At 45.4% G+C, this 72,089-nt stretch overlaps 1 protein-coding gene and 2 pseudogenes across 1 annotated transcript; 1 reads left to right on the forward strand and 2 right to left on the reverse strand.

Annotated features, from left to right (window-relative positions):
• Positions 1–5,145: 5,145 nt before the first annotated feature.
• LOC147965919 (uncharacterized) lies at positions 5,146–9,237 on the reverse strand (annotated as a pseudogene).
• Positions 9,238–16,851: 7,614 nt separating this feature from the next.
• On the forward strand, positions 16,852–18,400 carry LOC147965920 (protein FAR1-RELATED SEQUENCE 5-like). The gene is made up of 2 exons (XM_087528093.1): positions 16,852–17,375; positions 17,491–18,400. Exons 1-2 carry the CDS (start codon positions 16,852–16,854, stop codon positions 18,398–18,400), a joined length of 1,434 nt encoding a protein of 477 aa, XP_087384219.1.
• Positions 18,401–19,711: 1,311 nt separating this feature from the next.
• On the reverse strand, positions 19,712–24,915 carry LOC125516866 (uncharacterized; annotated as a pseudogene).
• Positions 24,916–72,089: the final 47,174 nt, after the last annotated feature.

Here is a 72,089-nt window from a genome sequence, read left to right on the forward strand (position 1 = left end):
TAATTAAACTAATTAACCTAAACCCTAATTAACTAAAATAGTCAATGACAGGGGGGTCCCACTGGGTCCCTCTGGCCCACCTGTCAGCCACTGGGTACACTTTTGTGTACACTGTGCTGGGTGCGTCTAGCAATTTAGCATTTATTTTCGAATTAAAAATAATTTCAGGATAATAATAAAATCTTTAGATAATCATATCTTTTAATCCATAACTCGGATTAAATTATTTTCAACATGAAAGTTGCCCAGAACGACGAGACGAATCCGGATATGCAACCCGTTCGTCCGCACGCATCCCTAGCATAGCGAACATGCAACTTTCCCCCTCCGGTTCATTTGTCCAAAAACGCGAAACACCGGGAATACTTTCCCGGATGTTTTCCCCCTTCGTCGGTATCACCTCATACCGCGTTAGGGCACCCCTAGCACCGCTACTTGCCATGTCATGCATCGCCATGCATTTGTGTGCATTATATTTATTGTTTCTTCCCCCTCTTCTCTCGCTAGACACCGAGACCGACGCCGCTGCTACCCAGTACGACTACGGTGTTGATGACCCCTCTCTCTTGCCAGAGCAACCAGGCAAGCCCCCCCCCTTGATCACCAGATATCGCCTACTCTACTCTCTATACTGCTTGCATTAGAGTAGTGTAGCATGTTACTGCTTTCCGTTAATCCTATCCTGATGCATAGCCTGTCCTTGCTACTAATGTTGTTACCTTTACCTGCAATCCTAATGCTTAGTATAGGATGCTAGTTTATCATCAGTGGCCCTACATTCTTGTCCGTCTGCCATGCTATACTATCGGGCCATGATCACTCGGGAGGTGATCGCGGGTATATACAATATACTTTATACATGATACATGTGATGACTAAAAGATGGGTCGGCTCGTAGGAGTACCCGTGAGTGGATCTTCGTGGCGAAGCGACAGGTCAGGTTGAGACCACCTAGGAGAGAGGTGGGCCTGGCCCTGGTCAGCGTTCGTGGTTATTTCAAGATAACACGTTTAACGAGATCTTGGAATTTGATCTGAGTCTGGCCACTGGCCTATACGCACTAACCATCTACGCGGGGACAGTTATGGGCACTCGACGTCGTGGTATCAGCCGAAGCCTTCGTGACGTCGGCGACTGAGCGGCGCGCGCCGGATTGGAACGTAAGCCTGCTCTTGTATTAAGGGGGCTAGTTCTGCTTCCGGCCGCCCACGCAACATGAAGGTGTGCAATGGGCGATGGGCCCAGACCCCTGCACCATAGGATTTAGACCGGCGTGCTGACCTCTCTGTTGTGCCTAGGTAGGGCTGCGACCTGTTGATCTTCCGAGGCCGGGCATGACCCAGAAAAGTGTGTCCGGCCAAATGGGATCGAGCGTGTTGGGCTATGTGGTGCACCCCTGCAGGGAAGTTAATCTATTCGAATAGCCGTGATCTTCGGTAACAGGACGACTTGGAGTTGTACTTTGACCTTATGACAACTAGAACCGGATACTTAATAAAACACACCCTTCCAAGTGCCAGATACAACCGGTGATCGCTCTCTAACAGGGCGACGAGGAGAGGATCATCGGTTAGGATGATGCTATGCGATGTTACTTGGTGAACTTACCATCTACTCTCTTCTGCTGCAAGATGGAGGTGGCCAGAAGCGTAGTCTTCGATAGGACTAGCTATCCCCCTCTTATTCCGGCTTTCTACAGTTCAGTCCACATAAGATACCCTTATTCCATTTGATACCAATGCATATATATGTAGTGTAGCTCCTTGCTTGCGAGTACTTCGGATGAGTACTCACGGTTGCTTTGCTCCCTCTTTTCCCCCTTTCTATACTTGATTGCTGCGACCAAACGTTGGAGCCCAGGAGCCAGACGCCACTGTCGATGACGACTACTACTACTCGGGAGGTGCCTACTACTACGTGCAGCCCGCTGACGACGACCAGGAGTAGTTTAGGAGGATCCCAGGCAGGAGGCCTGCGCCTCTTTCGATCTGTATCCCAGTTTGTGCTAGCCTTCTTCAGGCAAACTTGTTTAACCTATGTCTGTACTCAGATATTGTTGCTTCCGTTGACTCGTCTATGATCGAGCTCTTGTATTCGAGCCCTCGAGGCCCCTGGCTTGTAATATGATGCTTGTATGACTTATTTTATTTGTAGAGTTGTGTTGTGATATCTTCCCGTGAGTCCCTGATCTTGATCGTACACGTTTGCGTGTATGATTAGTGTACGATTGAATCGGGGGCGTCACATAGATGAGTTCCGGCAGCACAATGGCGTGGTGATGGTGATGGTGATGCGATCTCCGCAGGTCTTCGCCTAAGCACCATGAAAATATAACCGAGCGAGTAAACGGTGGACGGGGCGCCGCACACGGCTAAGACAATGTTGTGTCCTTGTGTGTCACCCCTCCCCATGTATATATAGGTGGGAGGGGAGAGGGAGGCAGCCAGGGCGCCCCCTAGGGGCTAGCAGCCGGCCCTAGGGCTCGTACCCTCCTGCGCCCCCTTTCCTTGTATGGACAAGAGGGAAAGGAAAGAGGGGGAGAGGGAAGGAAGTGGGAGTCCAACTCCACACTTTCATTTCCTCCTCCCTTTCCTTTCCCTCCTCATAGGGCCGTCCCCTATAGAGGGTGCACCAGCCCTTTGTGCGCTGGTGTGTTCTCTCACTTGGCCCATAAGGCCCATAACTTTGACGGGGATGCCCGAAACTCCTTCAGTGACCCGATAAGTACCCAGTATCCTCCGAAACACTTTCGGTGTCTGAATACTATCACCCTATATATCAATATTTTCCTCACGACCATCTCGAGACTCGTCGTCATGCCCGTGATCTCATCTGGGACTCCGAACAACATTCGGTCACCAAACCATATAACTCATATAACACTATATCGTCAACGAACGTTAAGCATGCGGACCCTATGGGTTCTATAACTATGTAGACACGACCGAGACACCTCTCCGGTCAATAACCAATAGCGGAATCTGGATGCCCATATTGACTCATACATATTCTACGAAGATCTTTATCAGTCGAACCGTTATGACAACATATGTAATTCCTTTTGTCTATCGGTATGTTACTTGCCCGAGATTCGATCGTCGGTATCTTCATACCTAGTTCAATCTCATTACCGGAAAGTCTCTTTACTCATTCCATAATACATCATCTCGTAACTAACTCAGTAGTCACTTTGCTTGCAAGGCTTCTTATGATGTGTATTACCGAGAGGGCCCAGAGATACCTCTCCGATACTCGGAGTGACAAATCCTAATCTCGATCTATGCCAACCCAACAAACACCTTTGGAGATACCTATAGAGCATCTTTATGATCACCCAGTTACGTTGTGACGTTTGATAGCACACATGGTATTCCTCCGGTATCCGGGAGTTGTGTAATCTCATAGTCGAAGGAATATGTATTTGACATGAAGAAAGCAACAACAATAAACTGGACGATCAATATGCTAAGCTAACAGATGGGTCTTGACCATTACATCATTCTCCTAATGATGTGATCCCGTTATCAAATGACAACACATGTCTACGGTTAGGAAACCTTAACCATCTTTGATCAACGAGTTAGTCTAGTAGAGGCTTACTAGGGACACGGTATTTGTTTATGTATTCAAACATGTATTTAAGTTTCTGATCAATACAATTCTAGCATGAATAATAAACCTTTATCATGAATAAGGAAATATAAAATAACAACTTTATTATTGCCTCTAGGGCATATTTCCTTCAGACAAAACCATGAACATGCTAGGGGGTCGACGACGAAGAACACGTCATGACCTAGCTTCTCCAGTCACCATCATCGTTGCCACCTGGGTCTAAACGCCAACCACTCGCATCAACGATTGGTCACCTACCAACTACGATGTCGTGCATGTCTAGTAAGACAATGCTCAAGGAGGGAAGAAAGTAAGCAATGTGGGGACAACATCATTGACAAACCTTGCAATAAGGTCGTTAGGCTTTCACCCAAAGACAATGGTTAAAAGGCTGAAAAACTCCATAATGAACCCCCCCCCCCAAGAAGGAAATAAGACTTTCCGGGCGCCACTTTGTCGTTGCTGGCAAGAGAGAGGAACACATTCACATGAGTAAATAGCCTCGAAACTGTCACGGGATTGGCGAAGGTAGAAGCACCATCAGGACACCCACCCATAAACCCGCTGGCCCGCACACCTCCAACGCCCGGCCGAGGCCACCACAACCACTAGAGTTATCATTGTTACATCGCTATCGCGAGTCATCTCGCCGAATAAGGGTTTGTTTTCCCAGGGCCTTCAAATTCACAAACTTTTTTTAGTTCATGAAAAACCCCAATATGTGAAAATTTAGTAAAACTCTTGAACATTTTTCATGGTTATTTTTAAATTGGCTAACGTTGTGTTTGGATGTCTGCCCTATTCAAGAATTCATCTGATTAACCAGTTAACTTGCCGATTAATCCCTACTCATAGGGTCACCGAGTAGCCGATAAACCAAAAAATTATCCGATTAATTGATTAAATGGCCGATTAACTTGCCGATTAGCCGATTAATCCCCTACTCGCTAGCTAACCGAGCAGCTACCAGTTAACGATTTCCTCAACAATGGATGTCTGTATTCTAGGCCTCCATATTTAATTAGTTTCAATTCCAATTCAACCAGGAAACTGTATTGGACATGAATATGAATTTGGTTGTTTGGATGTTAATTGAATTGGCTCACGGAATCCAACTCGGGTTTCCATACGGAATCATGTTTGGGTGTCAAACTATGGAATTGCGTAGCAACATTAGTATATGAATCAAAGCAGAAGTTGTACAATGTGTGACTATAATTTACTGATTATATTGCAATTTGTTTATCAAATACTCTAAATTTAACAACACAATTGTTCAAAAAAGTTGAACTTGAATATGACTTAGTTCCAAATATAAAAAAACAAATAGTTCAGATAGGTTCAAGTTCATCCAATTTTTAGCAAGACATGCAACAACAAATAACTTTGTTCAGATAGCTTGTGCACGAACAAGAAAGAGGAGTAGAGGGAGGGGAAGAAGAGGGGCGACTTGGATCTGGTGGCTATTGAGTAGAGGAGATGAGGAACCTGCTGGTAGAGGAGGAGGGACATGGGAGCATGGGAGGGAAGTCAGAGCAAGAGAGGGATGCCCAAGCACGGGAGGGAGAGCTGGAGCGACAGCGGATGGCCCGAGCAAGGCCATGGCGGCCACGAGCAAAGGAAAGGGCCACCAAGGGAGGAGGAGGAGGGCCGACTAGGGGATCTACCACTGGGGAGGCGGAGGAGGGTCGGCCGGGCGGACGACTCGCCGGAGTATGGGAGGAGGAGGACGACCGGCGAGGGGACTAACGTGGGCGCCGCCGTCGCTTCCCTGGATGCCTTCGCGTGGTTCCCCTGCTCGAGCGAGCCTAGGGGCGGGGATTCCTGCTTGTTAGCGAGCAGATAAGGGAGAGAATCGTCTTCTTTTGCGGTGGTGGGTGTTTCCAGTGAAATCGGAGGGATATGGCTCGGTATCATGGGAGGACATTTTCCATGCGTAAGATTCAGTGGCTGTATCATTTGCATTTTAGTCCGCTGTTTCCATTTACAACTCAAACACGTGAATTTGTATTATTTTCAAATACCAAATTCAATATAGCGCCCCAATAGACATCCAAACGTGGTGTAACATGTTTAAATTTGCACACATGTTTTAAATTTATAAACATTTTTTTTGGAATCTTTTTTAGCAAACCATGAACATTTTTCCATACTCATGGGCAATATTTAAATCCATGCACATTTTTAAATTCATAAGTTTTCATATTTTTGAACATTTTTAATTTCACAAAGTTCCTTCGAATATTGTTATTTTCTAATTCATGAGCATTCCATTTTTAAACAAGCTTTAAAATCTTTGAACAATTATATATATATATATGTATATGTATATATATATATATATATTGAAAATGTACAGATTAATTGAGCTTTTCAGAAGGGGAGCAAATTTTCACCCTAATCCGGTTTTCTGAGGAAGCAACACAAGTGAGCGAATTTCTTGGTGAGCTTAGTAGCAATTTCTATTTGTCTTTCTTTAACGCTTTCTTTTGGTTTTTATTTTGTTTTTTTAATATATTTTTTCTTTATTTTAACATTTTTCAAATACTCAACTCTTTTTATATACACGTTTAAAATTTGAAGTATATAGGTTGAATATTTTTTAGATACACAACAACAACAACAACAACAACAACAAAGCCTTTAGTCCCAAACAAGTTGGGGTAGACTAGAGGTGAAACCCATAAGATCTTGCAACCAACTCATGGCTCTGGTACATGGATAGCAAGCTTCCACGCACCCCTGTCCATAGCTAGCTCTTTGGTGATACTCCAATCCTTCAGGTCTCTCTTAACGTACTCCTCAAATGTCAAATTAAGTCTACCCCGCCCTTTCTTGATATTCTCTGCATGCTTTAGCCGTCCGCTATGCACTGGAGCTTCTGGAGACCTGCGCTGAATATGCCCAAACCATCTCAGATGATGTTGGACAAGCTTCTCTTCAATTGGTGCTACCCCAACTCTATCTCGTATATCATCATTCCGGACTCGATCGTTCCTCGTGTGGTCACACATCCATCTCAATATACGCATCTCCGCCACACCTAACTGTTGAACATGTCGCCTTTTAGTTGGCCAACACTCAGCGCCATACAACATTGCGGGTCGAACCACTGTCCTGTAGAACTTGCCTTTAGCTTTTGTGGCACTCTCTTGTCACAGAGAATGCCAGAAGCTTGGCGCCACTTCATCCATCCGGCTTTGATTCGATAGTTCACATCTTCATCAATACCCCCATCCTCCTGTAGCATTGACCCCAAATACCGAAAGGTGTCCTTCTAAGGTACCACCTGGCCATCAAGGCTAACCTCCTCCTCCTCACACCTAGTAGCACTGAAACCGCACATCATGTACTCGGTTTAGTTCTACTAAGCCTAAACCCTTTCGATTCCAAGGTTTGTCTCCATAACTCTAACTTCCTATTTACCCCCGTCCGACTATCGTCAACTAGCACCACATCATCCGCAAAGAGCATACACCATGGGATATCTCCTTGTATATCCCTTGTGACCTCATCCATCACCAATGCAAAAAAGATAAGGGCTCAAAGCTGACCCCCTGATGCAGTCCTATCTTAATCGGGAAGTCATCAGTGTCGACATCACTTGTTCGAACACTTGTCACAATATTATCGTACATGTCCTTGATGAGGGTAATGTACTTTGCTGGGACCTTGTCTTTCTCCAAGGCCCACCACATGACATTCCGCGATATCTTATCATAGGCCTTCTCCAAGTCAATGAACACCATATGCAAGTCCTTCTTTTGCTCCCTATATCTCTCTCCATAAGTTTTCGTACCAAGAAAATGGCTTCCATGGTCGACCTCCCAGGCATGAAACCAAACTGATTTTTGGTCACACTTGTCATTCTTCTTAAGCGGTGCTCAATGACTCTCTCCCATAGCTTCATTGTATGGCTCATCAGCTTAATTTCATGGTAATTAGTACAACTCTGAACACCCCCCTTGTTCTTGAAGATTGGTACTAATATAATCCGTCTCTATTCTTCTGGCATCTTGTTTGCTCGAAAAATGAGGTTGAAAAGCTTGGTTAGCCATACTATCGCTATGTCTCCGAGACCTTTCCACACCTCAATGGGGATACAATAAGGGCCTGCTCCGTCCTTGATGCATTTGACTTGGCCAATATCCCTCGCCTTCCTCTCTCGGATCTTGGCCATCTTATAGATGTCCCTTTCACCTTCTTTCGTGCCTAACCGTTGGTAGAGGACCTCATATGCCCGACACCTTGCTTCACCAACAGCTCGCTTTGCGGTCTTCTTCGCCATCTTGTACTTCTCTATGTTGTCTGCACTCCTATCCAGGTATAGGCGTCTGAAGCAATCTTTCTTCTCCTTAATCTCCTTCTGGACATTATCATTCCACCACCAGGTATCCTTATCTTCGCTTCTCCTTTCCCTGGACACTCCAAACTCCTCCGAGGCCACCTTACGAATGCAAGTCGCCATCTTCATCCACACATTGTCCACATCCCCTCCTTCCTCCTAAGGGCCCTCCTTAATAACCCACTCCTTGAACGCCTGAGCTACCTCCCCCTTGAGCTTCCACCACTTCGTTCTAGCTACTTTGGCATGCTTATCCCACTGGACACGAATCCGAAAGCGGAAGTCAGCAACCACCAGCTTATGCTGGGGTACAACACTCTCTCCAGGTATCACCTTACAGTCTAGGCACACACGCCTATCTTCTCTTCCCGAGAGAATGAAATCAATCTGGCTAGAGTGTTGGCCACTATTAAAAGTCACAAGATGTGATTCTCTCTTTCCATAGAGGGTGTTAGCTACAATCATGTTGTAGGCTAGAGCAAAGCTTAAGACATCTTCTCTTTCTTGATTCCTGATGCCATAGCCAAAGCCTCCATGCGCCCCTTCAAAACCTGTGTTAGATGTACCCACATGTCCATTGAGGTCTCCTCCTATGAAGAGCTTCTCACCAATCGGGACACTCCTAACCATGTCTTCCAGGCCTTCCCAGAACTCACTCTTGGTGTTCTCACTGTGGCCTACTTGTGGGGCATACGCACTGATAACATTGAGAACCACGTCTTCAACTACCAGCTTGACCATGATAATCCGGTCCCCACGTCTCTTGACGTCTACCACTCCATACTTGAGGCTCTTGTTGATCAAGATGCCTACCCCATTTCTGTTTGCAGCTGTCCCCGTGTACCAGAGCTTGAAGCCGGTATCCTCCATCTCCTTCGCCTTCTGTCCTCTCCATTTGGTTTCTTGGACGTAAAGGATATCAACACTCTCATTGCCGCTACATGAACTAGCTCCCGAAGCTTCCCTGTCAGAGACCCTGCATTCCAGCTACCTAAGCGAATCCTCCTAGGCTCGGCTAGCTTCCTTACCCTTCGCACTCGTCGAGTCAAATGCGAAGACCCTTGCTCATTTTCCACTACATCCGGGCGCTGATGTAGCACGCCACTAAGGATGCGACGACCTGATCCTCGCTCACTTGCCACCGTATACGGATCAAGATACGACGCGCCACCTGGGGGCTGACGGCCCGGCCCTTGCCCATTTTCCACTACACCCGGGTTCTGATGTGGCGCGTCGCTGAGAGGGTTACGCCCCAACGAAAATCTTTTGGGTTTCATCTCCATAAGAGTGGCTGAGTTTTTACGTTGGCTCTCCAAGCCTATCACAACCCTCCTCCTTTACCCATGCTTGGGACCGGCTATGTTGAGACAACATAGGCGGAGTTATTTTTTAGATACACGTTGAATATTTTTCAAATACATGTTAAACCAGTACCCTCATGCATGCTGAAAATTTTGTAACATGCACGTTAAACATGTTTTTAATACACATTGAACATTTTTTAACACAATTTGAACATTTCCAAAAAAATGTCGGAACATTTGTGAAAAACAGGCAACCATTTTGTTATGTGTTAGAACTTCGCGTTAGCATTTTTATATGTTATGACTATTTTTCTAAAATTGTGCAAGCAATTTTGGAAATTCATGAAACATATTTTTGAACTTCTATTATTTTGTTGAAATGCCATGGTTTTTTTTGAATGGGTATGGTTATTTTACAAGTTACGCGAAGAAAAATTTAAGATATAAAAAACATCTTTGAAATAAATATTAAATATATCTTTAAATGTGTGAAGATTTTTCAGAATGTGACATGCATATTTTTGAATGATATCATTTAAAAAAATTTGCGCTGATAAAAGTTTACAATTCATGAAACTTAATTAACCTATGTTTCACAAAAATATTTACAATATTATGAAATATAAACAAAATTCAAAAAGAGAATAAGAGAAACAAATGAACCTGAAACTACTAGGATAGGAGACCCCATAAACAGTCAAATATTTTTAAATAGAATTGGCAAATCCCATTTGCCGTGTTTTTTTAACACAGTACATCAAAATTGTTCACATACTTTTTTTTGAGCCGGGCTAATCCCCTTTCCATTATAGAAATAACGGAAATACAACCAAGTTCAAGAGAAGTCCAACAGGGAAAGGGAAAGAGCGAGCTCAAGCACTCTAGGGAAACCCGTTGTAGCCGCTCGCAACCGAAACGACCACTACGAGGCGAAAACCCTGGAGCACTATCATCTCACCGCAAAAGTATCAAAAGTTTCACTACTACACCACAGCCTACGCAGAGGCATAACAACACGAGCATTAGGATAACAAGACGACAGGTAGACATAACAGGAGCCTAAAGACAAGCACGACTAGCTTCAAAAGGAAGAGCTTCAAGGAACCCGGCGCCATGATCATCCCTAGGTGGTTCCCGCGTGCGCAGACGCACAAAGGCTCATCATCTCCTTAGCATTCCTCTTCAGAAGTGTCGCGCCATGCTCCAGCTCCGTTCGTTCTTCGCCCTTCAACAGACCTGCCCAGTAGGATAAATGTGCACAAGCATTGAATACAATCTCAAAAGGAGATGACAGTTTCTTGAATTCAAAAGTAGCCTGATTCCTACGGTTCCAAATGGCCCAACAAATGGCCGCAAGACCCACAGTAAAGTGCTTCTCTCCATGAGGAAGAAAAGCATAGCACCAAGAGTAAAACTGACAGATTGTTGGGGCATAAATCAGTACCAAACATCGCACCAACTGTGCGCCAAGCAACCTTTGCAACAGGGCACCAAGAGTAAAACTGGCATAGATTGTTCACATACTATTTGGCGCGTGGGACCTCCTATACCTCGCCCGACGCACTGGGAGGGGACACAGCTCGCACATGTTGTCCCCCAGCGTGCCATTTTGGGCCGGCCCTTATGCGGCGCCTTGTTTATTTTTAAATTCATTTTTCTCTTATATGTTTCCTTTTCCTTTTTACTTTAAATAATTTGGGATTCTCAAGTTTTTTTATTTTTCTCTAAAAATGAGAATTTTTTGAATAAATATTCAAGAAATCATATAATGTTAATAGATTTAAAAATTGTTTGTGGTTTCAAAAAATGTCCGCGTATTCCAAAAAATTTCATCAATTTGTATAAAAGCCTTTTATTGAAATAATGTTCATGAAAATGCCAAAAACACGTTAAAAATGTAAAGTGTTTGCGAATTTCAAGAAATTGCACCCAATTGTTTTTTTAATCTTTGCTCCAAAAAATGTTTGCAGATTTAAAAAATGTTCTCGAATTCAAAAAATGTTCATGTATTTTAGAAAAATCACCAAACAGCTGCTTTTTCGGATTTTTAAAAAATTCCGTATATTTCAAAAAATGACCGCTGATTCAAAAAATGTTCAGGAATTTTAAAACATGTTTGCGATATCAAAAATGTTCGTGAATGTGTAAAAAAGTTCATGAACATATCAAAATGTTCTTAAATTTTTAAAGAATGTTCACAAATTTGATAAAAATACTGATTATTTCATGAAACATGTTGATGAATTTGAAAAATATTTCATGGTCTCGAATTAAATGTTCACAATGTCAAACAAATGTTAAAAAATTTCAATGATGTCAATAATAATTAAAATAAAATAGAAACTAAAAAATAGAATAAAAAATAAAAATAGAAACATAGAAGAAAAAAGGTAAAAGAAAGAAACATAGAAGAAAAAAGGAAAAAGAAAGAAAAAATGATAAGAAAAAACAAGAAAACCGGTTCACACAAGGTTCTAGAACCTCCCACAACCGGTGAGGAATACACCTAGACTGGGCGGGCCCAAACGCCGATTGAGCGTGCTGGTTGGTGCGCGTTGGTCCTCTGTTTGCGGCCGATTCCGGGTTTGCGCGTAGGTTGCTGAATAGCCATCTAGTGCCATAATAAGAGAAGGCTAGCCGCTTAATTCGCTGAATAGTCTTTTTTAGGGGTAAACGACCGGCTTTTAGTTATTAAATAACAATGGTTCTTGGTAGAAGGGAAGAATCTAAAGGCTTCATGAGCCATACATGCCGACCGTTTTGTAGGCTAACCGAAGATCTAGCTAACAAGTGAGCTTCACCATTTGATTCCCGCCTTTCCTGAACAAAAGTCACCTGCTGAAACATGCTTCTTCGGCATGTTATTTCACGCAGAAGTATGCTGTAATGGCTGAGGCTTCCTCCATTAATATCCTTCACTACATTAGCTGCATCAAACTCACACTCTCTAGAAATTTAGGTCTGATGCCAAACAAAGGGCCTCACAGCACGCCATCGCTTCTAATGTTCCAGGTCTGTCACACCCATGACCACTTGGGCTGATGAGCCTAGATAATTTCCTACCGAACTCGTGCAGTAGCCGCCGCTGCACCTTGGCCCGCATTTTCTTTGAAACCGCACCATCACCGTTAATTTTGGTCACACCTTGAGGCGAAGGGACCCACCTTGCTGCACTAGGTGCATCACGCCATGTTCCCTGCTAATGGTCCTTCTTAAGCACAGAGATGTTCGAGATGTGTTGGGAATGTAGCATGCAATTTTAAAACATTTCCTATGATCACGCAAGATCTATCTAGGAGATGCATAGCAACGAGAGGGGTAGAGTGTGTCCACGACCCTCGTAGACCGAAAACGAAAGTGTTAGGTTAACGCGGTTGATGTAGTCGAACGTCTTCACGATCCAACCAATCCAAGTACCGAACGTACGACACCTCCGTGTTCAGCACACGTTCAGCTCAATGACGTCTCTCGAGCTCTTGATTCAGTAGAGGGTTCCGTCAGCACGACGGCGTGGTGACGGTGATGGTGATGTGATCCACGCAGGGCTTCACCTAAGCACAACAACGCTATGACCAGAGGAGTAAACTGTGGAGGGGGGCACCGCACACGGCTAAGAGATTTCATGGTGTGCCCCCCGACCCCGTATATAAAGGGGGGGAGGAGGCCGGCGGCCAGAGGGGCGCGCCATGGGGGGAGTCCTACTTGGATTCGCCCCCTTTTCCTTTCTCCACCGGAGGGAATAGGAAGGAGAGGGGGAGGGAAAGGGAAGGGGGGCGCTGCCCCCTCCTCCTTGTCCTATTCGGACTCCCAAGGAGGGTGGCACACGGCCATCCCCCGCGGGCGTCCCTCTCTCTCCCTTAGGCCCATATTGGCCAAAAACTTCCCCCGAGGGTTCCGGTAACCCCTCGGTACTCCGGAAAAATACCTGAATCACTCGAAACCATTCTGATGTCCGAATATAACCTTTCAATATATGAATCTTCACCTCTCGACCATTTTGAGACTCCTCGTCATGTCCCTGATCTCATCCGGGACTCCGAACAAACTTCGGTCACCAAAACACATAACTCATAATACAAATCGTCACCGAACGTTAAGCGCGCGGACCCTACGGGTTCGAGAACTATGTAGACATGACCGAGACACATCTACGGTCAATAACCAATAGCGGAACATGGATGCTCATATTGACTCCTACATATTCTATGAAGATCTTTATCGATCAAACCGCATAACAACATACCTTATTCCCTTTGTCATTGGTATGTTACTTGCCCGCGATTTGATTGTCGGTATCATCATACCTAGTTCAATCTCGTTACCGGCAAGTCTCTTTACTCGTTCCATAATGCATCATCCCGCAACTAACTCATTAGTTACATTGATCGCAAGGCTTATAGTGATGTGCATTACCGAGATGGCCCAGAGATACCTCTCCGATACTCAGAGTGACAAATCCTAATCTCGATCTATGCCAACTCAACAAACACCTTCGGAGACACCTGTAGAGCATCTTTATAATCACCCAGTTATGTTGTGATGTTTGATAGCACATAAGGTGTTTCTCCAATATTTGGGAGTTGCATAATCTCATAGTTAGAGGAATATGTATAAGTCATGAAGAAAGTAATAGCAATAAAACTAAACGATCATTATGCTAAGCTAATGGATGGGTCATCACATCATTCTCTAATGATGTGATACCATTCGTCAAATGACAACACATGTCTATGGTCAGGAAACTTAACCATCTTTGATTAACAAGCTAGTCAAGTAGAGGCATACTAGGGACACTCTGTTTGTCTATGTATTCACACATGTACTAACTTTCCGGTTAATACAATTCTAGCATGAATAACAAACATTTATCATGATATAAGGAAATATGAATAACAGCTTTATTATTGCCTCTAGGGCATATTTCCTTCAAGATGTAACTCTATAAACACCATGACCGAGACCGAGCTTTGAAATATCTTTTCATGCAGTGCCTTGCGTGCTGCAGCCCAGATTGCCCATAAGGTGACCAACACTCTGATAAAATTCTCCGGGCTGAGCGTATCCCAGAGATAAAAAATCCACTCTTTTGCATCAGGACAGATGTACATGCACATATATTTAGTCAACTCCTCATCTACCGATGCCCATATGCATGGAAACATTGTACAGTCAAGGACGGTGTGCCTCCACGAGTCTTCGGCTGCATGAAAAATGTCATACACTGCCGTAGTAGCCATATTACGATGCTCCATTACTTCTCTTGTTGGTACATAATTTTTTGCGAGTCGCCATGCAAACACTCGGATTTTTTACAGTGCCTTAACTTTCCATAGTTTCTTCCAGACGGTTTTAGATTTTCTACTGCTTGAGCTCGTTTTGCCTTCTAGCCAGTCCTCTCTTTCCTTCTTTGTTCTGACAAGCATTCTATAGGCAAATCGCACGGAAAACACACCAGACCTCTCATGGTGCAAATCCCAAAAGTCGTCATGTGATCCCATGCTCAAAGGAATTTGCTTTGGGCAGCGATCTGCGCCGGCGCACCGGCGCAACGGTTCGGCCGGTCGAGCCCGAGCCGTCCGATGCGGTTAGCGCGAACCGTTAGATCTGCGCGCGAGTGTGTACCGAGCCAACCGTTGCAGCAAAAAAAACACGTTTTGTTGCAACCGTTGTACAAACAGCCACAACGAGAAAAACAGGGGAGCTGGATCCCCCGCGTCTGCCCGCCCCCGATCCGCGGCGGCGGCGGCCGGATCCGCCCGTTTTAAGTTCCCCACGGCTGAATCACGTCGAGGAGGGGCTTCCCCATCTATCAAGCGGCCTTGGAATTGCTTCAACCATGTCTTACATCCGTAATGACCTCCTTGCCTCCATCGATTTGGGCTCGAGCTCCGCTGCCGTTCATGGCCGAAGTCCCCCGAGGCGGCAAGGCCCTGGTGGTAGTGGACCGGTGCTGCAACGGTACTACAATCCTGGTGTGGTCTTCCAAGATGCAGCACGACATGGACGGGATGAAATTGATCTAGTATGATTTCCAATTGCAACCCTAGATCCTTTTGTTCACAACAAAATGTTGCAACCTTTGATTTCAATTGATGAGCATGAGATTAAAAAGAGATGTTCTCAACATACTTGTGTTTGATTTTTGTGTAATATTTCTGATATGTTGTCAATTAATGCTAGCATCTTCCTGCTGTCTGCTAGTAAAATATTACAAGTATGTGTTGCATTTGCTACGTGCTACTTGCTGGATGTTACATGCTACATCCTAAAATGCTGCATGCAGGAGTTGTTTTGGAATTGTGATTGACATGCTGCATTCACTTTTTTGTTCACGTTTTTTGCATGTTTTTTCATGCAGCAAAAAAAACTGACTTGGGTGCTTATTTTGTTGCAGAATGTTGCTGTGGAGCCATCGATTTTCCTTGATGATGATATGCAAAATGTTGCGCACGAAGAAGAAGATGATGGCATTGATCTGAATGATACTCCGGGGCATGATAGTGACGATTCCTTGCGGCTGAACACGGATGGTGCAGCTCCAAACCATTGCAATGCCCGTGTGACCGGTGATAATGCCAATCGAAATGCTGCAACACTTGTTGATGAACCAGACGAAGATATATCATCACAGCCAGTTGTCCCTTTTGTTGGAATGATTTTTGACAATGTTGAAGAAGCTCAGCGTGTTTACAATGAATATGCTTCGAAGATGGGCTTTGGAACTCGCATTGTGACGTCAAAGCATAGTAGGAAAAATAGCTTGGAACAGAAGTGCATCCTAATCTATAGAGTTTTTGAGTCATACACTCACGGAAAGATCCTTCGAAGAATGTTGGTGGAAGCATTTCTGACGGGGCTGCAACAAATCAAAGTGATGATGTTGATATGAGCTATGCTAGTAATAAAAAATCTCCAAGCAAACAAGCTGGCATCTATATGGATGTGAGCGACAAGAGGCGAAGAAACCGGTTGGAGCGATATGATTGCAAGGCTCATATGGGTGTTAGCCTCAAAGACGGTAGCTGGGTTGTGATAGTTTTTGAGGCCGATCACACACACCAGCTGATGTTGCAAAGGGGGCGTCGGAGATTTTGCCGCTCTCACAGAAAGATCCCCGATGCAGACATGCAATACATCACTTCGCTGCACTATCGCAACATATCAACGGCTAATATGATGGGCTTGCTTGGAGATGCACGATGTTGCGATCCTAGGAGTTTGCCGTATGTGAAGACTGATGTGACAAATGCAAGAGCAAAGCTGCGAAGGGGCCTGTCAGAGCGTGATTTGGAGCTGACAATCGAGTACTTTGAGAGAAGACAAGTGGAGAATCCCAACTTCTTTTTCTCGAAGCTAGGAGAAGATGGAGCTGTTAGGGCACTTTTCTGGGTTGATGGGAGAACAAGGGCCTTGTATCCAAAGTACAAAGATTTTGTGTTTTTCGACACCACATTCTGCACCAATCGCTACAACTTGCCCTTTGCTCCGATTGTTGGCATTAACAACCACACACATACTGTTTGCTTGGGGTGCGCTTTGTTACCTGATGAGACCATCGAAACTTTCAAGTGGGTCTTCCAGCAATGGATGTTGGCAATGAATAACGAGCATCCGTTGAACATTATGACCGATCAAGACCAGGCAATGGCTAAAGCCACCTCAATGGTATTTCCACATTCAACACACAGATGTTGCAAGTGGCACGTCTTCCGGGTTGCAAGGACGAAACTAGGGAAGATGTTGGGCAAGGATGAGCCTTTTGCTAAAGCATTCTATGGTTGCATCAATGATTCCGATACCGTTGAGGAGTTTGAAGAACGGTGGAAGCAGATGGTCGAGTCATTTGGTGTGGCTGATAAGAAACACCTGAAGAACATGTGGGACAGCAGGGAGATGTGGGCTCCTGTGTACTTTAGGAATAAGTTCTTCCCATTCACAGGAACAACCGGGCGGTCCGAGGGCCTGAATTCCTACTTCAAAACTTTAAATCATCATGGAGACTCGGTTTGGACATTTGTCCAGCAGTTTGAGCTTTGCCAGAAACTAATGCTTGATCGTGAAGACAATGCTGGCTTCATCAATGAAGCGACGAGGCCTCCGCTCTGGGGCAAGTAAGTCCAAAGTCATGTAGCATTTTTTTAGTTTTCCAGCACAGTGTGGTTGCAGCATTTCTTTGAAACATATGTAGCAATTATTATTGATGTTGGAAGCTTTTTTTGTTTGCAGCTACAACATTGAAAAGCAAGCTGCAGATTTCTATACCAGAGAGGTATTTTCCAAGTTTCAGAAACTATTGGCTAAATCAACAGCCTATGGTCTGCAATATCAGCTGCAAGGGGATGTCATCTGGTTTCGCCTTGTTGCAAACTATGGCGTCAACCCAAAAGTGTACACGGTGCGTGTTGCTCCTAAAGATCAGGCATATGTGTGCACCTGCAACATGTTTGAGATGTGTGGGCTAATCTGCCCACATATCATCCGTGTCATGGTGCACCTGAATGTGCAAACGATACCTGCGACTTACATGCTTCCAAGATGGTCTAAGAGAGCAACCGACCTTGCGCCTGAACCAGGCGATGGGCATAGAGCTATGCATTTCGGCGTCTCCACGACAAACACCCTAAAGTTTAACTCTCTATGCCGGAAGTTTGGGAAACTCGCTTCTGATGCTTGCTTCAATGATGAAGCTTATAGTTTTGTCTCTGGGATAATTGATCAGGGCAGTGTTGGGGTTGCTGCAATAAAAGCTAGAGCAACTGATGGGTTTGCAGGAGACGAAGAAGGCCAAGGTCATGCAGGACATGAACAAGTCTCAGGAGGTCCAAGTACAGGTCAGCGGGATCCACCCCCCGTAGGACTGCGGAACCCACCAAAGTCTGCAAAGAAGGGGAGGCCAAAGGAGAAAGAGAAGCGCAGGAAACCACTAATTGAGATTCGAGAAGATGAAATGAAGAAGAAAGCAAAGAAGGACACGGCGAAAACGAAGAAAGCTCCAAAGCCAAGGGAAAAGAAGACTCCATGCAAATATTGTGAAGATGAAGATCACAACGTGAAGGATTGCCAACTCCTTGCAGCTTTTCTTGCTGCGTGTGCGAGCGCGAAAGCTCCGGGTGTCGAAACAATCCTTACACTTTAGGATATTTTCGTGAGGGAAAAAATGATGAATTGCCTTGTAACACCCCATGACTTATGATAATAAGTTGTGTTGACTAGCTGTGAATGTTTGTTTTGTGGGATTGCAACATATTACTACATGCGTGGTTTGAAAAAAGCAGAATGTTGCTTTTTACAAGAGTTGTTTTTAAATAAATTCTTATTGTTATATGTTTGTGAGAGCTTACTTTTTGTAGCATGATGGTGCCAAAAGTAGAATTTAAAAAAAGCATAATGTGGGTTTTTTCTTATTTTTTTTAAAAAGTACTCAATGGTTGTTGTAACCACAGCTTGATCCATGCTTAAAAAGAACATGTTTTAAGCTTTTGAAAAGCATGGTTGAAGCTTTTGAAAAACATGGTTGAATCTTTTTGAAAATATGGTTGAAGCTTTTAGGAAACATGTTTGAAGCTTCAAGAAAACATGTTTATAAGATTTCTGGAAAGCATGGTTGCAGCTTTTTAACAACATGGTTGAAGCTTCTGTAAACAAGGTTGCAACTTTTAGGAAACATGGTTGAAGCTTTTGAAAACTTGGTTGTAACTTTTTCAAAGTATGGTTGAAACTTTTGCAAAATATGGTTGCAGCTTTTAGGAAACATGGTTGAAGCTTTTTGCAAACATGGTTGAAGCTTTTTAAAACATGGTTGAAGCAAAATAATAAGTTTGAAAAGGAAAAAGCCTTGAATGATTTAAAGTGTTGATTTAGCTGTACAGCAAAAGTTGGGAAAGGAAGCATATTTACATTATGCTTCCAGCAAAAATATTGTAGGGATGTAGCTAATTTGCAGGTAAAAAAATATATTTTGGCTCTGCAACAAATCTAACAGAAGGTTGTAGCTATTTCCTATGAGCTTCCAGCAATATAAGTGTGTGACAAAAAGTAGCATTCACATATTATTTTTCAGAAAATATGTTTTGAGGGGGAAAATGCACAGAGATTCCCTTGAAACTTCAATGGATGAAGTTTGAAATATTTTCATATTTCAGAACCAGTGAAACAAAAAACAATTGTCACCGCATGTTCATGTTGGCAAACAGAAGAACGCATCCATTAAAAACATAAGTGCATCATCCAAATATCAAGTTATCATCGGTTTACATACCAAAAGGACACATGTTTACTGGAGGTATCAACAGTTTACATACGAACGCGCACTACTCTAATCCTATCAGAACGCTACCACCTCGGCCATGATCTAGACCTAACGAAGAAACAAGCTTGTTCGTCTTGAACCTTCCAGAAAATCAAGCCGCCAACTCATCGTTGAACGCCCGCTCCTTTGGGGCGTTGTTCATTGGGTGGCTGAAAAGGTTGTATGCCACATCGATGCGGTATCGCGCCATGTCTTCCTGTAAAAAATGAATACAAAAAGTAAGCAAGTATGATACTAGTTATTCTTGTGTTGCATGAGTGATGAATGCAAAAAGTTCACATCCATCCACCGCAAAAAATTGATGTGGATGTAGCAAAATTATGATATGGATGAAGCAAAAGCAGAATGTAGTTGTAGCAAACTAGACATATGGATGTAGCTAAAAAAGCCTAGTAGGTACAAACTTGAACCACATATGAAGCAACAACAAAACATGGTATTCTTCTGTTGCATGAGTATTGAAAACAAAGAAAGTAGATTGTAACAAAATGACAAGACAAAAAAAATTAAAAATGTGTACCTGCTTGAACTCTCTCATTGACTTCCCATCATAGTTCTCCACATACTTGAGCCCAAAAAAACCACAATCACATCTGTGAGATAATAAAAAGTTCTCCATCATACTTCCCATGCGTAGTTGAAAAAACAAAATGATGAAATGGAACACATGATTGAAGCAAAATTCAAAAAGAAAACTCACAGGGTATCTTGCTTTGGGTAATCCTCTAGGTCAACACGGGCGAATGATCCAACATTGACATTGAATTCGCTGCACTCTTGTGCGAGGGTTGCAAAGTTTGTGATCTAGCACCAAAAACACACACAAAAGTTTCAAAAATAAAATGAGGTGTGTAAATATGACAACAGGGCATTTATGTAGATGAATCAGAAGGCTAAACAGAAAAAATTAGAGAGCATGAACATACCAGGTTATTGGCTTGCTTCTTCAAAGGAGATTGTTTTCCTTTTGAATGGATTGAGTCAAATACATTCCACTGCTTGTGAAGCAAGTTTGCGCAAACAACTATCCAATGGCGATCATGAACAATTGTGAAAAAGAGCTGCAAAAAACAAAAGAAAGGCGAAAAGGTACTCAGAACATGTAAAAAATGTTACAGCCGCGTCACATCATTGGATCATATTTGGAAGTTATTTGTGGTGTGGAACAAAAGAAAGCTTCGTGAAACTTACGAGGTCAAACTTTTGAACCTTGAACACTTTCTTTAGCCCTTTCAAGCTCAGCCATGAGTTTTGCTGGTTGGAAAGTTGATGGGTCTTGTTTTAGTAGGATCTACTTGAAAGATACAACAAAATGGTTAGTGTGTGTTGCAACGAAAATGTGAAAAGAAAGAAAAGAATGAAGCATTGCTTGTTTTTACAAAAACTTACCCCCGCGTGGACTGAGAAAATGTATTTCTTCAGCTCTGGTTCTTTTGCTGCACGGGATGCAATGTTGTTCATCTCGATACATAGTGACATGACCTCATCATTCATATCCCCGCGAGGCTTGAAGCATACAAGGAATTTCTTGTATCCAATGTAAAATCCACCTAGCTTGATGAAAGGTGTCCTGTTACCATAGATGCAACCGAATGAATCATTTGTTTCGAGCAGAAAAAATAAAAAATAGAAAGCAAAAACAGATAAGGCTTAGGTAGCTCACACTTGTTCATTGGGTTGTGATTTCCTCAATGGTTTCCCGTGTTTTACAAACCTCTCATACATTTCTGCAGCCTTGTCGACCTTTTGCTTCTTTGCCTTGGTATTTTTTATGGCTGGAACTTTGGCCATCCTCTTCTTCCTAGTGTTCTTGTCATGTGTGCTAGGGCCACTGCTTGCATCGGCAAAATGCTCTTCTGTAGCGACCATCTTAGCAGCTGTAGCAAAAAAATACAAATGGATGAGTTTGCAAGAGAGTGTACAAAAAGAATTTGCTGGAATCACACAATTGTGAAAAATTGATATGGAGAAAAACAAAAAGAAATGATGCAAGATGAAGAAAGCATACTTGGGCTGTCATCATCGTCTGAAACAGGAAACACGGGGATGTTTGCATAGATGGGACTGACTGTGCTCTTCTTAATTATAGGCTCATCTGTGGAATGCATCATCTCATAGTCTTCGGAGCCCTTTGGGAACAACTCACAGGATGGCTCGTCGTCCCAAATGCCGGCTGTCGCACTCCTGTGTGCATCATAGAAGAGTGGGGGGCTGTGAGGTGAGGCGTTGTCTTCCATCTCAAAACTCACTCTTTGTTGCTCATGAGTTTCCGCAGCCTCTGTTGCAACTTCTAGGTTCAATCCGGTGACTTCATCCTTGTTGATGCTAGGTGTTGTACCTTGAGCTTGAGCTTGAGCACCAATGTCGGCATTTGCAGCTTTAGCATCATTCTCTTTTCCGCGACATTCGTCCATGATAGGTGCTTCAAAGGAAAAGTTGGGCTCATTGGTAGCTGTGATGGCGTCTCCAACATCATGAAGGAGAGCGGCCATCCGGTTGCACTGCAATTCCTTTAAACACTGTCCAAACTTGCCTACTACACCATCCACCTCTGCTGCAAAAATACCCTTGTGCTTGTCGTATAGCATTTGAAACTGAGTTGGTACCTACAAGAAGGCAAGTGGCCAACATTTTTAGTGACAAGTAAATCCAGATTTTGAGAAGTAGGTGTGCTGCTGTGTCACTATGTATCAAATAAACAGTGTGATTGCAGCAATTTACTGTCATGGATGAAGCATAAAAAACAAATGGTCTATACCTCTAGGTAGCAAATTATGGATATGGATGTAGCAAAATTATGACATGTTTGAAACAAAAACATAATGTAGTTGTAGCACACTAGACATATGGATGCAGTAAAAAAAGCCTAGTAGGTATGAACTTAAACCACATATGAAGCAAAAACAGAACATGGTTGTAGCACATCAGAATGAGGGATGCAGCAAACAAAATATACACTTGCAACTGGGTATAGTAAATAATGCAAAGCCAAAGGCAAAACAGGGAATGAATACAAAGAAAAAGATAGTGTAGATGGGGGAAAAGTACCCTTAGATCTTGCATGCTAGGGAATGATTGCTGCAGCCAATCATTGAGCGAGGATGATAGGTGTGGTTCAGCTTCAACATTTTGTTGAGCCTCGTTTGATTGAGAGTCCTTTGCTGGAATTTCAGCACCTTGAATTTGGCTTCCTTGGCCACTAGTTCCTTGGCCACTAGGTGCTTCAGCACCAACTCCCTGCCCACTGGCTGCTTCAGCACCAACTTCCTGTCCCGCGAGTTGTGCTGCATAGGGGTGTTGCACAAACTCCGTATCTAGGAAAACAAAACATGAGTGGCGGAAATAAGAAGGCTGCCATAACCTAAATGGAAAAGCAAAGATTGCTACATGAAAATTCAGTGAGCAAAAAACAGGGGGGTCTTAATACTCCATTGGCAAAGGAAAGTACATAGGCGGGATGTAGCAAAATTACTTGGGTGTGTTTCCCGTAGAAAGGTTGGACAAGAGTGAGCTTGTTCTTGTCAACTTTATCCAACCAATCAAAATCCTTTTGACAAACAAAATGTATCCTTGGCACGGAATAATCAATGGCATGCTCATTTGGGAGGCCGGCCGGAATATCAATATGATCCATGTATATGATCTGCATAGAATGGAAAAGGACATTAGCCAACAAAAACATAAATGCGAGCTATAGAAATGTATAAAAGGTTTCATGCAGCAAAGAAAAAAATGCATGTATTTCATTTTGTTGCGTTGCATACCGCTAACATGGGAAGGCATGAAGCGATCTGAAACTCCGCTGCTTTTTCTGTATTTGCTTGCATCCTCTTCTTCTCTTGAAAGACTCCAACCTCCTCCATCGCTCGTGCCAACAAGTGCTCATCCCAAGTGAATTCATGCACCAAAGACATATCTTCCAAGGAATCTAGATACTCGAGATTCACCATATTGCCAGTGCCTGGGCACAAAACTGTTGCCAACGCAAGGAGTGTCCAAGTCCTATTTATCATAACCACGTCCTCATTGCTGCAACTAGTGAGCAACTTGACAACATGGGCGATTGGAGACCTGCTCCCCTCCTTGTAGATGCTGCGAAGATCATGTTCATCACTCTTCTTAAGAAGCTTCACGGGTCTATCACCGGATGGCACGTTGAAAATCCTTTTCACCATGAGCTTGCTGAAGGTGATGGACTTGTTCTTGTGTTTGAACTCAGAGAGTATGTGATTCATGTTCATCACAACAAACTCAATGAGCTCATGGGGCACCTTGAAAGACTGGATGTCCAACAAGTCTCCAAACGGTCCCTCCCTTATGATTCTCTGTTTTTCTGGTGATACTTGCTTCCCAATCTCAGCCAGCCTTTTTGAGTTAAACCTTGACTTAAAGCCACATAGATTGCCTTTCTTCTTGGTCTTCTTCTTAACCTTCTTACTCCCTTCATTCTCACCAGAGGTGCCTGCAACATCTACAAAAAGGAAAAAAAAACAAGTCAATAAAACCCCTAAAACTACATCATCAGTAACTAGGAAAAAACATACAAGAACACCTAAAAAATCTGTAAAACATAGGAAACATACAAGCACACATAAAAAATGTACAGAATAAAACATGTCCTTCAGTTAGCACAGCATTAGGGCCATGTTTGTTTCGCTTCAGCATTAGGGTCATGTTTGTTTCACTTCAGCCTTAACTAAGAATTTTGTGAAAAATAATATTTAACAAAATTACTACATGTGATGATCAGGTATTTTGACCATAACTTCAACAACCTGTCACTTGTCACCAGAAATCTCCCACCGAACGCGGGGAGCTTGACACTCTGTCCTACTGAATGATTCAAAGGGACTTTCCTCTAGATTTTAAGAAGGGAAAGAAACGAAAGCACCAAACGCGTGCGCGCAAAGCCAACACGCAGCCTGGTTCCGGCCGCTTCCAGCTCACTCCGTCCCCTTGGCGCCGTCATGGAACACAGCTCAGGACAGGAAACATCGAATTTCCCTGAACAAGATGAGATCCAACCCTAATCCCAATCCCATCCCAAATCCCTCTTGAACACAAGATTCAAATCCTTAAAATCCACCACCCCGCCCCCTCCATCTACTCGCGGGAACACCACCCGCCCCCTCCCTCTGCCCACGGGAACACCACCCCGCCCCTCCCTCGACCCACGGGAACACCACCCCGTCCCTGTCCGCGCCGGCGCCGGCGCCGGCCCGCGGGAACACAAATGACTTGCTCGCATCATAACCCGCCCTAACCCTAAAGCCAACGGGGGAGGGGGAGACAACAACGAAAAGGGAGAGCAGGAGGGGAGAGTTACCATCCGGGGAAGCCATAGATCGCCGGAGAATCGATATCCGCCCTGGGCCGCCGCTGCCGGGCACCGAAATGACGACCCCGTGCGGTTGCAGCAAAAACTAGGGAAGGGATAACCTGTGCGAGTTAAAAAAACATGGGTCTGTGGTGACACGTGGCGCAGACAACGTCCCTTGGATCAAAAGAGATCCAACACACGGAGCGCGACCGGCGCAATGGTTCGGCCGGCGCCCCGGCCACAAACACTTCCCATCTGCTTTATCACATCAATATCCATTGGTAGAAAGTGTTGTTGCAGCAAAATAGTATCCCATTAATTGCCTACTCTCATTAACTCTGAAACCCGAACGGGCGGGGCTTATGAAATAGCAGCATAAGCCACAACCTCTTAGTCCTAGGTAGCCAGTTATCCCGCCATACAAAAGTGTTATTGCCGTTACCAATCCTCTTAATCCACCCTATTTTGAGTACATCTCTCCCTTCAAGCACAACCCTCCAAATCTGTGAAGGCCTGTAACATCCCAAATTTTCAATTGGAATGTTATACATAGGTCACCATATGCACGCAATATTTTATTTGCATCTCGTTTGCGATCCTAGAAATCCTAAGCAACTCAAGGACCCACGAAGAGAGTTGGGGATTTCACTATTTTCATATTTGATTTTTTCTCAAATTTTGAAAAGAGGATCATTTTGGTTTTAATATTTTTCTCTCCGAAATATTTCCAATATCAAAATAAATGAGAGGAGATAAAATGACTTCTCCAAAATAAAATAAATATTGGAGGAAAATGTTAAAATCAAATAAATATTTTATTTGGTATTTTATTGCTATTTTATTTGAATTAGAAAAATATGCATTTTTCAAAATTGCATTTTAGGCCAGAAAAATGTTCACTTTGTTCTAAATATTTTATTTAGACAGATAAAATTGTTTTTGGCATTTTTAGAATTTTTTTATATTTATTTAGGATTTTTCCTTTGGCGGAATTTGTATAAAAAAACTCTTCTGGACCGACCTGGGCCGCAGCCCAGCCGGCCCGCTCGGGCACCGCCTCCGCGCACCGTGTCCGTGTCGGACTCCGGCAGGAGTCTGGGTCGCCGCCGCCGCGCTGCCCCCTCTGCCAAGTCGGAGACCAAGAGGGGGTGAGGGAGTCCTGGATTAGGGGGTGTCCGGCTGGCCGGACTATACCTTCAGCCGGACTCCTGGACTATGAAGATACAAGATTGAAGACTTCGTCCCGTGTCCGGAAGGGACTTTCCTTGGCGTGGAAGGCAAGCTTGGCGATACAGATATATAGATCTCCTACCATTGTAACCGACTCTATGTAACCCTAACCCTATCCGGTGTCTATATAAACTGGAGGGTTTTAGTCCGTAGGACAACACAATCATACCATAGGCTAGCTTCTAGGGTTTAGCCTCTCTGATCTCGTGGTAGATCTACTCTTGTACTACCCATATCATCAATATTAATCAAGCAGGACGTAGGGTTTTACCTCCATCGAGAGGGACCGAACCTGGGTAAACTTCGCGTCCCTTGCCTCCTGTTACCATCCGGCCTAGACGCACAGTTCGGGACCCCCTACCCGAGATCCGCCGGTTTTGACACCGACAGGGGGGGAGGGCCTTTAAAAGCCGCCGCCCCGGGTCCCCTCTCGCCACCCACCGCCCCGCCGTCCGCAGCCGCCACCTGCCGTCGCGACCGTCGCCGCCTACTGCAGCCCCGCCGCCGCAGTGCCGCCACCCTGCGTCGCCGCCTCGCGCCTTGCCACCCGCCGCCTGCACCGCCGCCGAGGAGCCCCGCCGCAGCCCCGCCTCGCTGGAATCGGGCCGCCTCCGTTTTTTGGTTATAAACCGCTCGGATTTTCTTTAAAACTCTAGATCAGTTTTTTTATTAAGATCGGTTTTCCTCGGTTTTCTTCAGTTAGGTTATTTTAGGAACGTTCATTCGTTTGGTTCTGTTAACGAACGATTTCGTTTGTTAGCCTCTGTTAGCGGACGTTCGTGTGATAGATTTTCTTTTTCTGTTTATTTTTCACCAGGGACCTATCCGCGATTACTTTTATCATAGATTAGCCCCTGATCTTCAAACCCTCGCAACTTTTTAACCGTTCGTCCAAATCCAATGAAACCAACGCCAAAATCTTCATCTCGAGTCCATCTTTCCAGTTAATGAACTTGAACATGGTTTTGGCAATTTGAAAATTTGGTTTCAAGGAGATTTGTATTCGAAGTTCTTTTGATCGTAGTTTCAATTCCGTAGCTCCGATTCAATTTATTCTTTTTGCAAATCGAAGCTCTTCAGTTGAACTTTCATATTGGATCTTCTTATTTGAGTTTTACCCTTGCATCTATGCTTGAGTGCTTATGTATGCTATTGTTTGTTTGGGATAGAATTTTCGGAGTGCGAAGCGTGCTACTACGAGTCTCTAGGGTTAGCGGATTGTCAGCAAGGCAAGTAACACTTTGATCATACTTCTTCATTGCCCATTTTTTATGCATTAGCTACAATCCTCAAACATTGCATGAGTAGGATCTTTTAACTTGTGGGTTTGGGAAGTAGATGATGAGGTAGAACCTATTGCCCTTTTATTATCAAACCATTGAGAGTTACTTCTACGTTATTCTTAGGTTGCCGTGCAATGCTCGTAGACGTGGTTTGGTCATGAGTGATCCATGACAGATGTGAGATTGTTAATTAATGGTTAACTTAAGGTGGCTACTTAAATACACATCTGGGTGGATTGGTTGCGGGCACATGGGGATATACCAGTGTCGTCCTTTGGTTCGCCACCCAGGCTCAAAGGGATCATAAGATTATCCATGCTAGAAACTTCCATGTGTAGCCACAAGCTATTATGGGCTCTAGCATACTTGAGTATGTTGCATGACCTCTTTCAGTGGTAGGCTAGCAGATGTAGGGGAAAGTAGGTGTAACTGTCTACCCACAGTAAAGAGTTAATGCTTCTGAAAGACTGTGTCTCGGTCATCCGTTTCTCAAACACCATGTAGTGCGAGAAATCCAACGGAGGAGATCGAGTCTTGCAGGGAAAAGTGTGCAAACCTCTGCAGAGTGTACAAACTAATCATGGTTAGCTGTGTCCCCGGTTATGGACATCTTGAGTATCTGGTTCTTGAATTATCATGTTGATCTCATCACTCTAAATTAATTTGTTGGGTTGTTAACTACTGTTTAATTGGGATTGAGATGGGGTTACCATTCTCAATGTTTATCAACTACCATGATAGTTAAACAAAATATATTCCTTTGTTGTAGGAAAAAAATGGCTTTTCACAAAAACATGATAACCATAGAGCCTCCAATAGCCATATATGCATGTAGTGATAGCATTTACTTGTTCATTGCTCTATTGTGTTATCTTGCCAGCATATTCCATGTGCTGACCCATTTCGGGCTGTAACATATCATGTTGCAGACTTTTCAGATGAAGAGTAAGGTGCGCTAGGTCATTTGTCGTGCACTCAGCTATGCCGTTGGAGTTGATGGACTCACTTTACCTTCCAAGCCTTCCGGTGTTATCTTATTTAGATGGCCTTAAACCATATTATTGTAATAAGTTCTCTTGTGAGACATTCGATGTAATAAGTGTGTGATTTCTACTCTATTATAAATCCTTCGAAGTATTGTGTGTGTCAGCATTACCGATCTAGGGATGACACTTATGCACAGAGATTTGACCATCTGAGGTCGGATTGCTACAATATGGTATCAGAGCACACGCTAATTGTAGGACACAACCACTAAGATAAGCCATAGGTCACTCTTCTCTACTCATTTCTAATTCCTCTCCCTTTTTCCATTCTATAGGATGGCAGACCTAAGGAACAAGTTTGCACAACCGGATGAAGACACACCTTCTGGATGACACTTGAAGGAAGTCACTAGGTACCTGAACATCGGAATACCAAGCTTCACCGGGACCTACACCACCACTTTACCAGAAGAGGAGCGTTGGATGATTCGATTTCAAGTTCCAGGAAGGACATTCACGATAGTTACTGAACCCATAGAGTTTTCCTTTGATGCACCAACCTAGAGTCTAGGGAAGAGTATGGCAGCCCACATCGCCATGGGACGCATCTGCCAAGTTTATCAGAAGGATCTTAAGGACACCATCTACCAGATATGTCGGCGCCGAGATGAGCAATGGGAGATGATCAGCACCAGGAGGGACAGGTCCATTGTAGCTTTCATCCAGGAGTTAAACCAGCACATTCGTCGCCAAGAGAACCAAATGTGCGCAAGCATGATAGACCTGAAGAAGTTGGTGACTAGGAACATGGAGGTGGAAGAGGAACTCAAGTCTACAGGCGACGGATACGAGGAGGAAATCACGATACTAGTAGAGAAGAATGACGACCTGACAAGGAAGCTAGGAGTATTCATGGGAGACCCCGCGCCAGGAGGAGATGACGACCATCCCAAGGACTACATCATCATCGACGACACCGACTCTGACCCCGACAGTAGTGATGATGACTACGAAGACGAAGCTAGAGCGAATATCATGGAGTCTTCCACCGGTCAAAATTTCTAGATGACCACCATATTCTCAGTAGTATTCCCCCATGTATATAGTAGTAGTATGAGCACTTTTGTAACGGTAGTTAGATCGTTTGTATGCCCTTGTTTGAATTGAGTGGTGTGATATGAATGTGTTTGTCTCATGTGCATATGGGTAGTGCCTTCTCACTAGACCTCACTCTATTCTAATCTCTCCCCTCTAAACCCATCAGATGCCTCCAAGACGTGACCCTGGATTTGTCTTCCCACCGGAGCTCACTCAATTGATCCAACAATAGAATACCCTGATGCTGTTGCTAGTCCAGAACCAAGGCAACAAAAACAACAACAACAACCCACCGCCACCACCTCCAGTTGACAACTTAGCTCGTTTTCTGAGGTTGCAACCGCCTGTGTTTTCGAGTAGCACCGAGCCAATAGTTGCTGATGACTGGCTCCGTAGGATTGGAAGGGAGTTGACCACCGCAGGTTGCACAGATGCTGAGAAGGTGCATTTTGCCGCACACCAATTGGATGGACCCGCAGCCTCATGGTGGGAGAATTACATAGCCACTTTCCCCATAGCCAATGTCACTTGGGAGAAGTTTCAGCAAGCATTCCGCATTGCACATGTCTCAACTGGAGCTATGAGCATGAAGAAGCATGAGTTTCGCAACTTACGCCAGGGAAACCGTACTATGGGGCAGTACGTGGATGAGTTCAGTAAGTTAGCCCGCTATGCCCCAGATGATATGGCCATAGATGCCGCGAAGCAGGAGAAGTTTATGGAAGGGCTGAATGATGAGATTAGTATGCAGTTAATGGTGGCAACATTTAACAACTACCAGGAGTTGGTAGACAAGGCTCTTATGATTGAAGGGAAGCAGCAGCAGATTGAGAGCCGCAAAAGGAAGTATGGACAAAGGAAGTACAATTCATGAGCTCAGCAGAAGCCTCGTTTTACCCCGAACTCGCGAGGATATACCCATAACCATGGAGGCCACATGCACAATGGAGGAAGTTCACATAACCATAGTGGCTCCAAGAATGGAAATGGGAATGGAGCAGATAGCAATTAGAACCGCTCTAACCCAGCCACACCCGCCAAGAAGGACCAAAGTCACATTACTTGTTTCAAGTGCGGGAAGACTGGACACTATGCCAATGATTGTTCTGAAGCAAAGAATGGAAATGGCAATGGAAGCTCTGGGAAGAAGCCCAACCCTTTCAACAGGGGACAAGTGAACCACATGAACGTGGAGGAGGTTGAAGAGCAGCCATATGCAGTTATAGGTAATTTTTTGGTTAAGTCATTTACTGCAATCGTTCTTTTTGATACTGGTGCATCGCATTCATACATATCAAGGGGATTTGTGGATAAATATAAGTTGCCCACCAAAGTTCTTAGGACACCTATGTTAGTAAGCTCGCCAGGAGCGGAGTATATGGCAAGCCAAGCATGTTTTCAGGTGCCATTGACCATAGATAGGCATGTTTTCCCCTCAGACTTAATAATTCTGGAGTCACAAGGATTGGATGTGATACTAGGAATGGATTGGCTATCAATGTATGGAGGAAACATCGATTGCGCCAGCAAGTCAATTCTGCTCACCTCCCCGGAGGGAAAAGGATTAAGTATGTATCTAGGCATGCGCCTAGGAGGACCCAAGTAAATTTCCTCTCAGGAATTGTTTAGGAGGAAGTGCCTGTAGTGAAGGATTACCCAGATGTATTTCTAGAGGAACTACCAGGAATTCCGCCAGATCGAGACATTGAGTTTTTGATAGAGCTGTTGCCAGGCACCGGACCAATATCGAAGAGACCATACCGGATGCCCGCAAATGATCTGGAGTAGATTAAGAAGCAGATTAAGGAGTTATTGGAGAAACGATACATTCGACGAAGTTCATCACTATGGGGAGCCCCAGTGCTCTTGGTTGAGAAGAAGGATGGATCTTTAAGAATGGTTGTTGATTATCATGCATTGAATGAAGTAACGATCAAGAACAAGTACCCACTGCAGATGATCAATGATTTGTTTGACCAGCTGCAAGGAGCTAAAGTATTCTCCAAGATCGATTTGCGATCAAGATACCGCCAGCTGAAGATCCGAGAACAGGATATACCTAAGACAGCCTTCACCACAAGGTACAGGCTATATGAGTATACTGTTATGTCATTTTGGTTGACTAATGCCCCAGCCTATTTCATAAGTATGATGAATAAGGTGTTCATGGAGTTTTTGGATAAGTTTGTAGTGGTGTTCATTGATGATATTTTGGTATACTCGAAGAATGAAGAGGAACACAGGGAGCATTTGCGTTTAGTTCTCGAGAAGCTCAGGGAACATCAACTATATGCCAAGTTCAGCAAATTGAGTTTTAGTTGAAGGAAGCTGGATTCCTTGGACATGTTATATCAGGAGAAGGTATAGAGGTAGACCCTACCAAGGTTCAGTCAGTCACTGATTGGTTAGCACCCACCTCAGTAGGAGAGATCCGCAGCTTTCTGAGACTTGCGGGATACTATCAGAGATTCATTGAGAATTTTTCCAAGATTGCGAAGCCTATGACGGAGTTCTTGAAGAAGGACACCAAATTCAAATGGACAGGTGAATGTGAGGCAAGTTTTCAGGAGTTGAAGAAACGTTTGGTTATAGTCCCAGTGCTGATTCTGCCGGATATACGCAAGGATTTCCACGTGTATTGCGATGCTTCTCGCTTAGGACTTGGAGGTGTACTTATGCAAGACAGTAAAGTTGTTTCATACGCCTCACATCAGCTTCGACCGCATGAGTTGAATTATGGCATGGATGATTTGGAGTTAGCAGCTGTAGTTCATGCACTCAAGACTTGGAGACACTTTCTTATTGGAAATCGATGTGATGTGTACACGGATCATAAGAGTTTGAAGTACATTTTCACACAGAAGGAGCTGAATCTCAGGCAAAGGAGATGGTTGGATCTTATAAAGGATTATGATATGAAGTTTCACTATCATCCAGGCAAGGCCAATGTTGTAGCAGACGCTCTAAGCCGAAAGAGTTATGACAATACCCTCGTAAGCGGAGGATTACCAAAGGAGTTAGCCGAAGATCTCAGGGAGCTTCGTTTGGAGATAGTCCCTAGAGGTTTTGTCGCAGCATTTGAGGTTCAGTCAACATTATTGGGAAAGATTCGAGAAGCTTAGAAGGATGACAAGGAAATTGTTGAGATAAAGGAGAAGATGAGCAAAGGAAAAGCCAAGGGTTTTCGTGAGGACGAGCACAACACCTTATGGTTTGAGTGTTGGGGATCATAGCAGAAATTTAAAATTTTCTACGCATCACCAAGATCAATCTATGGAATCATCTAGCAATGAGAGGGAGAGGAGTGCATCTACATACCCTTGTAGATCGCGAGTGGAAGCATTCAAGAGAACGGGGTTGATGGAGTCGTACTTGTCGTGATCCAAATCACCAAAGATCCTAGCGCCGAATGGATGGCACCTCCGCGTTCAACACACGTACGGAGTGTGGACGTCTCCCGCGCCTTGATCTAGCAAGGAGGAGGGAGAGGTTGAGGAAGAGGGCTCCAACAGCAGCACAACGGCGTGGTGGTGGTGGAGCAGCAGTACTCCGGCAGGGCTTCGCCAAGCTCTTGCGGAGGAGGAGAGGTGTTGGGGAGGGGAGGGGCTGCGCCTTGGATGTGGTATGCAGCCCTCCCCTTGCCCCTCTATTTATAGGGGAATGAGGAAGGGGGCCGGCCCCCTCTAAATGATATCTAGAGGGGGGCGGCGGCCAAGGGGAGGGGCTTGCCCCCTAAGCAAGGGGGCGCCCCCCTTAGGGTTTCCCCCCAACCCTAGGCACATGGGCCCAAGGGGGGGATGCGCCCAGCCCATGTAGGGCTGGTTCCCCTTCCTCTACAGCCCATTAGGCCCTCCGAGAGAGGTGGCCCCTCCTGGTGGACCCCCGGAACCCCTCCGGTGCCCCCGGTACAATACCGATATGCCCCCGAACCTTTCCGGTGACCGTATGACAATTTCCTACATATAAATCTTCACCTCCAGACCATTACGGAACTCCTCGTGACGTCCGGGATCTCATTCGGGACTCCGAACAACATTCCGTAATCACATACAAGTCTTCCTAATAACCCTAGTGTCATCGAACCTTAAGTGTGTAGACCCTATGGGTTCGGGAACCATGCAGACATGACCGAGAAAACTCTCCGGCCAATAACCAACAGCAGGATCTGGATACCCATGTTGGCTCCCACATGTTCCACGATGATCTCATCGGATGAACCACGATGTCGAGGATTCAAGCAATCCTGTATACAATTCCCTTTGCCAATCGATACATTACTTGCCCGAGATTCGATCGTCGGTATCCCAATACCTCGTTCAATCTCATAACCGGCAAGTCACTTTACTCGTTCCGTAATGCATGATCCCGTGACCAACTACTTAGTCACACTAAGCTCATTATGATGATGCATTACCGAGTGGGCCCAAAGATACCTCTCCGTCATACGGAGTGACAAATCCCAGTCTTGATTCATGCCAACCCAACAGACACTTTCGGAGATACCTGTAGTGCACCTTTATAGCCACCTAGTTACGTTGTGAAGTTTGGTACACCCAAAGCACTCCTATGGTATCCGGGAGTTGCACAATTTCATGGTCTAAGGAAATGATACCTGACATTCAGAAAAGCTCTAGCAGACGAACTACATGATCTTGTGCAATGCTTAGGATTGGGTCTTGTCCATCACATCATTCTCCTAATGATGTGATCCCATTATCAATGACATCCAATGTCCATGGTCAGGAAACCTTAACCATCTATTGATCAACGAGCTAGTCAACTAGAGGATCACTAGGGACATGTTGTGGTCTATGTATTCACACATGTATTACGATTTCCGGATAACACAATTATAGCATGAACAATAGACAAATATCATGAACAAGGAAATATAATAATAACCATTTTATTATTGCCTCTAGGGCATATTTCCAACAGTCTCCCACTTGCACTAGAGTCAATAATCTAGTTACACTGTGATGAATCGAACACCCATAGAGTTCTGGTGTTGATCATGTTTTGCTCGAGGATGAGGTTTAGTCAACGGATCTGCGACATTCACGTCAGTATGTACTTTACAAATATCTATGTCTCCATTTTGAACATTTTCACGAATGGAGTTGAAGCGACGCTTGATATGCCTGTTCTTCCTATGAAACCTGGGCTCCTTGGCAAGGGCAATAGCTCCAGTGTTGTCACAAAAGAGAGTCATCGGGCCCGACGCATTGGGAATAACTCCTACGTCGGTAATGAGCTCCTTCACCCAGATTGCTTCTTGTGCTGCCTCCGAGGCTGCCATGTACTCCGCTTCACATGTAGATCCCGCCATGACGCTTTGCTTGCAACTGCACCAGCTGACTGCCCCACCATTCAAAATATACACGTATCTGGTTTGTGACTTAGAGTCATCCAGATCTGTGTCGAAGCTAGCATCGACGTAACCCTTTACGACGAGATATTCGTCACCTCCATAAACGAAAAACATATCCTTAGTCCTTTTTAGGTACTTCAGGATATTCTTGACCGCTGTCCAGTGTTCCATGCCGGGATTACTTTGGTACCTTCCTACCAAACTTACAACAAGGTTTACATCAGGTCTGGTACACAGCATGTCATACATAATAGACCCTATGGCCGAGGCATAGGGGACAACACTCATCTTTTCTCTATCTTCTGCCGTGGTCGGGCATTGAGCCGTGCTCAATCTCGTGCCTTGCAACACAGGCAAGAACCCCTTCTTGGACTGATCCATATTGAACTTCTTCAATATCTTGTCAAGGTACGCACTCTGTGAAAGACCAATGAGGCGTCTCGATCTATCTCTATAGATCTTGGTGCCTAATATATAAGCAACTTCTCCAAGATCCTTCATTGAAAAACACTTGTTCAAGTAGGCCTTTATGCTTTCCAAGAATTCTATATCATTTCCCATCAATAGTATGTCATCCACATATAATATGAGAAATGCTACAGAGCTCCCACTCACTTTCTTGTAAACACAGGCTTCTCCATAAGTCTGCGTAAACCCAAACGCTTTGATCATCTCATCAAATCGAATGTTCCAACTCCGAGATGCTTGCACCAGCCCATAGATTGAGCGTTGGAGCTTGCACACCTTGTCAACATTCTTAGGATCGACAAAACCTTCCGGCTGCATCATATACAATTCTTCCTCAAGGAAACCATAAAGGAATGCCGTTTTGACGTCCATTTGCCATATCTCATAATCATAGAATGCGGCAATTGCTAACATGATTCGGACGGACTTCAGCTTCGCCACGGGTGAGAAAGTCTCATCGTAGTCAACCCCTTGAACTTGTCGATAACCCTTAGCGACAAGCCAAGCCTTATAGATGGTCACATTACCATCCGTGTTTGTCTTCTTCTTAAAGATCCATTTATTTTCTATGGCTCTCCGATCAACGGGCAAGTCGGTCAAAGTCCATACTTCGTTTTCATACATGGATCCTATCCCGAATTTCATGGCTTCGAGCCATTTGTCAGAATCTGGGCCCGCCATCGCTTCTTCATAGTTCGAAGGTTCACCATTGTCCAACAACATGATTTCCAGGACAGGGTTGCCGTACCACTCTGGTGCGGAACGTGTCCTTGTGGACCTACGAAGTTTAGTAGCAAATTGATCTGAAGTTTCATGATCATCATCATTAACTTCCTCTCTAGTCGGTGCAGGCACCTCAGGAACATTTTCCTGAGCTGCGCCACTCTCCGGTTTAAGAGGCAATACTTCATCAAGTTCTACTTTCCTCCCACTTACTTCTTTCGAGAGAAACTCTTTCTCTAGAAAGGATCCATTCTTGGCAACAAAGATCTTGCCTTCGGATCTGAGGTAGAAGTTATACCCAATAGTTTCTTTAGGGTATCATATGAAGACGCATTTTTCCGATTTGGGTTCGAGCTTTTCGGGTTGAAGTTTCTTCACATAAGCATCGCATCCCCAAACTTTTAGAAACGACAGCTTAGGTTTCTTCCCAAACCATAATTCATACGGTGTCGTCTCAACAGATTTCGACAGAGCCCTATTTAAAGTGAATGCGGCAGTCTCTAAAGCATAGCCCCAAAATGACAGCGGTAGATCGGTGAGAGACATCATAGATCGCACCATATCCAATAGAGTGCGATTACGACGTTCGGACACACCATTACGCTGAGGTGTTCCAGGCGGCGTGAGTTGTGAAACTATTCCACATTTCCTTAAGTGCGTGCCAAATTCGTGACTCAAATAATCTCCCCCATGATCTGATCGTAAGAACTTGATTTTCCTGTCACGTTGATTTTCAACCTCACTCTGAAATTCCTTGAACTTTTCAAAGGTCTCAGACTTGTGTTTCAATAAGTAGACATACCCATATCTACTCAAGACATCAGTGAGGGTGAGAACATAACGATAGCCACTGCGAGCCTCAACACTCATTGGACCGCACACATCAATATGTATGATTTCCAATAAGTTGGATGCTCGCTCCATTGTTCCGGAGAAAGGAGTCTTGGTCATTTTGCCCATGAGGCATGGTTCGCACGTGTCAAATGATTCATAATCAAGAGACTCCAAAAGTCCATCTGCATGGAGTTTCTTCATGCGTTTGACGCCAATGTGACCAAGGCGGCAGTGCCACAAGTATGTGGGACTATCATTATCAACCTTACATCTTTTGGTATTCGCACTATGAATATGTGTGACATCACATTCGAGATTAAATAAGAATAAACCATTGACCAGCAGGGCATGACCATAAAACATATCTCTCATATAAATAGAACTACCATTTTTCTCGGATTTAAATGAGTAGCCATCTCGTATTAAACGAGATCCTGATACAATGTTCGTGCTCAAAGCTGGCACTAAATAACAATTATTGAGGTTTAAAACTAATCCCGTAGGTAAATATAGAGGTAGCGTGCCGACGGCGATCACATCGACCTTGGAACCATTCCCGACGCGCATCGTCACCTCGTCCTTCGCCAGTCTCCGCTTATTCCGCAGCTCCTGTTTTGAGTTACAAATATGAGCAACCGCACCGGTATCAAATACCCAGGAGCTACTATGAGTACTGGTAAGGTACACATCAATAACATGTATATCACATATACCTTTGGTGTTGCCGGCCTTCTTGTCCGCTAAGTACTTGGGGCAGTTCCGCTTCCAGTGACCACTTCCCTTGCAATAAAAACACTCGGTCTCAGGCTTGGGTCCATTCTTTGGCCTCTTCCCGGTAGCTTGCTTACCAGGCGCGGCAACTCCCTTGCCGTCCTTCTTGAAGTTCTTTTTACCCTTGCCTTTCTTGAACTTAGTGGTTTTATTCACCATCAACACTTGATGTTCCTTTTTGATTTCCACCTCCGCTGATTTCAGCATTGAATATACCTCAGGAATGGTCTTTTCCATCCCCTGCATATTGAAGTTCATCACAAAGCTCTTGTAGCTAGGTGGGAGCGACTGAAGGATTCTGTCAACGACCGCATCATCCGGGAGATTAACTCCCAGCTGAGACAAGCGGTTGTGCAACCCAGACATTTTGAGTATGTGCTCGCTGACGGAACTATTCTCCTCCATCTTACAACTGTAGAACTTGTCAGAGACTTCATATCTCTCGACCCGGGCATGAGCTTGGAAAACCATTTTCAGCTCTTGGAACATCTCATATGCTCCGTGTTGCTCAAAACGCTTCTGGAGCCCTGGTTCTAAGCTGTAAAGCATGCCGCACTGAACCAGGGAGTAATCATCAACACGGGACTGCCAAGCGTTCATAACGCCTTGGTTTGCTGGGGGTGGTGCTTCACCTAGCGGTGCTTCAAGGACATATGCTTTCTTGGCAGCTATGAGGATGATCCTCAAGTTCCGGACCCAGTCCGTATAGTTGCTACTATCGTCTTCAGCTTGGTTTTCTCTAGGAACGCGTTGAAGTTGAGGACAACATTAGCGTGGGCTATTTGATCTACAAGATATATTGTAAAGATTTTAGACTAAGTTCATGATAATTAAGTTCATCTAGTCAAATTATTTAATGAACTCCCACTCAGATAGACATCCCTCTAGTCATCTAAGTGATACATGATCCGATTCAACTAGGCCGTGTCCGATCATCACGTGAGACGGACTAGTCATCATCGGTGAACATCTCCATGCTGATCGTATCTTCTATACGACTCATGTTCGACCTTTCGGTCTTCCGTGTTCCGAGGCCATGTCTGTACATGCTAGGCTCATCAAGTCAACCTAAGTGTTTTGCATGTGTAAATCTGGCTTACACCCGTTGTATGCGAACGTTAGAACCTATCACACCCGATCATCACGTGGTGCTTCGGAACAACGGACCTTAGCAACGGTGCACAGTTAGGGAGAACACTTTCTTGAAATTATTGTGAGGGATCATCTTATTTATGCTACCGTCATTCTAAGCAAATAAGATGTAAAACATGATAAACATCACATGCAATCAAATAGTGACATGATATGGCCAATATCATTTTGCTCCTTTTGATCTCCATCTTCGGGGCGCCATGATCATCGTCGTCACCGGCATGACACCATGATCTCCATCATCATGATCTCCATCATCGTGTCTTCATGAAGTTATCTCGTCAACTATTACTTCTACTACTATGGCTAATGGTTAGTGATAAAGTAAAGTAATTACATGACGTATAAGTTGACACGCAGGTCATAAATAAATTAAGACAACTCCTATGGCTCCTGCCAGTTGTCATACTCATCGACATGCAAGTCGTGATTCCTATTACAAGAACATGATCAATCTCATACATAACATATATCATTCATCACATCCTTTTGGCCATATCACATCACACGACATATGCTGCAAAAACAAGTTAGACATCCTCTAATTGTTGTTGCAAGTTTTTTACGTGGCTGCTATAGGTTTCTAGCAAGAACGTTTCTTACCTATGCCAAAACCACAACGTGATATGCCAATTTCTATTTACCCTTCATAAGGACCCTTTTCATCGAATCCGATCCGACTAAAGTGGGAGAGACAGACACCCGCTAGCCACCTTATGCAACTAGTGCATGTCAGTCGGTGGAACCAGTCTCACGTAAGCGTACGTGTAAGGTCGGTCCGGGCCGCTTCATCCCACGATGCCGCCGAATCAAGATAAGACTAGTAACGGCAAGTAAATTGACAAAATCGACGCCCACAACAACTTGTGTTCTACTCGTGCATAGAAACTACGCATAGACCTAGCTCATGATGCCACTGTTGGGGATCGTAGCAAAAATTTAAAATTTTCTACGCATCACCAAGATCAATATATGGAGTCATCTAGCAACGAGAGGGAGAGGAGTGCATCTACATACCCTTGTAGATCACGACGGAAGCATTCAAGAGAACGGGGTTGATGGAGTCATACTCGTAGTGATCCAAATCACCGAAGATCCTAGCGCCAAACGGACGACACCTCCGCATTCAACACACGTACGGAGCGAGGATGTCTCCCGTGCCTTGATCCAGCAAGAAGGAGGGAGAGGTTGAGGAAGAGGGCTCCAACAGCAGCACGACGGCGTGGTGGTGGTGGAGCAGCAGTACTCCGGCAGGGCTTCGCCAAGCTCTTGCGGAGGAGGAGAGGTGTTGGGGAGGGGAGGGGCCGCGCCTTGGATGTGGTATGTAGCCCTCCCCTTGCCCCTCTATTTATAGGGGAAGGAGGAAGGGGGCCGGCCCCCTCTAGATGAGATCTAGAGGGGGGCGGTGGCCAAGGGGAGGGGCTTGCCCCGTAAGCATGGGCCCCCCCTTAGGGTTTTCCCCCAACCCTAGGTGCATGGGCCCAAGGGGGATGCGCCCAGCCCATGTAGGGCTGGTTCCCTTTCCTCTACGGCCCATTAGGCCCTCCGAGAGAGGTGGCCCCTCACGGTGGACCCCCGGAACCCCTCCGGTGGCCCCGGTACAATACCGATATGCCCCTGAACCTTTCCGGTGACCGTATGACAATTTCCTACATATAAATCTTCACCTCCGGACCATTCCGGAACTCCTTTTGACACCCGGGATCTCATCCGGGACTCCGAACAACATTCGGTAATCACATACAAGTCTTCGTAATAACCCTAACATCATCGAACCTTAAGTGTGTAGACCCTATGGGTTCGGGAACCATGTAGACATGACCGAGACAACTCTCCGGCCAATAACCAACAGCGGGATCTGGATACCCATATTGGCTCCCACATGTTCCACGATGATCTCATTGGATGAACCACGATGTCGAGGATTCAAGCAATCTCGTATACAATTCCCTTTGTCAATCAGTATGTTACTTGCCCGAGATTCGATCGTCGGTATCCCAATACCTCGTTCAATCTCGCTATCGGCAAGTCACTTTACTCGTTCCGTAATGCATGATCCCGTGACCAACTACTTAGTCACACTGAGCTCATTATGATGATGCATTACTGAGTGGGCCCAGAGATACCTCTCCGTGATACGGAGTGACAAATCCCAGTCTTGATTCATGCCAACCCAAAAGACAACTTGATTCATGCCACCTAGTTACATTGTGACGTTTGGTACACCCAAAGCACTCCTACGGTATCCAGGAGTTGCACAATCTCATGGTCTAAGGAAATGATACTTGACATTCATAAAAGCTCTAGCGGACGAACTACATGATCTTGTGCTATGCTTAGGATTGGGTCTTGTCCATCACATCATTCTCCTAATGATGTGATCCCGTTATCAATGACATCCAATGTCCATGGTCAGGAAACCGTAACCATCTATTGATCAATGAGCTAGTCAACTAGAGGCTCACTAGGGACATGTTGTGGTCTATGTATTCACACATGTATTACGATTTCCGGATAACACAATTATAGCATGAACAATAGACAATTATCATGAACAAGGAAATATAATAATAACCATTTTATTATTGCCTCTAGGGCATATTTCCAACATTGAGTACCATGTTTATGTACCCAATAATGCAGAGATCAGGAAGTTAATACTTCTGGAAGCTCATGACTCGCCATACTCGATACACCCAGAAACACCAAGATGTATTTGGATTTTAAGGAGCGTTTCTGGTGGACTGGTATGAAGAAGGATATTGCCGAGTATGTAGCTGTATGTGATGTATGTGAGAGAGTGAAGGCAAAACATCAGAAGCCAGCAGGATTACTGCAGCCTATGCTGATACCCGAATGGAAGTGGGATAAGCTTGGCATGGATTTCATCACCAGATTACCCAGGACCCAATCGGGATATGATTCTATCTGGGTAGTAGTGGATCGTTTGACCAAAGTGGCTCACTTTATCCTAGTGAAAACCACCTATACAAGTGCAAAGTTGGCCAAGATATATATGACCAGGATCGTATGTCTGCATGGAGTTCCGAGGACCATCGTATCATATGGAGGGACACAGTTTACTTCAAAGTTTTGGCATCAGCTGCACCAGACTTTGGGTACTAGGCTAGAGTTTAGTACAGCCTTTCACCCACATACAGATGGGCAGACCGAGAGAGTCAATCAGATTTTGGAGGACATGTTGAGAGCTTGTGCGCTAGATTATGGATCTAGTTGGGAGGATAATTTTCCTTACGCAGAGTTCTCATACAACAACATCTACCTGGCCTGTTTGAAGATGGCACCTTTCAAAGCCTTGTATGGAAGGAGGTGCAAGACACCATTGATGTGGGATGAAGTTGGAGACCGTCAGTTGTTTGGACCGGATTTGATCAAAGAATCCGAAGAGAAGGTTAAGTTGATTCGCGATAGACTGAAGCTAGCTCAGTCCAGGCAAAAGAGTTACGCAGATTTAAAACGCAAGGAGGTAGCCTATGAGATTAGAGACAGAGCGTATCTTCGTGTGTCACCTCTCTGAGGAGTTAAACATTTTGGAGTTAAGGGAAAGTTAGCCCCGAGATTTGTAGGACCATACCGAGTTTTGGAACGTATGGGAGAAGTTGCTTACAAGTTGGAGTTACCTAAAGGACTGTCAGGAGTTCATGATGCGTTTTACGTTTCCCAGTTGAAGAAGTGCCATGCAAAGATGGCCGATATTTCTCTGAGAGATACAGTGCCCCTGGAAGCAATTCAGTTGGATAGTGATTTGACCTACGAGGAGAAACCTGTTAAGATTCTCGAGTTTGCCAGCCGAGTTACGCGCAGCAAGGTTATCAAGTTTTGCAAAGCTTAGTGGAGCCACCATACTGAGGATGAAGCCACCTGGGAACGAGAGGATGATCTACGGAAAGACCACCCACACCTATTTTCTAGCCAACCCGAATCTTGAGGGCGAGATTCATCTTAAGGGGGTAGGTTTGTAACATCCAAAATTTTCAATTTGGAATGTTATACATAGGTCATCATATGCATATTATATTTTTTTGCATCTCGTTTGTGATCCTATAAATCCTAAGCAACTCAAGGACCCACACAGAGAGTTGGGGATTTCACTATTTTCATATTTGAATTTTTCTCAAATTTTGAAAAGAGGATCATTTTGGTTTTAATTTTTTTTCTCCCTGAGATCTTTCCAATATCAAAATAAATGAAAGGAGATAAAATGACTTCTCCAAAATAAAATAAATATTGGAGGAAAAATGTTAAAATCAAATAAATATTTTATTTGGGATTTTATTGCTATTTTATTTGAATTAGGAAAATATGCATTTTTTAAAATTGCATTTTTAGGCCAAAAAATGTTCACTTTGTTCTAAATATTTTATTTAGACGGTGAAATTTTTTTTTGGCATTTTAAGAATTTTTTTATATTTCTTTAAGATTTTTCCATCAGCAGAATTTATATAAAAAAACTTATCCGGACCAAACTGGGCCACAGCCCAGCCGGCCCGCTCGGGCGCCGCCTCCGCAACGGACTAAGGCAGGAGTCCGGGTCGCCGCCGCCGCGCTGCCCCCTCTCCCAAGTCGGAGACCACGGGGGGGGGGGGGGGGTTAAAGCCGCCGCCCCGGGCCCCCTCTCGCCTCCCACCGCCCCGCCGCCCGCAGCAGCAAGCCACAGCCGCTGCCTGCCGCCGCCGTCCCGCACCGCGCCTCGCCACCCGCCGCCCACGAGGAGCCCCGCCGCAGCCCTGCGGCCTGCCTCGCCGGAATCCGGCCGCCGCCGTTGACTTCGTCGCTGCCGTTTTTTCGGTTTTAGGTTTAAAGCGCTCAGTTTTTCTTTAAAACCCTAGATCGGTTTTTTATTAAGATCGGTTTCCTCAGTTAGGTTATTTTACGAACGTTCGTTCGTTTGGTTCTGTTAACGAATGATTTCATTCGTTAGCCTCTATTAGCGGACATTCGTCCACTAGATTTTTCTTTTTCTGTTTATTTTTCGCCAGGGACCAATCCACGATTACTTTTATCGCAGATTAGCCCCTGATCTTCAAACCCTCGCATCTTTTTAACCGTTCGTCCAAATCCAGTGAAACCAATGCCAAAATCTTTGTCTGGAAGCCCTCTTTCTAGTTAATCAACTTGAACATGGTTTTGACAATTTAAAATTTTGGTTTCAAGCAGATTTTTATTCGAAGTTCTTTTGACCGTAGTTTTAGTTCCGTAGCTTCGATTCGATTGATTCTTTTTGCAAATCGAAGCTCTTCAGTTGAACTTTCAGATTGGGTCTTCTTATTTGAGTTTTACCCTTGCATATATGCTTGAGTACTTATGTATGCTATTGTTTGTTTGTGATAGATTTTCTGGAGTGCGAAGCGTGCTACTACGAGTCTCTAGGGTTTGCGGATCGTCAGCAAGGCAGGTAACACTTTGTTCATACTTCTTCATTACCTAGTTTTTATGCATTAGCTACAATCCTCAAACATTTCATAAGTAGGATCTTTTAACTTGTGGATTTGGGAAGTAGATGATGAGGTAGAACCTATAGCCCTTTTATTATCAAACCACTTGGAGTTACTTCTACGTTATGGTTAGGTTGCCATGTGTAAGGGCATATTTATCCCTAAGTGTTTTGGTGATTGATGACAACGCATTTGCGGACTAATCGTGTGCCTTGAGTATTCCAGACACTTCATTGCTAGGCACAAGACGATTGGGTGCCCCTCGAAGACTGATAAAGACGGCGTCTTTTCTACGTTTCTTTTTGGTGGATTTGAGTCGTAGGAAAGCCGTACTATTAACAGGGGGTCCGTGTTGGAAAAGTTTGGGTGGAATCATCACGTACACGTCTCCTTCTTGTCCCCTCCTTTTTCCTTGGAGCTTCCTCCGTTTTCTTGCCCCCCTTGTCTGGCTGCTGTGGTTGATTGCGGTAGTACTGCTCCCAGGAAAACGGTAGTACCGTAGGCATCCACGGTAGTACCGCGCGGTGGCGCGGTAGTATCGCAGGTGCCCACGGTAGTACCGCTCCCTGGGAGCCGCACTACCGCTGCCCACCAGGCTAGTGCCGCCCTGTTGCGGTAGTAGGGGCAGATGCAATTTTTTACGTCCGCACCGACCACGGTAGTACCGCGCTATGTAGTACCGCATGGGGGGCCCGGTAGTACCGCGCGTGCAGAAGTACCGCCCCCAGCTCCTGCGCATCTATTTATCTTTACTGTCGCTGGGGTTGCGGCAGCACTGTGGGTCGGTACGGTAGTACCGCACAACCGTGCAGTAGTAGCACTTGGTTGCAAGCAGTAGTACCGCGCGGCCTTGCGGTAGTACCGCTGGCCAGGCGCAGTAGTACCGCTGGCCGCGGGCTGGTTGGTGGGTAACAGTTGGATCCTTTTCCCACACTATATAAGGGGTCCCCTTCTTCCCCGTTGACTTACCTCTTCCACCCCCAACCTCCATTATTGCTCTAAGCTCCATTTTCACCCGATCTCACTCCCTAGCCGACCAAACTTGTTGATTTGCTCGGGAGTGGTTGAGAAGGCCTCGATCTACACTTCCACCAAGAGATATTTGATTGCCCCCACTAATCCCTTGCGGATCTTGTTACTCTTGGGTGTTTGAGCATCCTAGACGGTTGAGGTCACCGCAAAGCCATAGTCCATTGTGGTGAAGCTTCGTGGTGTCGTTGAGTACCTCCAATTGAGTTGTGGAGATTGCCACAACCTAGTTTGTAAAGGTTCGGTCGCCGCCTCCAAGGGCACCAATAGTGGAATCACGACATCTCGCATTGTGTGAGGGTGTGAGGAGAATACGGTGGCCCTAGTGGCTTCTTGGGGAGCATTGTGCCTCCACACCGCTCCAACGGAGACGTACTTCCTCTCAAAGGGAAGGAACTTCGGCAACACATCCTCGTCTCCACCGTCTCCACTCTTGGTTATCTCATGCCTTTACTTGTGCAAGCTTATTTGTTTCATATATCTTGCTTGCTTGTGTTCCTATCCTTGTTGCATCATATAGGTTGCTCACCTAGTTGCATATCTAGACAACCTACTTTGATGCAAAGTTTAAATTGTTAAAGAAAAGCTAAAAATTGTTAGTTTCCTATTCACTCCCCCCCTCTAGTCAACCATATCGATCCTTTCAATTGGTATCAGAGCCTCATCTCTTTATTAAGGGCTTTACCATCCAAAGAGTATGGTTGATACCGTAGACGGTGTGGAGGAACACTCCGGTGTGAATCCGACCTCGTCTACAGGCTATGGGGGAACCTCGGTCTCTCGTAGGAGTTCAATGTGGCCTTGGAGACATTGAAAACCTCCATGACGACCGAAGTTGAAAGCATGTTTACTAAATTTCTTGAGGGGCTTAAACTATCCACCGCACAGTTGAAAGTGGGTGACCCCGCCGACAAGGTGACGGATGCTATCCCCGACAAGGGGGAAGCTAGTAGTGAAAAGGCTCCTTCTTCTAGTGGTAATAATGGCACCGACATCTTTGCCCATGTGGAACCACCACTTGTTTATGGTGGACCGGTTCCTTCCACTCATTTGAATCATGCCGGTCCTCCCCCTAAGATTATTAAAAATGAGGACTTTGATTCTTGGGTTTACCGCTTTAAACGTCATTTAAATCATGTGAACACTAACCTTTGGAGAATCATTGAAGAAGGTTTCTATCCACATGATCCAAGCAACTTCACTCCTTGAGAAGCCGCGGACAATCAATTCAATGAGAATGCTCTCTTCATCATTCAAGATGCAATTCCACCCGAAGACCTACCTCATCTTCGTCCCTTCGCTTTGGCCAAAGATGCATGGCATTGTGTTGTCTCTCTCTACCGGGGAAGCGCAAGCATTCAACGCTCCAACTATGAAGTGGTACAAGATGAGGCCGATGAGTTTGCAATGAAAGAAGATGAAGAACCTCGTGAGCTTTATCGGAGAGTAACCAAACTCGCGGTCTCACTATGAGATCACGGGAGCAAGGACACGGATGACAATTGGATCAAGCGCAAATTACTAAAGGCAATGATGCCCTATCACAAGGCCATGTCCTCCGTCATTCGTCAAAGACCGGACTTCCACACTTTGACCTCAAGCTGAAAGTGCGTTATATCGACTAGAGGGGGGGTGAATAGGCGATATTTATGAAAGTCTTCAAAACATGGAAGTTTCGAAGACAAACGATAGAAATAAACCTATTACCATGCAGCGGAAGGTAGACTACACTAGGCAAACCATAGTCAAGTATTCAATGAAGTGAAAGCACAATGACCAATAGCAGCTAGGTAGTAAGGATCAGGTAGGAAGATATTATGAAGCGAAACGGAACACACAGTCACTCAGTGAAGACAAAAGATAGTGCAATCATAAGTGACTTCACAAGGACCAACAGTAAGTAAAGGGAAGGGAAGGATGAAACCAGTGACTCGTTGAAGACAATGATTTGTTGGACCAGTTCCAGTTGTTGTGACAACTGTACGTCTGGTTGGGCGGCTAGGTATTTAAACCTGAGGACAGACAGTCCCGGACACCCAGTCCTGAACACGAAGCTCAGGACACCCAGTCCTCACCGTATTCCCCTTGAGCTAAGGTCACACAGACCTCACCCAATCACTCTGGTAAGTCTTCAAGGTAGACTCCCAAACCTTCACAGACTTCGTTCACCGGCGATCCACAATGTCTCTTGGATGCTCAGAACGCGACGCCTAACCGGCTGGAGGATTCACAGTCCTCAAGTGTAATAAGTCTTCAGATCACACAGACAAGAAGACTTAAGTGATGCCTAACACTCTTTGGCTCTGGGTGGTTAGGGCTTTATCCTCGCAAGGAATTCTCTCTCAAAGGCTTCGAGGTGGGTTGCTCTCAAACGACAAAAGCCGTACTCTAACTCTGAGAAGCCAACCATCTATGGTTGTAGGGGGTGGGCTATTTATAGCCACTAGGCAACCCGACCTGATTTGTCCAAAATGACCCTGGGTCACTAAGGAACTGACACGTGTTCCAACGGTCAGATTTCAAACTCACACGACAACTTTACTTGGGCTACAAGCAAAGCTGACTTGTCCGACTCTGGACAAGATTCGCTCTCATAGTCTTCACTCGAAGACATAGGTTTTGGTTAAGCATCACTTCAGTCATTCTGACTGGTTCTCTTGGACCCCACTTAACAGTACGGTGGTTCCTATGACTCAACAAAGAAGAAACAGAACTACGAAAGATCTAAGTCTTCGAGCTCCATAGGCTTCATGCGATGTCTTCTCTTGTCATAGTCTTCAATGAGAATATCTTCATAAACCACCTTTGACATCAATGTCTTCATACATTTTTAGGGGTCATCTATGGTAGGAAAACTGAATCAATGAGGGACTTTTACCTGTGTTATCCTGCAATTCTCACAAAAACATTAGTCCCTCAACTAGGTTTGTCGTCAATACTCCAAAACCAACTAGGGGTGGCACTAGATGCACTTACAATCTCCCCCTTTTTGGTGATTGATGACAAACTAGTTGAAGTTTTCAACGGGGAATATAATATGTGAAATTGTAAGAGGATAGGGAATTGTCTTCATAAGCTGGGAGGGCTCCTCCTGAAGATGTGCATATAAGTAATTTGCTTTTGGAATGCAAATGCACATGGCAGGTTGTGCTTGTGGAGATCCTCTTCAACTTATGATGACAATCCACTATGCATGTGAAGGTATGTGAAGATAATGACATGCATAATGGAAAATGGACGTCTGCAAAATGATCTAAGTGCGGAATTTATCGTCGCACATGCGGAATTTATCATCGCATCACAAAATGGCAAATAAGTAGCAGACGACCATCGAGTTTAAGTGTTACAACTCAAAGAACCAAATGTATCAAAACGAGAGTTGTAAACACGAAGCAAAATTTAAAGCAACCGCCCATATGGACCCGCTTGAAGACTATCAACCTCATATGCTTCTCCCCCTTTTGTTAGTAAGGACCAAAAAGGTTTGAAGACATAGAGCATCTACTCGTTCCCATGAAGAGTAGGTGAAGCAGCAGGGTCATCGGTGGTGTTCGGCGGTGCAGAAGAACTTGGAGCAGTGTCGAAGTGTGCTGAAGGAGGTGGCGGTGAAGTAGCATCGTCTTCGTCCTCGATCACTCTGGCATTCACAGTTGCAGCAGAGGAAGAGAACTCAGAGTCTTCAAGAGATGGAGTTCGACGCAGCACTGCCCTTCGAGGAGGCGTGGAGTCAAACTTGAAGCGTTCAGAGAAGCCATCCTCTTGAAGATCATCTTCAGAGCACATAAGTGTCAGCCCTTTCCATGTGCGTCGAGAGGTTTCATGTGCAACAAAGGCATTCTTGGTGGCAAGATTGCGAATGCGGTTGACATCCACCAAGAGGCTTTGCATTTGGCGCTTCAGCCAGTCATGATGCCTATCCTGTTTCTGATGAAGAGCCACCAGAAGCTCTCGGTCATTGAGAACACGAGTGCGCTTCTTGGGTCGTTGGGCAATTGTGCTATCGGTGGCTTCAGTAAGGGCAGGATGTGGGGCACGTGTAGTTCCAGCCAAAGGATACACACGAGTCACTGCTTCAACTCCTTCAATGTTCTGAGAAAAACTTTGATGCTCCACATTCTGAAGACTTATAGGTTCCTTGACAGGCTCAGGATAAATGGCTTCAACAGACATATCCACATCAGGCAGAAAGATCCGATGATTGCGAGCAGATGGCTGATATGAGATAGCGGAGTGGAGTTTAATCAGTCGCATTATTCATGGAGTGTAGAACTTCAAGCCAAAAAGATCAGAGCCTGATGCAGCAAGTTGGCGGATGAAGAAGTCCTATGCATTGAAGCATTTTCCATGAAGAATATAGAAGACCAAAGTCTTCATTGCACCTTCCATCTTGGCATGTGGAGAATGTCCTTTGATGGGCCAGAGAGTTCGCCTTATGATGTGATAAATAGTCCTTGGCAGATACTCAAGGTCTTCAACAAGGAACTCCTTAGGATATGCAGCTTCTTGTGGCAATGGCTTCATCATACTAAGCATCTGACTCATGTTTGGTTCAGGTTTCTGAAAGATGCTCTCCATAGCTTCACTGTGAAGCTGACAGCCAGGTTCGTAGAGATCGCCAGGAGTGGGTAGACCAGTGAGCTCAATGATATCAAAGGCTTTGGCTCCGTGATGAACGTTTCCTGTCATCCACTCTAGGACCCAAGTTTTCGGATCTCTGTTGTACCCGCGGATGTGAAGTGTGGCATAGAATTGGAGCAGCAACTCTTCATTCCAATGCTCTTGGTCGGTGACAAACGGCAGCAATCCAACCTCTTTGAAGCAATCCAGAGCTTCTTCCAGACAGGGCAGACCAGCTATTGCTTCGATGTCAAGACGCTTATGTGGGAAGATGCGACCTTGATTGTATAGAATGCAGGAGTAATAGCTTCGCTGCGGATAGCTCCAGAACCGATCAGATGATATTCTTTCCCTTGAGTAGGGGTTCCTGGAGCTATTGAAGAAGGTGTTGTCTGCTTTGAAGCCATTGACATTGAAGGATCCAGGTGCTGATGCAGGACCTGGAAACCTGGGCAATCTGGGGATTGGCTTCTGTACCTGAGGCCTGTGCTCAACATGGTAGTCAAACCGAGGACTAGCAGCAGGCGCGGGAACAGAAGCAGTAGCATCATTGGCTTCACTGACTTCTGGTGCTTGGGTTGGTGAAGGCTCCACATTGGCTTCAGCCATGACAGCGTCAGTGGCGTCAGTGGCAGCCTCAAAATTCTCAACCTCCACTTGATGAGCTGGAGGGTTGATCACACTCACGTTCTCCTCGAGAATAGCTTCTTGGTGAGACAGGGGTGTAGCAGTGCTTGGGGTTTCTTCTTCATCGGCTGATGCAGCCGGAATGTCTTCAGCAGCTTTAGCTTCAGACTTAGAGACTAGAGGCCTTGGTCCTTTGCGAAGCCTGCGTAACGCTGGCGATGCCTGTGGAGTTGGAGTTGGCTGGGCCTCAAAGTCTTCTTCTTCTTGTGCTTGTGGGTGATCAGCCCATGATGCATCCTGAGCAATTGGCGTCAGTGGACGACCAATGCTGATGAGCTTGCTGTGCGTTAGCACAGGCGATGATACCCATTGGTGCTCGAGCTGAGGAAGAACTGCACCATCTTCAACATGGTCATGGTGACCAATGTCTTCAGCAGCGATGGGATCAGCTGCTGGAAAGTCTTCAGCTTCATGAGCCTTTGTGAAAGCAGGCTCATGGAAAGTCAGTTGACGCTCTTGAGGTTCAGCGTCAGGGTGAACCATGGAGATGGGTTCAACAATCAAGGGCTCTGTGGGAGCAGCCCGTTCCTTCTTGGTCTTCCGCTTCTTCTTGGAGGGAGCAGTAGTAGAGGCTTCAGGATGTTTCCTCTTTCTGGCTTCAGCCTCAGCAGTCCTCGTCTTCTTCAATTCTGAAGCGGTTGACCTGGCCTTTGGCTTCGAGCCAGTCATGCTAGTTGGGAAGACAATTGGATCTGCTTCCTGTCTTGGTGCGTCGGGTTCGGCCATAGCGGGCTTCTTCTTCTTCTTTGCAGCCATCCTGGGGTCGATGCCAGGACGCCCAAGGGCCTTGCGCTTCTCAGCCTCATTGTAGGCTTGCACACACTTGTCGGTCAGGCTCTTCATGCGCTCACGAGAACCTTGAGCTTCTTCACGCTTCTTGAGAAAGGCTTCTTTAAGCTCGTGCAGCATGAGCTTGAAGTTCTTGACCTCTTGTACGCTGAGCTTGGCCATATGCTTCTTGAACTGAGCTTTCTCAAAGTCAATCTTCTACTTCAGTTCAACGATGTGCTGAGCTAGAGCTAGCTCTGAAGCAATGGCGCCATGGAAGGCAACACTGAGACCAATGGGAAGTTGCAGGTCTTCGAAGCTAAGGTTGGGCGTTTCAAACCACTCATCAATGAAGTCGTGGATGATTGCCACGTCAAAGAGAGGCAAATTGTTGAAGATTTCTGCTTATTCTTTGCTCTTGATCAGCTGCTCAAGAGCGTCATCTGCAAGATCTTCATCACTGGACAGATCAATGGCATCGTTGCGCAGAATAGCAGCAACTGTCAGTTCTTGGCCGGTGTGTGGCAGAGGCATCTTGACCTTCTGGGGCTTGGAGATGCGTGACAAATCTTCAAACTGCACACTGTCTTCAGGAGGTGCAGTGGCCAGTGGCTTCGCCCGTGAGATTTTTGGTGCAGAGGCAGGCTTTGAAGCTTTTGGCTGCTTCAGTTTCTTTGGCTTCGGCGCTGCAGGCGCTTCATCTGATTCAGCGTCATCTGCAGGCTCATTCACGGCTGTCCCTTGAACCATGATATGAGTGATGAGACCTTCCAAGTTGTAGAAGGGCCCAAGAAGATTGGGTTCAGCTTCGCGAGTTCCATCGGCACGGGGAGCAGAGGGACCAGGGTTGAAGTCTAATCCCAAAGACTTATTGTTCTGCTTCGCTGAGTTCTTGGCAAACTGGAAGTTGCGCTTGAACAGATTGTCATCACGACACCATAGTAGAGATGATGGGTGTGCATCTACAGTCTGTGGCCCACGGACCATGCAGGGATAGAAGCCTTGTTCAATGGCTTCTTCTCTGGACCTGGGTTGAAGATTCTTGTATAGGATGTCACCCCATGGTTGCTTGATGGCATTTTTCTCAGCATATTCTTGGGTCACAAACCGGTATTTGAACCATTGTTCTGCCCAATATCTTCGAATCCATTGGATTCGGGTCTTGCGCTGATTGTAATCCTCTTCAGGATCTGTCTTGTAAAGCTCTGAGAGGTCATCAGGCAAATCTCTTGATGTTCCCCCACGACGCTGTCTGCCTCCCTTCCTTGCAAATTTCTCTGAAGCCATGAACTTTAAACTGAAAGGCTTCAATACGTTCAAAGGCTTCAAAGGCTTTCGCTTGCTGGACAAACATGAACTAGCTTCGGGAGAATTTATATGATGCTGTAAGAATTCTGCAAATGAATGCAGACTATGAGAACCAAGGGATTCTCCCACGGACATGTACCTGTGACAGGATTAAGGTGCGAGGGAAGGGGAAGAGGTCATATGCATTCTCAGAAGATTTTGAAGATAAATCAGTTTAGAAGACATTGACCTCATCGTGCGAAGACATTCACTCATAGATAAGGAGTTGGTTCCAGATTTGTACGAATCCATGGATCAGTACAAGTGAGGAATCTAACTACTTTGTGAAGCATAAGTGAATATACTAGGAATATTATGAGATGCAGTATGAAAGAGATCCAACTTGTGTGAATAGAAACTGCTTGTGGTAGAAAGTGACGAAGCTATAGGATCAAAGGGGCCGTAAAAAGGAAGTTTTATTTACCACACGAAGAACTGCTAGACGGAGTGGAAGAGGAGGCCAAGCAGTTCGATTGTCCGTGCCCTAAATTGGCGACGGAGGACACCTACAGCGACGGCGGAGAAGACGATGTCCGCAGTCGGTGTGAAGACGGCGTCGGAGAGGTTGCGGCAGCGAAGCGCTTCGTCGCCGGCGTCGTCGAGAGCTAGTGGTGGCGCTAGGGTTCGTGCGAGAGTGGAAGAAGAGATAATGACTGTGGTGAGGCGTGTATTTATAGGGACAGGGGTGGCTCAGTGTTGTTACACAGGTGCCCCTGGCGAATCACATCTGAGGAACACGTGGCCATCATGCAGCATATCGGGGGTTGTTCCACGTCCCACGCACGCCTGGATTGTCGGGTGGTCGTTCCCACTTCTCCGGGTTTCAGGTGAAGGAATGAGCATTGAAAACAGACTTAATGTTTGTCTCTGTATCTTCTGCTGACAAGGACGCAAAGAAGACATTTGACAGTTTCAAAAGAATGCATATGATTTGGAGAGATAGAGTTTGAGATAGAAAGCATAGAGAGGTTAGGGTCCGATCACATTCACTTAGTTCAAAGGATTCAACACGAAGACATAGCTATAAGTGAATGCTGTAGAGGACAGAACACTAGTATATATATATATATAATCAACATAGTGAAGATAATCATGAAGACATGTTGAGATTGAAGTCAAACCAAATGTTAAGACATAGCAAATGTAACGCCATGAGTGAAACACTTCAAACAGAACCTTTGGTGGTGGCGTTACCCACCGTATAGGAAGTATTAGACCCAGACACGGCGCACAATTATCGTGGCGCTCCGAAGTCAAATTCCACATTGATGTATTCACATTTAGAATGTATGTCTTCATTGATTGAAGATATACTTTACTTCGTGTGTTGCACATCTAAGTCATCAATATGCATAAGTGTTAGGATGTGTGCCTGATCACAGGACATTTGAGGATTCCAAGATATTTAGCTCACACCGTAACTTGCAAAATCTCTTCTCATCCAAGGGCTTGGTGAAGATATCTGCCAATTTCTCTTCAGTGTTGACGTGTATGATATCAATATCTTCCTTCACAACATGATCTCTGAGAAAGTGATGACGAATTTCAATGTGCTTTGTCTTCGAGTGCTGAACTAGGTTGTTGGCAATCTTGATGGCGCTTTCGTTGTCGCAGTAGAGTGGCACTTGCTTCAGATGAATGCCATAGTCTTTGAGTGTTTGCTTCATCCACAGAAGCTGAGCGCAGCAAGATCCAACAGCAATGTATTCAGATTCAGCAGTGGAGAGAGATACACAGTTCTGCTTCTTTGAAGACCAACATACAAGTGATCGTCTCAGAAAATGACATGTGCCTGATGTAGACTTGCGATCCACCTTGTCACCAACATAATCAGCATCCGAGAATCCAACCAGATCAAACTCTGAGCCCTTTGGATACCATAATCCTAGAGTTGGGGTGTGAGCCAAATATCGAAGAATTCGCTTCACAGCTAAGTATTGCGACTCCTTTGGTGCCGCTTGGAATCGAGCACACATGCAAACACTAAGCATAATATCTGGCCTAGATGCACATAGATAAAGTAAAGAACCAACCATGGAGTGGTATACCTTTTGATCGAACTCTTTACTATTGTCGTCGGGACCCAGATGATGTTTGGCTGGCATTGGCGTCGTGAAGCCTTTGCAGTCTTGCATATTGAACTTCTTCAGGCAATCTTTGAGATGTTCTCTTGAGATATGAAGATGCCGTTGCGTTGCTGTCGTATTTGAAGACCGAGGAAGAACTTCAGCTCTCCCATCATGGACATCTGATATTGCTCTTGCATCATATATCCAAACTCTTCACTGTACTTCTGATTGGTGCAGCCGAAGATAATGTCATCCACATATATTTGGCACACAAACAGTTCACCATCATATGTCTTCGTGAAGAGAGTGGGTCGAGGGAACTAGGTATGAAGCCTTTGCTCTTCAGGAAATATTTGAGTGTGTCATACCAAGCCCGAGGGGCTTGTTTGAGGCCATACAATGCCTTGTTGAGCTTGTATACCATGTCAGGATGTTTTGGATCTTCAAAGCCAGGCGGTTGTGCAACATACACTTCTTCTTCAATCTTGCCATTGAGAAAGGCGCTCTTCACATACATTTGATATAGAAGTATGTTATGATGATTTGCATAGGCCAGTAGTATGCGTATGGCTTCAAGTCGAGCCACAGGAGCAAATGTTTCATCGAAGTCAATTCCTTCCACTTGAGTATATCCTTGAGCAACGAGACGAGCTTTGTTTCTGACAACTTGACCATGCTCATCTTGCTTGTTGCGGTATATCCATTTGGTGCCTATTATATTGTGCTTTCGAGGGTCAGGACGCTTAACCAGTTCCCATACATTATTTAGCTCAAACTGTTGAAGCTCTTCTTGCATAGCTTGAATCCATTCAGGTTCCATGAAGGCTTCTTCAACTTTCTTGGGTTCTGTTATTGAGACGAATGCGAAGTGCCCACAGAAATTTGCTAGCTGAGTTGCCCTTGAACGAGTGAGCGGACTAGGTGCATTGATGCTATCAATTATTCTCTCAATCTGCACTTCATTGGCAACACGAGGATGTACAGGGCGAAGATTTTGCTCTTGCTGATCATTGTCATTGTTAGAGGGATTGTCTTCAGGCTGAGCATTGTCTTCAGGTTGATCAGGTGCGGAGATGATAAGTTCCTCTTCAGGTTGAGCTTCAGAGGGTATGATTTCTCCAGTTCCCATTAGTTTGATTGATTCACTGGATGGAACTTCATCTAGCACGTTTGGCAGGTGCTCTCTTTGTGAACCGTTAGTCTCATCGAACCGCACAACCACTATTTCAACCACTTTATAATGAAAGAGATTGAAGACTCTGTAGGAGTGCGAATCCTTTCCATATCCAAGCATAAAACCCTCATGTGCTTTTGGTGCAAATTTTGAAGTGTGATGTGGATCCTTGATCCAGCACCTGGCTCCAAATACTCTGAAGTAACTGACATTTGGCTTCTTGCCAGTAAGGAGCTCATAAGATGTCTTGTTCAGAAGCTTGTGAAGATAAACACAATTGATTGTATGGCATGCAGTATCAATAGCTTCAGCCCAGAATTTTCTTGGAGTCTTGTATTCATCTAGCATCGTTCGGGCCATCTCAATGAGTGTTCTGTTCTTGCGTTCGACGACACCATTCTGCTGTGGCATGTATGGAGCTGAGAATTCATGTGTGATGCCCAAAGTATCAAGATATGTATCAAGGCCAGTGTTCTTGAATTTAGTGCCATTGTCACTTCTGATGTGCTTTATCTTGGCACCATAATTGTTCATTGCTCGATTGGCGAAGCGTCTGAACACATCCTGCACTTCAGTCTTGTAGAGGATTATGTGCACCCAAGTATATCTAGAATAATCATCAACAATGAAAAAGCCATAGAGACAAGCAATAGTAGTAAGAGTTGAGTAATGAGCGGGACCGAAAAGATCCATGTGGAGCAGTTCGAAGGGTCGAGTAGTTGTCATGATTGTCTTTGAGGGATGTTTGGCCCTCGTCATCTTTCCTGCTTCACAGGCACCGCATAAGTGATCTTTCTTGAACTTGACGCCCTTGATGCCTATGACATGCTTCTTCTTTGCAAGGGTGTGGAGGTTCCTCATGCCAGCATGCCCTAGCCTCCGATGCCAGAGCCAGCATTCTGAAGCTTTTGCTAGAAGACATATGGCAAGCTGTGGTCCTGCTGAGAAATCTACCACGTACAAAACATCTTTCCGATACCCTTCAAACACTAGAGAGTTGTCAGATTCCATTAGAACAAGGAAGCGATATTTTCCAAACATTATGATCATGTTCAAATCGCAAAGCATTGAGACAGACATTAAGTTGAAGCCAAGGGATTCAACAAGCATGACTTTATCCATGTGTTGATCCTTTGAGATTGCAACTCTACCTAGACCCAATACCTTACTTTTACCAGTGTCAGCAAATGTGATGTGACTCTTGTCGGATGGACGTAAGGTTGAGTCCATAAGAAGGCTTCTTTTGCCAGGCATGTGATTGGTACATCCACTATCAATAATCCATTCTGAAGACGCTGGTGCCATACCCTACAGTGCAGTTTGGGGGATAGGCTTCACGAAGAGAATTCTGAAGCAAAAACATTTGACGAACCAGTGGGTTATGAAAGCTTAGATCCAGATTAGGACTGATAGGGAGAGTAGCAAGCGATTCAGGAGCGAAGTACATAGTAAGACCATTCGGGCATTTGATCTTGCGCCCTACAAGATGTTTAAGGTCCCCAGCAATAGCGTCAGACGATTTTGGTTTTCTGCTGGAGACCCTTCCCTGCAAAAGAGAGTTAAGCTTTCTTAGCCACCCACATCTTCAAGGGTGGCTTAGAAGCAATAAGTCTAAGTGCAGCATCTGAGAACTTTGGCTTTGGAGCCCTAGCAAACAGTCTTGCAGGCGGACAATAGTACTCATAAGAATAAGCAGAATGGTTCTTGGTCTTATGAACATGGCGGTTTGATGAACCGCGCTCATATTCATAGGCCTGAGTATGGTTTCCCTGCAAAACATTTGCGTTAGTGCGACTCAGGTGAGTCCTCTATCTGTATGAAGCCTTTGGACCGTACGAAGCCTGTGGTCTGGGGTTTGTCTTCTTCACTTGTGGTGTCATGATGACATTCATAGGAAGATTCTCCAAACACTTTTTCGGCACCCAGATCTTCTTCATAGGCGGCCCATTCCTGCAGTTAGTACCAATATACCTGGCAAACACTTCACCATTCTGATTCTTAAACAGTTTATAGTTTGCATCAAAGGATTCATCAATGACAATGGGATTAGCACACGTGAAGCCAGATAGAGTGGATGGATCTGCTGAAAGTTCCTTTGCAGCAACCCACGTGGTTTTGGGGTACTGCTCAGGTTTCCAGTAAGAGCCATCAGCATTCATTTTCCTTACGAACCCAACACCCTCTTTCCTTGGGTTTCGGTTCAGGATCTGCTTTTTGAGGACATCACATAGTGTCTGATGCCCTTTAAGACTTTTGTACATCCCTGTTTCAAGAAATGTCTTCAACCTAGCATTCTCATCAGCAATAGCAGTGGTATCCTCAGCAGAGGGGTTAGTTCCCACATCAACAGTTGAAGATATTGCAACAGTAGCAGCAGTAGAACATTCAGCAACAGAAGTAGCATTATCACGCTCAATGCATTTAAGACATGGTGGTTCAAATCCTTCCTGAGCGGAACTGATCTGTTCGACGCAAAGTGACTCGTTCTCCTTTTGAAGATCTTCATGAGCCGCTCTCAATTTCTCAAGATCTTGCTTCCTTTGAAGATAATCATAGGAAAGCTTTTCATGAGTTGTTGAGAGCGTTTCATGACGACTTTCAAGTTCCTCATACTTAACATGAAGATTTTTTATGTCTTCAATTAAGGACTCAGATCGAGTCATTTCAGCGCCTAACAGATCATCGCTTTTGTCTAATAGTTTTTGAATATGTTCCATAGCTTTCTGTTGTTCAGTTGCAATTTTAGCAAGTGTTTTGTAGCTGGGTCTTGAACCACAATCAGAGTCATCTTCACTAGATGTTTGATAGTGAGTAGTGTGTGTGTTTACCTTGGCACCGCATGCCATGAAGCAGTAGGTAGGAGCGGAGTAGTCCTTGTCATTTGCATCGGTGTCGGTGATGAAGTCATTGTCTTCAGTGTTGAAGATGGACTTGGCAACGTATGCTGTAGCCAGACTTGCAACGCCAGAATCGGACTCCTCCTCAGACTCCACCTCCGCCTCCTCAGAAGGGGACTCCTCCTCTGAATCCATTTCCTTGCCAACAAACGCACGTGCCTTGCCAGATGAGCTCTTCTTGTGTGATGAAGACTTTGAGGAAGACTTGGAAGAAGACTTTGAGTATTTCTTCTTCTTCTTGTCGTCAGAGTCATATTCCTTGCTCTTCTTCTTCTTTTTGTTCTCATTGTCCCACTGCGGACACTCAGAGATGAAGTGGCTAGGTTTCTTGCACTTGTGGCATGTTTTCTTCTTGTAGTCATGAGCAGAAGCTTCATCATTCCTTGAGCTTGATCGTGAAGACTTTCTGAAGCCTTTCTTCTTGGTGAATTTTTGGAACTTCTTCACAAGCATAGCAAGTTCCTTTCCAATGTCTTCAGGATCATCAGAACTGCTGTCAGATTCTTCTTCAGATGAGGAGACAGCTTTTGCCTTCAAGGCACGAGTTCGCCCATAGTTGGGACCATAGATATCTCTTTTCTCAGAAAGCTGAAACTCATGTGTGTTGAGCCTCTCAAGTATGTCAGATGGATCGAGTGTCTTGAAATCAGGACGTTCTTGAATCATCAGGGCTAGGGTGTCAAACGAACTGTCAAGTGATCTCAGTAGTGTCTTGACAACTTCATGCTTGGTGATCTCAGTAGCGCCAAGGGCTTGAAGCTCATTTGTGATGTCAGTGAGTCGATCAAACGTGAGCTGGACATTCTCATTGTCATTTCGCTTGAAGCGGTTGAAGAGGTTGCGAAGGACACTAATTCTCTCATCTCTCTGGGTTGAGACGCCTTCGTTGACCTTGGAGAGCCAGTCCCAGACTAGCTTAGATGTTTCCAAAGCACTCACGCGGCCATACTGTCCTTTGGTCAGATGACCACAGATGATATTCTTGGCAGTAGAGTCCAGTTGAACGAACTTCTTGATGTCAGCAGCAGTGACACCTTCTCCAGCCTTGGGAATGCCGTTCTTGACGACATACCATAGGTCGACGTCAATGGCTTCAAGATGCATGCGCATCTTATTCTTCCAGTAGGGATATTCAGTTCCATCAAAGACGGGGCACGCAGTGGAGACTTTGATTATCCCTGCAGTCGACATAGCTAAAACTCCAGGTGGTTAAACCGAATCACACAGAACAAGGGAGTACCTTGCTCTGATACCAATTGAAAGTGCGTTATATCAACTAGAGGGGGGGTGAATAGGCGATATTTATGAAAGTCTTCAAAACGTGGAAGTTTCAAAGACAAACGATAGAAATAAACCTATTACCATGCAGAAGAAGGTAGACTACACTAGGCAAACCATAGTCAAGTATTCAATGAAGTGAAAGCACAATGACCAATAGCAGCTAGGTAGTAAGGATCAGGTAGGAAGATATTATGAAGCCAAATGGAACACGCAGTCACTCAGTGAAGACAAAAGATAGTGCAATCATACAGTGACTTCACAAGGACCAACAGTAAGTAAAGGGAAGGGAATGATGAAACCAGTGACTTGTTGAAGACAATGATTTGTTGGACTAGTTCCAGTTGCTGTGACAACTGTACGTCTGGTTAGGGCGGCTAGGTATTTAAACCTGAGGACACACAGTCCCGGACACCCAGTCCTGAACACGCAGCTCAGGACACCCAGTCCTCACCGTATTCCCCTTGAGCTAAGGTCACACAGACCTCGCCCAATCACTCTGGTAAGTCTTCAAGGTAGAATCCCAAACCTTCACAGACTTCGTTCACCGGCGATCCACAATGTCTCTTGGATGCTCAAAACGCGACGCCTAACCGGCTGGAGGAGTCATAGTCCTCAAGTGTAACAAGTCTTCAGATCACACAGACAAGAAGACTTAAGTGATGCCTAACACTCTTTGGATCTGGCTGGTTAGGGCTTTATCCTCGCAAGGAATTCTCTCTCAAAGGCTTCGAGGTGGGTTGCTCTCAAACGACAAAAGCCGTACTCTAACTCTGAGCAGCCAACCGTTTATGGTTGTAGGGGGTGGGGTATTTATAGCCACTAGGCAACCCGACCTGATTTGTCCAAAATGACCCTGGGTCACTAAGGAACTGACATGTGTTCCAATGGTCAGATTTCAAACTCACACGGCAACTTTACTTGGGCTACAAGCAAAGCTGGCTTGTCCGACTCTGGACAAGATTCGCTCTCATAGTCTTCACTCGAAGACATAGGTTTTGGTTAAGCATCACTTCAGTCATTCTGACTGGTTCTCTTGGACCCCACTTAACAGTACGGTGGTTCCTATGACTCAACAAAGAAGAAACAGAACTACGAAAGATCTAAGTCTTCGAGCTCCATAGGCTTCATGCGATGTCTTCTCTTTTCATAGTCTTCAATGAGAATATCTTCATAAACCACCTTTGACATCAATGTCTTCATACATTTTTAGGGGTCATCTCTGGTAGGAAAATCGAATCAATGAGGGACTTCTACCTGTGTTATCCTGCAATTCTCACAAACACATTAGTCCCTCAACTAGGTTTGTCGTCAATACTCCAAAACCAACTAGGGGTGGCACTAGATGCACTTACACAAGCGAAGTGTTGGATGAGTTTGTGGCCATGAACATTTTGGACAAGACCGCCGATAATGCGGTGCTTCTTTCTCAAAGGGCAAAGAAGCCTAACCTTGCATTGAAGGCCAAGCTCACCGTTGAAGAAGAAGAAGAGGAGGAAGAGGAGAGCAACCCCAAAGATACGAAGTATGCGTATCATGAACACATGGCACTTGCTTCAAGGCAATTTTGGAGAAAGAAAAACTCGAGGCCAAACTTTAGCAAAAACAACTCAAGTGGCACGAAGAGCAAGCAACGTGTAAGGACTTGCTACAATTGCGGCAACGTGAGTCATTTTGTTGTGGAATGCCCGTATGAGAAGAGGGAAGACAATGGTGGCAAGCTCATTCGAAAGGACAAGGCCAAGTCGTTCCCCAACAAGAGCAACTTCACCAAGAAGACTCCTCCCAAGGCATTGGTGGTACAAGAAGAGTACAATGAGGATGATGACGATGATGAAAGTGATGAGTCGGTTGCCATGGCCTCCGTTGCCATTGCTACGACTCCACGGGTGTCTCTCTTCGACTCACCCAATGAGAGCATCACCGCCAAGTGCCTCATGGCTAAAGCCACCAACAAGGTAACCTCCAACATCAAAACTACCATCATTAATCATCCTTCTCCGACGGATAGCATTAATGAACTTGAGGAAGATAATGTGGAGGCTAATGAGTTTGAGGCCTTTATGGGCAAACTCAAGGGAAAATCCAAGAAGCACTTTGTTGCTCTCTTGGAACAACTTGGTGAAGCCAATGACATGATCGAGGCTCACGGAAACACCATCACTAAGATGGAAGGGCATAGTCATGACTATGCCGATGAGATTTCAGATCTTTCCAATGCTCTTGAGGAAGAGCGTGGTCTTCGGTTGGCTCTTGAGGAGTCACACAACGTTGATCGTGCTAAGTTAAAGAAAGATTATGATCATGTCCTCATTGTTTCTCATGTGCTAAATTCCGAGAAGGCCGAACTTGAGGCTGATTTTGCTAGACTCAAAGAGGAGTTTGATCTACTTGACAAGGCTCACAAGGTCTTGAAGGGTGCTTATGCTATTCTCAAAGAGTCTCATGATCAACTTCAAGTAAAGCTAACCAAGGGAAAAGCCACTTTCCCTCATATGATGTTAATTGATAATGCAAATGCTACTAACCCGTGTTGTGAGCATGTGCATCTCGTTGAGGAGAATGCTAAGCTAAAGGGGCAACTTGAGAGAGGTCTTGCGACTTGCATACATGGCAAGAAGAACCTCAACGATCTCTTGATCAACCAAAAGGGAGTTGTGGCCAAGGAAGGGGTTGGGTACGTGCCCGACTCCAAGAAGAAGAAGAAGAATGACAAGACCAAACGACCTCCTCCTCTCATGCAAACCTTTGTGAAGGAGGGAGAGAGTGCCTCCGAGGAGAAGAAGAAGAACATCGCAAAGGGCGGCAATGTCAAGAAGGGCAATGCCACCCCTCCCAACAAAGCCGGCGATTTTAATCCTTCTTATGTGTTATGCTGTGCTAGTGATGGGCATGTTTATGCTAAATTTGTTGGTTCTCTTCATGAATACATTGAATGGTCTATTTGGGTTCCAAAGACCCTTGTTACGAACATCAAAGGACCCATTACAAAATGGGTACCTAAAACCAAGCATTGATCTCTTGTAGGTGTTTGCTTCCGGTGGGGGATCATGGTTGCTCGATAGCGGAGCTACAAATCATATGACCGGAAGCAAGGACTTGGTGGTGGACGTGCACAAGGTTCTATCTATGCCCACCAATGTCGAGTGGGGTGACACCTCATCTTCTAAGGTATTGGGACTTGGCAAGGTGGTCATCTCTCATGATCCCACGATCGAGAAGGTCATGCTTGTTGAGTCCCTTGCATACAATTTACTTTCCGTTCGTCAACTTGCAATCATGGGCTTTGCCACTTTCTTTGATATCGATACCGTGGCCCTCTTGTGGAGCAAGACTCTTAAAGTAGCCTTTGTTGGGCATGTCGAGAACGGTCTATATGTGATTAACTTTTCGGAGTGACCCACTAAGACCGCGACGTGCCTAATGGCTAAAGTTGATGTGGGATGGCTTTGGCATCGCCGTTTAGCCCACGTCAATATGAGATCTTTGCAAAGTCTCCTCAAGGGGGACCATGTCCGTGGACTAACGAATGTTAGTTTTGCTAAAGATCGTGTTTGCAGTGCTTGTATCGAAGGAAAGCTACATGAGAAGGCTCACCCTCCCATGACTATCATTTATTCAAAGAGGCCTTTGGAGCTCCTTCACATGGATCTTTTTGGGCCTCCATCCTTCGATAGTCTTGGAGGTAGGAAGTATTGCTTGGTGATTGTGGATGACTACTCAAGGTACACGTGGGTGTATTTCTTCAAGAGGAAGAGCGAGACCCAACAAACCGTCATTGACTTTGCAAATGAAGCACACCGTCAATACAATGCAAAGATCTTGACAATAAGAAGTGACAACGGCACCGAGTTCAAGAACTACACCTTGGATGAGTTTCTTAGTGATGAGGGGATCAAGCATCAATATTCCGCACCTTACACCCCTCAACAAAACGGTGTTGCAGAGAGGAAGAATCGGATGTTGATGGATGCGGCAAGGACCATGATGGCGGAGTTCAAGTCTCCGTACCACCTTTGGGCCGAAGCCATCAACACCGCGTGTCATGCATCCAATCGGCTCTACCTCTGCAAGGGCTTGAACAAGACTCCATATGAGATACTCACCGATAACAAGCCCAACCTCAAGTACTTCCGGGTGTTCGGGTGTAAGTGTTTCATTCTCAAGAAAGGTGTTCGGTTGTCTAAATTTGAGGCTAGATCTTATGAGGGCATATTTGTTGGTTATGCTACAAACTCTCATGCTTATCGTGTCCTCAATAAATCCACGGGACTTATTGAGGAGACGTGTAACGTGGAGTTTGATGAGAATAACGGCTCCCAAGTGGAGCAAAGTGGCACTTGTGATGTAGGTGATGAAATGCCTCCCCAAGCCATAAGAAGAATGGGTGTTGGCTTTATCCTACCCATTGAGGAACCCCTTGTGGCCGAAGGAGAAGGACAAAGCTCCACTCAAGCGAAGCCATCACCAACCCAAGGCCCACACGCTTCCGAAGAACAACATGAAGGCCCTCATCCTTAAGAACATGACCAAGGGCAAGATCACGCTCAAGACGGTGTTGACACATCTAGTGATGCCCAAGGTCAAGTTCTCTCCTCCGAGCAAGTTCAAGAACAAGAACAAGCTCAAGACGATGCTCAAGATGATCAAGTGACCACTCCTCGTCTCACCCCCGAGGAGGAATTAGAGCGTCGTGCCGCCAAGGTTGCTTCCAAGCTCTCCACCAAGGATCATCTCATGACGAATGTGCTTGGAAGCTTACGAAAGGGGGTAAGCACTCGTAGACAATTAGCAAATTATTGTGAGCATCACGCGTTTGTCTCTTGTGTGGAACCCCACAAGGTCTATGAGGCATTAGAAGCTCCGGATTGGCTCAATGCCATGCATGAAGAACTCAACAACTTCGAGTGCAACAAAGTGTGGAGATTGGTGCCAAGACCGACAGGGAACCACAATGTCATCGGAACCAAGTGGATATTTAAGAACAAGCAAGATGCCCATGGGATTATCATTCACAACAAGGCTCGTTTGGTAGCACAAGGCTACTCCCAAGTCGAGGGTATCGACTACAGTGAAACCTTTGCTCCCGTTGCTCGTCTTGAATCTATCCGCATGTTGATTGCCTATGCTTCTCATCATAACTTTAAGTTACAACAAATGGATGTGAAGAGTGCTTTTCTTAATGGTCCCATTAATGAATTGGTTTATGTCAAGCAACCCCCTGGGTTCGAGGATCCCTAATTTCCTGATCATGTGTATCAACTCGATAAGGCACTCTATGGCCTTAAACAAGCCCCACGTGCATGGTATGACCACCTTACCGAGTTGTTACAAGACCGTGGTTTCGAAGTTGGGCTAATCGACCCCACTCTTTTTACTAAGAAGGTCAAAGGGGAGTTGTTTGTGTGCCAATTATATGTTGATGATATTATCTTTGGTTCCCCTAACAAAGCTTTCAATGAGGAATTTGCCGCTCTCATGACCTCAAAGTTCGAGATGTCTTCCATGGGAGAGTTGAAGTTCTTTCTAGGGTTCGAAGTGAAGCAAAGAAGAGAAGGAACCTTCATCAATCAAGCCAAATATACTCAAGACATTCTCAAAAGATTCAAGCTAAGTGATGTCAAGCCGGCTTCCACTCCCATGCCCACCAAGTGCCAACTTGATATAGATCCCAATGGTAAAGCGGTGGATCAAAAGGTATATCGCTCCATGATAGGTTCCTTGCTTTACCTTTGTGCATCTAGACCGGATATCATGTTGAGTGTGGGAATTTGTGCACGTTTTCAAGTCGCACCTAAGGAAAGTCACTATGTGGCGGTCAAACGAATCTTTCGATATTTGGCTCATACCCCAAACTTTGGCCTATGGTACCCAAGAGGAGCAAACTTCAAGCTTGTAGGGTATTCGGATTCCGATTGGGCGGGAGACAAAGTGGATAGGAAGTCCACTTCCGGAGGGTTCCAATTTCTTGGTTGCTCTTTGGTAAGTTGGTCTTCCAAAAAGAAAAGTTGTGTGTCTCTCTCGTCCACCGAAGTGGAGTATGTGGCGGCCGGTAGTTGTTGTGCACAACTATTATGGATGAGGCAAACTTTAAAGCATTACGGTGTCATTTATGACAAAGTGCCTCTTTGGTGTGATAATGAAAGTGCCATCAAGATCTCTCTCAACCCGGTGCAACACTTCAAGACGAAGCATATTGAGATTCAGTATCACTTCATCCGGGATCACATTAGGCGAGGAGAGATCGAGCTCAACTATGCCAACACTCATGATAACCTTGCAGATATCTTCACGAAGCCCTTGGATGAAGCAAGATTTCGCGAGTTAAGGCATGAGCTAAATATCATTGATTCGAGTAATGTTGCTTGAACCCTTGCACACCCCACCATACTCAACGTGTTGTCCTGTTTAGATGTAGGCATGGACATAGGGGGAGTGATGTTCTCTCAATGAACTCTCCCTCCCCCCATTATCCATAAATCGATCAAGTCTTTCACATTATCCATGTTTGATGGTACTTGTGCTTCAAAGATGAGTTGTGGTCATGGACCCAATGATAATTCTTCGCGGTGCCATACCAATTGACTCAAACATAGGTGGCTACGGCCACCGCCCTCTCTTTGGAGAGGTGGTGTCTCATGGTTGTTTCGTTGGTCGTGTGCCTTTCTGGCTTTGTGTGTTGCGTGGTCCTGTGGTGTCGTGTTGGCTCGGAGTGTTTGTGCAAAGACCCAGTTTTTTGTGTGCTCAAAACGTGCATCTTCTTGAGCTCACGGTACTACCGCGGCTGGCCGCGATACTACTCTTTGGGAGGTACGGTACTACCGCGCCACAGCATGGTACTACCGCTCAGGTGCGGTACTTCGGAAGTACCGCGCCGGATGGTACTACCGCGTTGGGGCACGGTGCTATCGCACCGTCGAGGGAGCGTGGGGGTTATGACTCGGGCAGGGGAGTTCCAACTCCCAATACCCATTCATTTGTCTCTCTCCCCACGTCTCTCTCTCTCTCTCGCTCAAGAACGGCGCCGGAGGCCCTCGTTGGATCTCCGCCTCCGGCCACTCTCCTCGGATTCTGACCGGTGGGATCGTTCCCCACCACTTCCTCTTGCCATGGACCAAGGTTTTTCCCCAAATCCCTCTTTTTCTTGGCTGTTCTCTTGCTTCTAGGTTTTTGGGGAGAAACTTGGTGTTCTTGAGATTTTAGGACAAATCTATGCAAGAGTAAGATGTAGGATAGTCGTGATGCGTAGGAATCATACTTGATATGCTGTCTTGTGGTAGCTTTGTCCAACCGTAGTACCACCGTGGTTTCGCGGGCTTTTCTCAGATTTGAACTTGTTCAGATCTGACGCGGTGCGGTACTACCGTGTCTGATGTGCGGTACTACTGCTCTTGCGGTACTACCGCCCGTCAGGTGCGGTACTACCGTGCTAGCTCGTGCGGTACTACCGCTTAGCAGACGCGGTACTACCGCGCTAGCCGAGGCGCTAAGGTCTTACTACCTCTCCTAGACCCGGTACTACCATGACCTTGCACGGTACTACCGCGTCTAAGAGCAGTACTACTATCTTAGCTTCGCAGCACTTGGCAGTACTACCGTAGGGATCAAATCTCTCTCTAGGCATTTATCATGTGTGCTTTCTGCTTGTTTCTCTTGCTTTGTTGTGGTCTTTGCATTAATCCCTCTTGGCTGTTGTGGGTGTTTTGCGTTTTTGTGTCTCAGGTGGTGGCTCTCGCCGTTCCAATCCCAGTCGTGACACTGGCTCCAAGCGTCTGCGCAACCCCCAAGATGAAGCCCCAGAGGGCTCCAATGCCCCCAAGCGCAATGTCAAGACCATTGCCAGCAAGCAAAAAGAACCTGCTAAGGGCATGGATGAGATTTCTGTCTCTGAGTATGTCGAACGCCGGAGGATCAATCCCTATGTGACTCCTCGGGCTGTGCTCAGAGGCACCGAGATGTTCTGGAACAAGCAACAGGTTCTCATCTATCTGGATGTGATCAAGAGCAAGAAGAATACCTTCGTGGATGTCAAGTGCATAGACATGCATCACATGCAGAAGGACAAGTTTCGTAACTATTTTGGAGAGGCTCTGGACTTGGTGGAGCAGTTTGCTATTGAGCCGGTGATCTCTTTTCACCATGACTATGACCCTGAGCTCATCTGTCAGTTCTTTGCCTCAGTGTACTTTCATCCCGGGGAGGAGTGGAGGATGACCTGGATGACCAACGGCTGTCAGCTGTCTGCTACATGGAAAGAGTTCATGGATCTGCTGCACATTCCTGATGACGGGCTTCACACCCCCGTTGGTGTTCGCCCCCATGCCAACTCTGAGTCTGCCAACAAGAACCTGCTTCAGCCTTTCCTTGTTGAGAAGGTGCTCCCCAATGGCAAGTCAACTTGGGTGTTAAACTCGTTTCTGGATATCATGCATCGCATCTTCCGCAACACTCTGTTCCCATGCATTGGCGACAAGGACAAGGTCCATGCATATCTAGTGGACATGTTGCTCCTGTGTGCAGAGGCACATTCTTCTCAGACTCAGCCACTTGATGTCTCACACATCATGTGGTGTGAGCTTCGGTTTGCGGTGTTCACTCGTAAGGTACCTATCTATGGACCGTACCTGTTTCTGCTGCTCTCCACCATTGGGAGAAGATGTACCGGGTGATGAGTTCCTTGCTCCAGACTGGATTCGCCATGAGTCCATCAGCCTCCGCGTCAAGCCCAACTGGGCCAACACCACTACCCGTGCTGAGGCCTCTTCTGCTAGGAGGGCTGCTGGTGAGGAGGAGGCTGCTGCTGAGAATGTTGCTGAGGATCGTGCTGCTAGGTCCACCACTCCTTCCTCTGAGCCATCATGGGCCAAGAAGCTAAAGGACAAGATGAAGACTCTCTTCTGCATGCAGGCAAAGGGACAGTACAGGGCTCACGTGGCAGACAAGGAGAGTCGCCGCCGTGACAAGAAGATTATGAGGCTCTTTGGAGAGGATGTGTCCGGCGGGTCTGAGGATGTCATCACACCTGAGGCTGCTTGGATGTCAAAGCAGGGATACAAGTGGACCAGTTCAGAGGATAACTTCGAGGAGACTATCCTCGCCGCTGAGTCTGACGAGGAGCACGAGGAGCAGTGGGACGACTTCTCTGCCTGAGCCACCCCGTGTGTGTAGGTGTCCTCTCTGCCTTTTTGGCGTCTCGATGCCAAAGGGGGAGAGAGTGTAGGTATTTGCGTTGTGTCGTGCTTGGTGCGTTTATTTGCATTGTCTTTTGGACCTCGTTTGTGCTTGTTTGCTTTGTGTGCTCTTGTTTGGTTTGTGCTTTCGAGACCTTTCCTCATATGGTGTAAGGCATATGCACTTTATCTATCATAGTTAACTTATGTGTGCGCTATCTTGTCTAGTGATAGATATGCCTTGTCTCTATAATATAGGGGGAGCTTTGATCCTAGTATTCGTGTGCCGTGCAATCCAAAGCACTCATCTAGGTGGCACACATCTAGGAGGAGCCCGTCTATATTCTAGAGAGGAGGGGTTTGCATTTACTTAATTTTATTTTCCTTGTGCAAATCCTGTATTGTCATCAATCCACCAAAAGGGGGAGATTGTAAGGGCATATTTATCCCTAAGTGTTTTGGTGATTGATGACAACGCATTTGCGGACTAATCGTGTGCCTTGAGTATTTCAGACACTTCATTGCTAGGCACAAGACGATTGGGTGCCCCTCGAAGACTGATGAAGACGGCGTCTTTTCTACGTTTCTTTTTGGTGGATTTGAGTCGTAGGAAAGCCGTACTATTAAGAGGGGGTCCGTGTTGGAAAGGTTTGAGTGGAATCATCACGTACACGTCTCCTTCTTGTCCCCTCCTTTTTCCTTGGAGCTTCCTCCGTTTTCTTGCCTCCCTTGTCTGGCTGCTGTGGTTGGTTGCGGTAGTACTGCTCCCAGGAAAACGGTAGTACCGTAGGCATCCGCGGTAGTACCGCGCAGTGGCGCGGTAGTACTGCAGGTGCCCACGGTAGTACCGCTCTCTGGGAGCCGCATTACCGCTGCCCACCAGGCTAGTGCCGCCCCTTTGCGGTAGTAGGGGCGGATGTAATTTTTTACGTCCGCACCTACCGCGGTAGCACCGTTTTCCCCGAGCGGTAGTACCGCGCTATGCAGTCAGGCAGTAGTACCACCCCTCGGCGGTACTACTGTGTCGGGTTTTTGCTACTTCCGTTTCTTTGCGGAAGTAGGCACGGAAGTTCCCTTCCCCCTGGCTGGGGTTTTTTGCCTTGCGGTAGTACCGCATGGGGGGCACGGTAGTACCGCGCGTGCGGAAGTACCGCCCCCAGCTCCTGCGCGTCTGTTTATCTTTACTGTCGCTGGGGTTGCGGCAGTACAGTGTGTCGGTACGGTAGTACCGCACAGCCGTGCGGTAGTACCGCTTGGTTGCAAGAAGTAGTACTGCGCGGCCTTGCGGTAGTACCGCTGGCCAGGCGCGGTAGTACCGCTGGCCGCAGGCTGGTTGGTGGGTAACGGTTGGATCCTTTTCCCACACTATATAAGGGGTCCCCTTCTTCCCGGTTGACTTACCTCTTCCACCCCAAGCTCCATTATTGCTCTAAGCTCCATTTTCGCCCGATCTCACTCCCTAGCCGACCAAACTTGTTGATTTGCTCAGGAGTGGTTGAGAAGGCCTCGATCTACACTTCCACCAAGAGATATTTGATCCCCCCACTAATCCCTTGCGGATCTTGTTAGTCTTGGGTGTTTGAGCATCCTAGACGGTTGAGGTCACCGCAAAGCCATAGTCCATTGTGGTGAAGCTTCGTGGTGTCGTTGGGAGCCGCCAATTGAGTTGTGGAGATTGCCCCAACCTAGTTTGTAAAGGTTCGCTCGCCGCCTCCAAGGGCACCAATAGTGGAATCACGGAATCTCGCATTGTGTGAGGGCGTGAGGAGAATACGGTGGCCCTAGTGGCTTCTTGGGGAGCATTGTGCCTCCACACCGCTCCAACGGAGACGTACTTCCTCTCAAAGGGAAGGAACTTTGGCAACACATCCTCGTCTCCACCATCTCCACTCTTGGTTATCTCGTGCCTTTACTTGTGCAAGCTTATTTGTTTCATATATCTTGCTTGCTTGTGTTCCTATCCTTGTTGCATCATATAGGTTGCTCACCTAGTTGCATATCTAGACAACCTACTTTGATGCAAAGTTTAAATTGTTAAAGAAAAGCTAAAAATTGTTAGTTGCCTATTCACCCCCCCTCTAGTCAACCATATCGATCCTTTCACCATGCTATGCTCGTAGACGTGGTTTGGTTTGGGTGATCCATGACAGATGTGAGATTGTTAATTAATGGTTAACTTAAGGTGGCTACTTAAATACACATCTGGGTGGATTGGTTGCGGGCACCTGGGGATATACCAGTGTCGTCCTTTGGTTCGCCACCTAGGCTCAAAGGGATCATAAGATTATTCATGCTAGAAACTTCCGTGTGCAGCCACAAGCTATTATGGGTTCTAGCATAGTTGAGTATGTTGTATGACCTCTTTCAGTGAGAGGCTAGCAGATGTAGGGGAAAGTAGGTGTAACTGTCTACCCAGAGTAAAGAGTTAATGCTTCTGAAAGACTGTGTCTCGGTCATCCGTTTCTCAAACACCATGTAGTGCGAGAAATCCAACGGAGGAGATCAAGTCTTGTGGGGAAAAGTGCGCAAACCTCTGTAGAGTGTACAAACTAATCATGGTTAGCCGTGTCCCCGGTTATGGACATCTTGTGTATCTGGTTATTGAATTATCATGTTGATCTCATCACTCTAAATTAATTTGTTGGGTTGTTAACTACTGTTTAATTGGGATTGAGATGGGGTTACCATTCTCAATGTTTATCAACTACCATGATAGTTAAACAAAATATATTCCTTTGTTGTAGGAAAAAATTGGCTTTTTGCAAAAACATGATAACCATAGAGCCTC

The sequence above is a fragment of the Triticum urartu genome, chromosome 6A, assembly GCF_056163025.1.
Source record: "Triticum urartu cultivar PI428250 chromosome 6A, HENAU_Tu73, whole genome shotgun sequence".
Taxonomy (NCBI): domain Eukaryota; kingdom Viridiplantae; phylum Streptophyta; class Magnoliopsida; order Poales; family Poaceae; genus Triticum; species Triticum urartu.

Bases quoted from the DNA above. Each gene is read 5' to 3' on its own strand.
- LOC147965920 (XM_087528093.1), top strand. From the start codon at position 16,852: ATGTTGGCAATGAATAACGAGCATCCGTTGAACATTATGACCGATCAA. The intron at 17,376-17,490 runs GTAAGTCCAAAG...TTTTGTTTGCAG, and splicing joins AGGCCTCCGCTCTGGGGCAA to CTACAACATTGAAAAGCAAG.